General features: G+C 38.2%; 5 protein-coding genes, 1 long non-coding RNA gene and 1 pseudogene across 8 annotated transcripts; 3 read left to right on the forward strand and 4 right to left on the reverse strand.

The window, feature by feature from the left end:
• Positions 1-10735: 10735 nt before the first annotated feature.
• Positions 10736-11113, reverse strand: LOC130740289 (uncharacterized). Its single transcript, XM_057592837.1, has one exon. The coding sequence runs from the start codon at positions 11111-11113 to the stop codon at positions 10736-10738; it is 378 nt and encodes a 125-aa protein (XP_057448820.1).
• A 1944-nt stretch (positions 11114-13057) lies between these two features.
• On the reverse strand, positions 13058-16282 carry LOC130733999 (uncharacterized). The gene is made up of 3 exons (XR_009017713.1): positions 15186-16282; positions 14842-14918; positions 13058-13239 (listed from the first exon to the last, which is right to left on the reverse strand). It is a non-coding gene; the product is annotated as an uncharacterized LOC130733999 (long non-coding RNA).
• Positions 16283-21731: 5449 nt separating this feature from the next.
• LOC130740298 (tRNA (carboxymethyluridine(34)-5-O)-methyltransferase-like) lies at positions 21732-22313 on the forward strand. Its single transcript, XM_057592849.1, has one exon. The coding sequence runs from the start codon at positions 21732-21734 to the stop codon at positions 22311-22313; it is 582 nt and encodes a 193-aa protein (XP_057448832.1).
• Positions 22314-22481: 168 nt separating this feature from the next.
• On the reverse strand, positions 22482-23568 carry LOC130740306 (uncharacterized). The gene is made up of 3 exons (XM_057592861.1): positions 23229-23568; positions 23059-23146; positions 22482-22599 (listed from the first exon to the last, which is right to left on the reverse strand). The coding sequence occupies exons 1-3, from the start codon at positions 23566-23568 to the stop codon at positions 22482-22484; spliced, it is 546 nt and encodes a 181-aa protein (XP_057448844.1).
• Positions 23569-24629: 1061 nt separating this feature from the next.
• Positions 24630-30575, forward strand: LOC130734036 (uncharacterized; annotated as a pseudogene).
• Positions 30576-48875: 18300 nt separating this feature from the next.
• On the reverse strand, positions 48876-55652 carry LOC130740315 (uncharacterized). The gene is made up of 7 exons (XM_057592874.1): positions 52599-55652; positions 50630-50647; positions 50026-50214; positions 49857-49891; positions 49393-49508; positions 49004-49066; positions 48876-48892 (listed from the first exon to the last, which is right to left on the reverse strand). The coding sequence occupies exons 1-7, from the start codon at positions 55650-55652 to the stop codon at positions 48876-48878; spliced, it is 3492 nt and encodes a 1163-aa protein (XP_057448857.1).
• Positions 55653-60953: 5301 nt separating this feature from the next.
• LOC130734058 (tRNA (carboxymethyluridine(34)-5-O)-methyltransferase-like) lies at positions 60954-67460 on the forward strand. 3 transcript variants are annotated; one of them, XR_009017739.1, is made up of 5 exons: positions 60954-61108; positions 61630-62685; positions 64146-64703; positions 64982-65108; positions 67051-67460. XR_009017739.1 is itself a non-coding variant. In XM_057586357.1 (3 exons), the coding sequence occupies exons 2-3, from the start codon at positions 61634-61636 to the stop codon at positions 64228-64230; spliced, it is 1137 nt and encodes a 378-aa protein (XP_057442340.1). In that variant the 5' UTR covers positions 60954-61108; positions 61630-61633; the 3' UTR covers positions 64231-64724. The 3 variants fall into 3 exon arrangements, 1 of the variants encoding a protein (XP_057442340.1); XR_009017737.1 differs by having other exon boundaries at positions 64982-67460; XM_057586357.1 differs by lacking the exons at positions 64982-65108; positions 67051-67460 and having other exon boundaries at positions 64146-64724.
• Positions 67461-72089: the final 4629 nt, after the last annotated feature.

Raw genomic sequence — 72089 nt, forward strand, 5'->3', positions numbered from 1 at the left:
TGCTACAAATTCTGCTGCCATGGTGGATGAAGCTATGAGAGTTTGCTTGGCACTACGCCAAGAAACTACACCACCAGCCAACATGTAGATATAGCCTGAAGTGGATCTCTTACTATCTTGGCATCCAGCAAAATCAGAGTCAGAATATCCAATGATCTCCAATTGGTCTGACCTCCTATATGTGAGCATATAATCTTTTGTTCTCTGTAAATACCTCATAACCCTTTTGGCTGCTTTCCAATGATCCATTCCTGGATTGCTCAAATATCTGCCTAACATCCCAACTATGAACGCTATATCTGGACGCGTACAAACTTGGGCATACATAAGACTCCCTACAGCTGATGCATAAGGAATCTTTTGCATTTCCTGAATTTCTAAGTTTCCTTTTGGGCATTGACTGAGACTAAATTTGTCTCCCTTAGCAACTGGAGTATCCCCTGATGTACAATTCTGCATGCCAAACCTTTTAAGTACCTTTTCGATATAGCTCCTTTGTGACAATCCCAGAATACCCCGAGATCGGTCTCGGTGTATCCGAATTCCTAATACAAAGGAAGCGTCACCAAGATCTTTCATTTCAAATTTTCTTGATAGAAATCTCTTGGTTTCGGGCAACATGCCTATATCATTAGTGGCAAGCAGTATGTCATCAACATACAGAACCAGGAAAATATTTTTGCTCCCACTGAATTTGTGATACACACAATCTTCAACAACATTCACCTCAAAACCGAATGAGAGAATTACTTCATGAAATTTGTGGTACCATTGACGAGATGCCTGCTTTAGTCCATAAATGGATTTTGTCAATTTGCAAACCGTATTCTTTGGGTCTCCTGACACAAAGTTTTCTGGTTGCACCATATAGATTGTCTCATCAATGTTTCCATTGAGAAACGCTGTCTTGACATCCATTTGATGGAGTTCCAAATCATAATGTGCAACAAGAGCCATGATTGTCCTAAAAGAGTCTTTCGATGAAACCGGAGAGAAAGTCTCTTTAAAGTCAATCCCTTCCTTTTGAGTATAACCCTTAGCCACAAGACGAGCCTTATACCTCTCCACATTACCATTAGAATCCCGCTTGGTCTTAAATATCCATTTGCAACCAATGGGTTTCACACCTTCCGGTAATGGGACAAGTTCCCAAACCTTATTGTCTTGCATGGACTTATACTCTTCCTTCATTGCTTCAATCCACTTTTCAGAGTTGGAATCCTGCATGGCTTGCTGGAAGTTGATTGGATCAGCTTCCATCATACCATTATTTTCCTCATGTTCTTGGAGAAAGACTATGTAATCATCTGGAATAGCATTTCTCTTTTCTCTAGTGGATCTCCGCAAAGGTATTGGTTCTTGTAACACTTGTTCTTGAGGATCTTGAGTTTGTTCTTCATGAACCACCATATCATCTTGAGTAGGAGGAGATTCAACAACAATGTCTTGTAGAGGTTCCGTACTTGCTTCATCAGAAGCAACTGTATGAATCGGTCTTGGAATTGTTACCGACTCTTCCTCTAAAGCAAAGTCCCTAATCTTGTTCTCCCCTCCAAACTCAATTTCCTCAAAGAACATGGCTGTTCCCGTCTCAAAAATTGTCTTTAATTTGGGATCATAAAATTTATAGCCCCTAGATCTTTCAGAATAACCAATAAAGTAGCTGCTCACTGTTCGGGATTCCAATTTCTTTTCATTTGGCCTATAAGGCCTTGCCTCAGCTGGACATCCCCATACATGAAAATGTTTCAAACTAGGCTTTCGCCCAGTCCAAAGCTCATAAGGTGTTTTGGCAGCTGCTTTAGTTGGCACTCTATTTAGAATGTAAGCTGCAGTCTTTAGTGCCTCTCCCCAGAGTGACTCTGGCAAAGTAGAATGACAAATCATACTCCTTACCATATCCTTAAGAGTCCGGTTTCGTCTTTCAGCCACACCATTCATGCTAGGTGACCCTGGCATGGTGTACTGTGGGACGATTCCACATTCCTCTAGGTATTTGGCAAAAGGCCCTGGACGTTGTTCACCTGAACCATCATATCTACCGTAATATTCACCACCACGGTCAGATTTGATACTCTTAATTCTTTTGTTGAGTTGGTTCTCAACTTCAGCCTTAAATGATTTGAACACATCCAGTGATTGAGACTTTTCATGTATAAGAAATAAGTATGCATATCTCGAATAATCATCTATGAATGATATAAAATATTGTTGACCATTCCAAGAAGGTGTTGGAAATGGTCCACAAATATCCGTATGTATCAATTCCAAGATGCCTGTAGCTCTATATGCACCAAATTTCTTTGTTTTGGTCTGTTTACCTTTAACGCATTCAACACAAACATCAAAGTTTGTGAAGTCAATGGAATCCAAAATTCCATCTGACACTAGCCGCTCAACTCTATTTTTAGAGATGTGACCTAGGCGCTTGTGCCATAATGCTCCTGAATTGTTATTATCAATTTTACGCTTAGTACCACGTGATTCCACATTCAGGGATTCACTATAGGTGGCTACAGTGCTCAGCAAATACAGATTATCATATCCAATAAGTGAACCGGTTCCAACAATATTTGAATTAAAAGACAACTCGGCTTTACTGTTTCCAAATGAACATGAATAACCTGATTTGTCCAAATTAGAAACTGAAATTAAATTCCGTCTAAATGACGGTACCACAAAAGTGTCTTTTAAATCCAAATAAAATCCAGTACACAATAATAATCTAAAATGCCCTATAGCTTCCACCTCCACCGTCTTGCCATCTCCAACATAGATGTATCTTTCAACATCATTTGGCTTCCGGTAGCTTAGGCAACCCTGCATTGAAACACTGATGTTAGTAGTTGCACCAGAGTCTAACCACCAAGTGTTTCTAGGTACTGAAGCTAAATTGACCTCAGAACAGACCAAAGCAAAAAATGTACCTTTCCTTGCACGCCAAGCGTGATATTTAGTACATTTCTTTTTCATATGCCCAGACACATTGCAAAAGTAACAGGTATCATCCTCTTTCTGTTTCTTTTGTGCTGGAGCATCTGCAGCTTCATTCTTGGGCTCAACAGTTTTCTTTCTTTTGCCCTTGTCTTTAGAGGTGCTAACAAAATGAGCACTTTCTTTCCTTTCTTGCTTCAACCTTTCCTCTTCTTGCACACAAAATGAAATGAGCTCGTTAAGAGACCATTTCTCCTTTTGACAGTTATAAGATATCTTAAACTGACTGAATTGTGCAGGAAGAGAAAGCAATACTAAATGAATGAGCAAGTCATCCGACAGCTCAAGCTTTAGCGCCTTAAGTTTTGAAGCAATATTTGACATGCCCATAATGTATTCCCTTATATTTCCTTTGCCCTGATATTTCATGGAAATCAAGTTCTGAAGAAGAGTACTTGTTTCCGCCTTATCGCTTTTTGCAAAGCGCTTTTCAATTTCAGCAAGGAAATCTTTGGCACCTTTTATCTCTTCCGAGATAGTACCCCTAAAGACCTCAGGAATGCCGCGCTTAATGATCATAAGACTCATGCGATTGGAGCGATCCCACTTCTCATAATCTTTCCTCTGTTCAGAGGTACTAGATTCCGTAGGAGAAGCGGGTTTCTCCACCCTTAGTGCAAGGTCAAGATCCATGCAGCCAAGAACAATTTCCATGTTCTCTTTCCAATCCTTAAAATTTGTTCCATCAAGGATCGGAACCGAATTCAGATTAGCAGATATCGAACCAATAGTTGCTAAAAGTAGAACAAAAACAAATGCTGTAAATATACTCACATTAAGAAAAATTGAATCATTAATATGTTCAAATAATGGCATAACCCATCTCAAGATACCTAGTGCACCATCAATATCATGTCTTTTGACAGTAATACTAATTGCTAGTGGTACTCTTGTTGTAATGATCAAACATTGATAATAAATCATGTCAAATAACAAATCCTTCTTTGGATTGATTTATCATTCACATGTAAGCCTTTAAAATTATCACATGTTTATCATCACAGGTGTGTATGAAATCCGGCCAAGCATTAACTTTTCCTTTGGGGTCCATTAATACTCGCATGGATAAACATATACACGCACAAACTTTTAATATTTCTTATGAGTAATCTCCATAAAAAGAGGTCACTTTTGTGACTTTCTTATTTTAATTGACTCATTTAAAATATTAAACAATTGTATAAAAAATATATACCAAGCCAAAATTTTGAACACACACTGAATTTTCCATATATTCAAACGAGTATATGTAACTGAATTATCAACCAAACAGCTTTTGATCAATAACATGATTCACAATTGTGTTATCTCTTTTATATATATATACGAATAAAACAAAAGAATTCATGATTCACATGAACCCAGAAAATAGAATTTTTCATACTAAAACCAGCATATATGATTCGTGAATTTCAAAAAAAAAAAACGAATTATATATGATCAATAACAAATCCAGCATGTATAGTTCGTGAGTATCCAAATCGAAAAATTCAACAAAGATCTGGTTTAGAAAATACATTCATCCAACAGTTTCGTTTTACATTCATTCAACAACGTGAATATCAAAATCTTGACACACATGGATAACCGATAAATAATTCACCGATAACGGCAATCACGAAATTATAACCCAATATTTATTCAAAAACGAAACTGAAAACCTGAATCAATAACCCAATAAACTCAAAAACAGAAACCCTAATATTTCAAGAACTACCCAATTTCATACATGAATCAGGTATGGGTGGCTCTGATACCACTTGTAGGTTTCTAACAAATAAGGATTTGTTCCTAACCACATGCTTTTCTACCCATATAGAAAATAGGAGCATAATCCGAAACCACACTTGATTAACCCATACCCGAAAAACATGATGAAGATCTAGAGCGGAAGCGTACCTGAATGAGCCATGAGAATCGTTGAAGGATCTGGGGTTGTGATCTTCCAATTGTAGATCACCCTTAGGGTTTCCTGATGTTCTTCTCTGATGGGGATGAGGAGAAACTTTTCACGTTACTGTGTTGTGTCTACAATTGGGGACCATAACCCTATATGTAACTGCATCAGTTACAATTCTGTTTTCAATATTTCTAATTTGGCCCCTCATCAAATTAGAATATTGCCTTATGGTATCTGCACAATATCTTTTCATAACACATATGCCCTTAGCCATAAGATCAATATTAAATAGACCACTTTAGTTTTGGCTAATTAAATAATGGCCCTAACACAATTAAAAGTTACATTTGTGACCCAAAATTCTAACAGTTGTAACATGAGTTTATTAGATGTTCTATCAAACTTCGGGAACCCTCCAATGTACCTGTCTCTGATTGGTGATTGTCTTTCAATTATTGTCTAATTAAGCATATAATCATGACTTGGGGTGTTTTTGTAATTACATGCTCCTCAAATTCCTGAAATTCTCTTGCACATTGAGATTTCTGAGCTGCTCCTGTTCTAACTATATTAGGACACTATGAAGACAAAAGTCTCTTATCCCTCATTGATTTATGGCTGGCTATAGGGATTAAAACTATGAGTGCATCTTTGCAAACTCAGTGAAATCAAAACTATATGGTGGACAAAAATGAAAGCCAATGAAAGTAACTTCTTTTCACTTTAATTTTGGTTTCAGTGTGATTATTAAATGAGTTTTTAAATATGCACTTGTCATTTTATAGTTGTGTTTTCTATCAGTTACAAATAATTAGTTGGTTTAAGTGATAAATGTTTTATTCTCTTTCAATAAAGTATCTAAAAAAATTCAGCCGCAATAGCTAACCCACTAGAATCTGGAGTGGATATCAAAACTTTGACATAATTGCCTCCATATACATATGCTGATAATAAAATAAAATCAAATACATCTATCAGTTTATTAATACATATGCTGGTTCAAGTGAATGTTTATTAGTAATATAATGTTCATTAATTAATAAAAATGAGCAATTTTTTACGTGCTTTCATTCGCACTGTATAGCAGTGCTCTCTTTTTTCCTAAAACTGACAATTTTACTTATAGATGTAGACAACCCACTATTTATTATATTCATGTCATATCCTTATAGTTAGGGACCTCAAAAAACTAATAATGTCATCCTTTTCTGTTCTATGAATCTCTATTGGTACTTGGGAAATCTGAAGGACCAAAAGGTAAGGAATTTTCTAATTCAGGTTTGAGTTAATTCGTGAAATCAATAAAATTTTAAGAAAAATCCAAGAAGTAATCATATTAATTTTAGATATGTAAACAAATCAACAAATAAAACAAAAACTTTCATCAGTGTAAATTGTACATTATTGGAGACATGCAGACAAATGGCTTCTTACATTTGCTCCAGATGTGTAATTTTTTTTTTTCTGTCAGTAAATGTATCCTTTATGTATCAAGATTCTTTTATGTAAAAAATTTCTTCACCATATTTTTTCATATTGAAATAATGTTGTGTTTGTCACGCTCTTCGTATTATTAAAAGACAAAACTTAGGTGTAGTTACTTAGGTGTTGTTTTTGTCGTTGGTCAATTAAAATTGAACATGTGGATTATTATTTCCACATCATTAATATCCTAAACTAATAATTTTCACACCGTCAAAATCCCTATTGTTTCCGTCTTCGTCAAAAAGAGATCTTGGGAGCGATGAACCACACACCTATTGGAAAAGCCAGAAATCTGCCACTGACCGCTAGCGAACCTGTGTTCACCACCTTTAACAAGAAGAGTAGGACTTAGACAGTGAACCATCCAATTGCAGCACCCAAACGACGAGGTCTTTGTTGGAGACGAAGAACAACATCGTGAGAACGCAGACGTGGACAGCGAACCAGAGGAAGCGGAGCGTGGCAGTGGTGACTATGAAGTAGGGGTATAGAGGGCGCCACCAATGATGCGGTCAAGCAGGTATTGGGTGGCAGAGTCTAACTAGATCCAGAAGTAGAGGGAGTGGAGGAGCAGATCTTGCACTATTGGGGATTAAGTGTGTTTTGCATAGATGACAGTCATGGGTGGTTGGGGATTTTCATGAAAAATTGGGGATTTTCTCTGGAAAATGCTTGAGCATCACCAATGGTGTTTCAAAACCCAATGAAGTGAGAAACGGAAAAGTGCATTGGAGGACCCCCTTGATTTTGAACGTGATACAACAAGAGAAACATGGAGCCACACCATCAACATATTGTGATTTTGTGAACTGTAACGGAAACTGAAGAGGAGTTTTGACGGTGTTAAATTATTAGTTTGGAATATTAATAATGTGGAAATAATAATTCACAAGTTCAATTTTAATCGGCCAACAGCAAAAACAGCATCTAAGTAACTGCACCTAAGTTTTGCCCATTATTAAATACAATAATAATCTCATTGCACATATAAGAATCAATGACATATAATAGCATATATATTTGGGTTAATCGTCTACTTGGTCCCTGTCTTTGTCTTGCCGTCTGAAATTGGTCCCTCCCCGGAAAATTTGCAAATCTGGGTCCTCTCATTTACAATAAGTCTGGAGCAGGTCCTCGCCGGAGGACGGAGCTCCGGCGAGTGATGACTTGGATCGCTGACTGAGATGAAAATACTTACGTGGATTTTAAAAATAAATAAAAAATAAAATACAAGTCAGAAAATTAAATTAAATTAATAAAATTAAATAAATTAAAAACACAAATTACACCAAATTAATTAATTGATATTAAACTTATTAAGTAAAAAATAAAAATCACAACAATCTTCCCTAAACAAATTAAACCTAAAATTAAACAAGATTTATTAATCCAATTAACTAAAATTAAACCTATTAACCATCTAACCCTAATCTGCTTATCAAAAAAATCCATGGTGAAGTTAAAAACGTTAAACACATAAAAACTCAAATCCACATCTCCTTGTTCATCATCTTCATCTTCTCCATCTCATCATCTTCATCCCCTCAACCTCTGTCTCTTCCTTTCTTCCTCCACACACCTTCTCTGCGGATCTCTCTTTCTCCCCTTTTTCTTTCTGGCTCCAATTGCAAGTTTCTGGGTTGTGGTGGCTCGGTGGCTAGGTTTGGGTGGTGGTGGTGGTGGCTCGGTTGTTGGGTTTGGGTGGTGTTGGTGGTGGCTAGGCGTGGTGGCTGAGGTTGACTGACGTCCGCGACTAGGTTTGGGTGGTGATGAACCCAAATCTGGAAAAGGATGAATAGAGGTGATCTCTCTCTCGATCTCTGCCTCTTCTCTTCCATGCTGAAACGGTGAGGGGATTCATAGATTGAGCACCAGGTCTACCCCTTCTTCCCTACGATTCTTGATTTTTCTTCTTCTTCTGACTTCAATCAGTGTTTTTTGGGTTGAGTTTTTATGGATTGAGATTGAAGGCTAGGGTGGATCGCTGGCTCTGGAGTTGAAGGTGGCTTGGCTGTTGTTGTGTCTTGGAGCTCATGTTTTGGGGTTTTAATCGTTGGATTGAGGTTGCGGTTGGGGGTGGGGTTGAGGTTGCAGGTGGACAAATTGTACTATTGAGCACTGGTTTGAAAGGCAAAGAAAATGCTAAAAGTAAAAGCAAGATGGATGAGGATGAAGATCCTAATCCCTTGATATTAGAATTTGATCTGTGTTCTTTCAAAAAAGAATTTGATCTGTGTATAAGACCTTAGACTTCCATTTGGTACAATGATATGACTTGAAAGTTTGACTACGAATTAATCCAGATAATTCATACTTGCTAAAAAAAAGTTTAATTGTAATTAATTAATTTGGTGTAATTTGGGTTTTTAATTTAATTTAATTTAATTTATTTTTATTTTTTATTTATTTTTAAATCCACGTAAGCATTTTTATCCCAGTCAGCGATCCAAGTCATCACTCGCCGGAGCTCCGGGCTCCGGCGAGGACCTGCCCCAGACTTATTGCAAACGAGAGGACCCAAATTTGCAAATTTTTCGGGGAGGGACTAATTTCAGACGGCGAGACAAAGACATGGACCAAGTAGATGATTAACCCTATATATTTAGCCGTGACAAAAAGTGTAATGTAACACATTTATAGGGGTTGAGACCGCCATAAAATTTACCATAAAAAATAGCAAAGTTTAAAAATCCCACTAAACTCTGGTTTATTTTCTTTTAACATCATTTAGGGGTAGTTCTTTTTTTTAGTGCTGTTTAACGCGTATTTCCACTAGATGACCCAAATGTTTAGGATCTGCATATAAAAATTGTATTAAATATGAGAATTCTTTGAATATTCGTGAAAAAAAAGATAAATATAAATTGGCGCAACAGATAATTCATACTTTACAAGAAACAATTCTGATCAAATTAAAAACACCCACATCATCATAATATTAGCATTCTCTATTATGATTTTTCTTTAGAAAAAAATTAAATTCAACATCTTAATTAAAGGTAATCACACATGTATCATCTCAACTAACCACATGTTGTTATGTGTATATATGTGGTGACTTATGCTTACGGCTTACCATATAACAATTTAAAAGTTGAATAGGGATTGTGCCTTTGTGGGGGTCATCTTTAGTGGTCTCCATGGAGGTCTTGCGTGCACATGGCTTTTGTTTTGATGGAGCCTTATATTTCAACTCAAATAGTCAGAGGAGTGTTGATCATGTTACACAGCTAAGCTAATACCCTTTATCACATGATGTCTTTCTCACATATGCACGTGATCACTTAAAGGACGCATCAAGCAAAGTTCTATTGTGCCAAAGTTAAAGTGGTGATGCCTTTCTCACTTTCTATTTCGTGGGTTTTGTTTCAAATTCAATACATATGATTTTCTTGATGGTTTGAATTAATGCTAAAAGATGAACATTTAATGAAAAGGTTTAATGGCTTCCGTTGAGTGGGGACTTATTTTATGAGAGATACACTTATTTTGTGTAAAAGAAAGGTTAACAATGCTATAATGCTATTAGAGCATCTCCAATGTTAGGTTCTTAGAGCAACATCAATGGTTTGGGCCCTTATCTGGTTCCTTATACACTATTCTGCACTATTCATGTGCCACATCAGAATTAACAGCATGCTAAGAGCCTGAAGCAGATTTGGCTCCAATGCATGAGCTCTTAAATTACTATTACAAGGGTCTCACTCGTGTCCCACCATACAACATTAAATTATAATATTTACTTTCACACAATTTAGATTTATAATTTAATATTAAATCAATACTTCAACTAAAAATTAATTTAATTAATACTTATAAGAATTTAATTGTAAATTAATTTTACTTAATATTTGAAACAATAAAATTTAAATTTTAACATGTTAACTTAAAAATTAAAAAAAAAAAAAACCATAAGAGGTGGCACAAGTGGTGAATGTGCATTTTCTTAAGGAATTTCGCCTAGGCTTCTGGCCCGGGTTCGATCCGTCTAAGGTAAGAAATAATACATTTGTGGTCAGGGACATCACTACCGTATCCCGAGCCAGATTAGTCACGTTGAGTCCCTTTCCCCCGTGGAGACTGATGGCCAAAGGACAAAAAAAAAATTAAAAAAAGTACATTGTATTGAATGATAGAAATAAAAGAGAGCCAAACTTTAGAGAGAGAGAATCTCATTAAAACCTTACTAGGAAAAACCCAATTGAGATAAAAACCCAGTGAAGGAAAAAGAGTACCACAATCCCTAAGAGAGTCCTTAATACATTGTATTAAATAAATAAAGACGAAAGGAAATACATGACAATGAAAAATAAACAACAATACATTTTAAATGAAATACATATTAACGCGTGAAGATTAAGTTTCATTATTCTTGTTTTCAGGAAGCTCCCATATATGCTCCATCAAGTCTGCTTGAAGTTGGTGCTGGATTGACCGTTCAATATGATGTACTCTCCTTTTCAACATAGTTTTAAAAGCCGGAATAAGACCGCTTAATACTTCAGCATCCGATATGTCATTATTCACTTGTTCATAAACAAAATTACTTGTGTACGTGTTGCGCTCATCTTCAACAATCATATTATGCAATATGATGCAAGCATAGATTATTGACTCCATGTCATTCGAATTCCACAAGCGTGATGGACCACGAACAATCGCAAACCAAGATTGGAGCACTCTGAATGCACGTTCAACGTCCTTTCTTGCTGCTTCTTGTCTTTTGACAAACATTTGCTTTTTTTTCTCCTTAAGGCATTGGGATGATTTTCACAAATGTGGCCCACTCGGGATAGATACCGTCTGCTAGATAGTATCCCATGTGATACATTGTCCCGTTCACTCTAAATTTCACCATGGGAGCATCTCCACTCAAAACCTCATTAAACACGAGAGATTTTTCTCCGAATCCGAGTCAAGAAGCACCTAGATCATAGATTTTTACAATGATTTCATACATGCAAGACTCTGAGCTATCCAAGCTACGATTTGGGTTGGGTTGGGCTGGACTAGCTCACCTTTGGCATTTGGGTTTAAAATCTCAACCCAACAATATTTTGGCAAGACGACGGGTTGGCGGGCTAGCCCACTTAGAAAATGTAGTGAAATAAAAAAAGACGTGCAATGAGGAATTATAAGAAATCTTTCACTCTTTGTACGTTGGCATATGAAAAATTAGAATTATACTTGTTTTTTATTTTTAAAGGTTATGAGTTCCACTAGAAAGTATCACTAATAGCAATTCCAAGAAATAATTATCATGTGTTGTTATTAAAAGTTGTAACTGTAACCCCAGTAGCAACTATCAAGTGTAAGGGTCAATAACATTCACCAAATCATGCTAAATGTCATTTTTTCTTTGATCCGCACTCACTTAATTTTACTTAACATCACTAGATGTGTTTTACAATCATCAACAAGTGTTTACTTCAGCCAATAATAGTCAACTAACAATTATAAGCAATAATGTCGAGTAGTCATGAAAGTTGTAGACAAAACATAACCTACAAATAAGAGCCGCAACTTATATAGGTGAACCCATGAAAGGTCATCACGGTAGGGATGGTGGTGGAGAAGTGGTGGGCGGGGTCCTAATATAATTGAAGATGGATTTGGGCCAAAAGTGAAAAATACATTGATTTTTAAATTTAAATATTTATAAAAATTAGATAATTTGGGATAGGAGGTGAAATGGTCCTTGTGCAATGTTGCGCAAAAAAAAAACTTGTGCTTGGTAGAGGGCTCCGCTTTGAACCCTGTATGTTAAAAAAAGAACACACCTTAACCTAAAATGTTTACAACTCTTTAGAGAACTTGAATGTGACCCGAATATTTTCGACCACACTAGGCTTTTTGTTCACCCAAAAACAAGGACGAAGGTTCAGAACAAAACTTTTCATTCATTTTCTTGGCGGTTATTTTTTGGACAGCAAAAATAATGAATGAATAATTCATAGCATTAATGAATGCTAAAAAATCCCCATTAAAAAAAGGTGCCAAAAGGCAAAAAGAGCACAAGAAACATAGGAAAACCCTGCACAAAGGGAAAACAGGACAAAAGCGAACAAGGAAGCCTTTTCCTGCAAAACTACCCCCCCCCCCCCCCAACTGCCAAAGAAACGAAAATAGAGTAAGAGACTCTAAAGGAGCAGGGCGGATTTAAAGCCTGGCCTGCCTGGGCACTTGCCCAAGCTCCGTGGGAAAAAAAATTGTTTGGGCCGTTTGAAAAGAAACTAGTTCTTTTTTAGGTCAGCTTGGGAAAAAACATAAGGCTCTCATTTTTTGATGTTAACCACTTAGGCTGGCTCATTGTAACACCCCGACTTTTGGGGGTCACAATTAGTAACCTATTAAATAAAATGAAATGATTTTCCAAAAAGGATTTAATAAAAGCGGGTATATTTTTTTCGTTTGCTTTCTTTCCAAAATATTTCCAAAACTTGATATGCATACTCTTACCCAAACCCTTACATCCGGCCGTGTCAAGGCAAGCACCCGTGAGTGACGACGGATGTTCAAGACATATGAAATATACATTGAAGTAATGTCTTAACCAACGACAAAGTTCAGAATGCGATAACACCCTAAGTCCAATATACTTCCTACAATCCCCTCACTGGAGATTCGCAGGAGAGTAATGCATCGGAACCTACCCAAGACCAAAGTAAGAAATACAATCATTCTTACGAGCTTCAACCAATGACGGTAAGCTTCTCTACCCAAGGCTCTAGCCTTACATCTAACTATTACTTCTACAAATCTTCGATTGGTTCACCAACTCCAAGCAAGTCTTCTTGACAATCAGTCGAATCACCTTCTTGCAGCAATCAACAGCTACTTGCAGCGACACCTGTTAGGGCCTGGCAGTTTGCAGACCGCCCAAACACAAACAAAACAAACAAGGCATAAAGGGTCAACTTCCTAGAGTAATGTAATATAAGTCCTAGCTAGATTTAGAATAGTTAAGTAGCGTGTGAATAATAATTAGACACAGCATAAGTCAATCTCTAGCCTTCGAACGTCAAGTCATCAATCCATCACTCGCCGCCTGCGCATAGAAGTATCTTCATTTCCTTGCTAGGGCAACACCACGTCTCACTAATGTAAACGCACGACCCAGGGGTAAATCATCTAACACGATGAAGTCTATACTCTCTAATCAGCAAACAGATAACAGGATCAAGGACTAGCCCCTTAATCGATCCAAGTAATAGGAGTCAAGGTCTAACCTCTTAAGCAAATAACAATTAGTATGACTAAGGTCAATCCTCTAAATCAACTAACACATAAAAGGATTAAGGTCCAGCCACTTTAATCCAAGGACAAATAATATGATTAAGGTCCAACCACTTTAATCAAATAGCACAAACGGGATTAAGGTCCAGCCACTTTAATCCACAAGCAAATAATAGGATTAAGATCCATCCTCTTTAATCCATAAGCAAATAATAGGATTAAGGTTCATCCTCTTTAATTCAATAACGAATAATATGGTTAAGGTCATACCACTTAATCAAAGAGTAATTAATAGGATTAAGGTCCAGCCACTTTAATCCAAGGGTAAACAATACGATTAAGGTCCATCCTCTCTAATCGATAGATAATTAATATGATTAAGGACAAACCTCTTAATCAAAGAATAATTAATAGGATTAAGGACAAGCCCCTTAATCAAGTCTTGCAGGTATGCAAGAGCTAGCAAACCACGATTCGTCCTCACCCGGATACGTGTCTAGCTATGGTTCATGTCTCTATCGTTTTTCCCTAAGGTAAACGTCGGTCCATTGACCAATCACTTCACAACAAGGAGTAGCACCTGCACTTAATGGCGGTTCTACTCATAACGGCTCCTCTTCATGATGTTCACAACTCGAATCATTATCTTTCCTCGAACCTCAGATCTTCGTCCCTTCCCATTTTCGAACTCATTTCATATCCTAAGTCTTCCTCGAAAGGGGTTATGTTTATCATTCAAAGTGTTCTATCTGGAGTTAATTCATTATGGAATTTATTCTCAAATCAAGTCTTATGCATTTATTTGTTTCGAAATCTAACAAGTCAAAAGATCTCCATTATCCCCAAGTTTCCTTTCCCGAGAAAGCCTCGATCCTACATGTCAACAGTAGCACAGTCCTTCCGACAGATCCTACTTGTTAACTCTCGTAACACTCCGCATTCGAAGTCGATATATCCATAAGGTTTGGGCATAAGACAAGATTCATGCACTTTTGCAATTAAAAGGAATAGAACAGGTCTATCCACTATAAAACAATAAGACGGAAACCAGTAAACGACCGAAGCCTCCAGAAAACGGAAACGCACGTCTCAATCAGTTCACACGGCCGAAGCCTCCAGAAAACGTTTTCCCAGTCCAGTCCAACAGTCATAATCAAAAGCAATAAACAGGTCGAAGATATCGACGCCTAAGCCATATAGCTAACAACTAGGAGAGTTGCCCTTACCTCTATTTTGTTAGGCTCTACAGTTTGAAGCTCGCTCCTGTTCCACCTCAACACGTCATAGTTGTCCAAGTCCAAACCTTGAGCAAAACAACAATGCTTAGTCGCTAATTGTCAATTCGATCTAAACGATGCTAACTAACGTTAGAAAAAGCTTTATAAGCTTCAGAGTTTGACACATAAGCACGACTGAAAGAGTTTTCTCCAAATGAGTGAGTTTTGACTCGATTCAAGTTTCGTAAAAAAACACATTTGAACTTCGATTTTCACAGTAACAATGAAAGGTTTATTCTTCCTCAAAACATACTTGCTCGAGGCTAAAACATATACAAGAGTTGAAGGCTTACGAAAATCAAGTTTCAGAAACTTGTCGGCAAAGGGTCGCCCGAGAAAGTCGTTGTTCGCGGGGGTTGACGAAGGAACTGTCGCCGGAGACACAACGGGATAATGTTTCTTCATCCTTTCGCGGCCAAGAACTCAATGGTGTTGTCCGTTCCCCCAAAAAGTTGACAGTTTGCCCAGGAAGTCAAATTGTAGATCGGCGGAGCTCGCCGACAAAAGTTGTCCAAAACTGAAATTGATTGAGGGCTATTGTTCCTCTCGCGGCAAGGATCAGCGTGGTATACTCCGTTTTTTTCCACCGGTCGCCGGAGTTGATCGGAAAACGGCTCCGAAGGCGGCAGGGACGGCGGTCGACGGCGGCGGAACGACGATTCGGAACATGGGTTTTGTTGTGCACGTCGCAAGGATTCCAACGGTACTAACCTCGCTGTGAACGGAGGCCCGAGGACAACGGAATCGAAGGGCGAAGATTGCGGCGTCGGCGACGTCGGCGACGTCGGCGATGTCGGCGATGTCGGCGATGTCGTTCTTCTCTGTTTCTCACGTTTTCTTGTCTTGTTGATGGTGATGAGCTTCGATGGAAGCCACATGGTGTTGTGGATGACTTGCTCGGCCATGGAGGGAGGACAGAAAAGGGTTCTCATGGGAGAAAAGGGCGGTGGTGACCAGCGGTGATGTTGTTGTCGCGCGCGTGGGAGGAGACATGGAGGTGTTGGCTGGTTGCTTCATGGGGATGGTGGTATCGTGGAGAGGAGAGAAAAGCATGAAGTCTGGCATGGTGTGGCTTGCGGCCAGCGGTGGTGGTTCAAGGAGGAGCACGATTATGGTGGTGGTGGCTTGTGTTGCCACGCTTGGAGAAGAGAAATGAAGAGGAAACACGGTGATGGGTGCTGCCATGGGTAGAGGAAGAAGAAGAAGAATGGTAAGGATGATGCTGCAGCAAGTTGAGAAAATAAGAAGAAAATAGAAGAAGAAATGAATATGGTGATGATGTTGAGCGTGGGTATGCAGCAGGGAAAAGAATGAATTGTGCTGAAGAAGGAGAAAAGATATTATGGGAAGAAAAGGAGAAAAGTCAAGAGTGAGAGAGAGTGGACGGTGGGAGGTGAGTGGCCGAGAATGAAGGAGAAAAGGTGATTGGTGGTCATGTGGGACGTGGAGGAAGGAGAGCCAAGGAAAAGGAGAAGATATTTTGCTATTTGGTACGAACTGATTTAGACATTGAGGGATTTAGCTCAAAGAATTAGAAGAAAAATATAAAGGTGATATATTATTGTACCAAAAAATTATGAGGAGCTTAATGAAATGATAAAATATAAATTAGGATCACTTTGACAAATTAAAATGATCCATAAACCAAGAAATGAGTAAGAATTAAGATAAAGAATAATGGTTAGAGAATTAGAACAAATATGACGTTGTCATATTATGCAATTAAGCTAAGTATCATTCCATAAAAGGTCGATACTTGCTCCGGATTCATTTTCATTGAGAAAATGGCTTGAACGCAGTCTGCTTCAAAATATGCCGCAGAACTACTTTTTGCAATTGACTTCAGATGAAGAAACTTCCTTCTGTAAAGATATCACAAACATCGAAAGAAATGAGGTAACGTGGATGGAAACTTCGTTAGAAGCTCCGAATATAAAAGCTATTTGTTCAGGTTCCTCTCACGCTTACGCAGCATCCTTGGAGTGAGTCAGAATTTAATTAATTATTCTAATTCTAAAAATGTGGGTCTTACACTCATCCCATCCCAAAATTCCTCACCCGATGACCCACCTCTCTCACTTTCACGATTCACACATACCAATGCACATTCACGTCTTTTATTCTTGTTTTCTCGCCTTCATTGGACGGAAAACTGTAACACCCCGATTTCGGTGGCGTCACTTTAGTAACCAAAAGTAAACTTAATGCGGAAAAACGTGAAATATTTTTTTTTCGATAATAACTAAGACAAGACTGAATTAAATAAAACCCAACAATAACAATAATCAGAACTAATATACAATATATAAACAGCCCCCGCTGTAGTAGTAACCTCGTCACGAGTAAACCTCCAGTGACGGAAAGAAAAGTGTAACGCCCGAAGGCAAAAGGTACAATCCACAAGAAAGGTCAAGTGTCCGCAACACCATCCCTCAAAACTGAGAATAAGCTGGCCCATCGGCCTGAAGCAAGACCTCCTAAGTCCAACCAACTCTCTGTGATTCTCGTAAAGAACCACACAAAAAGCTATAGGTGGGAAACTACCCTGTCCCCAAAGAAAACAAATGATGTTCAGAGCTAAGACTCTACTCCTACACTAATCCCATCTCGAGGAGCTCACACCAGCACTAAAACCTACATGCTAGCATGATCGTCGCCCGAATCTGAATCCAGAACGACCTAGTCTATGTACACCATCCGTCCTCCTCTCGCTACCGCGATACGCTCCAGTTCCCGCATCTCAACCCTAGTTCCTCCCGAAGGATGAACCATCATGAATCAGCCCGCCAAAGACATCTGACAAAGGGCGTTTGTTCGCCAAAGCACACACAGAAGACGCGAGGGTCAACTCCAAAGAATTATGTAAATAATAGCACCAATAGATATAAATAAGATAATAGCCACTTAGGCTTATAACTAGGGATAACATCCTAGGGTTGCATATTTCTCAATGAACATAAACGACAGTAAATCACAGTTAACATGCTTCAAATAGAATTAACAAGTACCAAACACACTCATCAACTATGTCAGTATGCATGTTGCATGAAATGATATGCAGGTTAACCCAGTCAACCAATATGCAATCCGGAACGGATGGACATCATCGGATCAGTCCTAACACCAGCCACGGTGGGACCATTTCGGCCCGTGATGCCTCTTACTCCAACATCATCATGTAGTCAGATCAGCATAAAACCCGAATAACGTCACTCTGCTTGGCGACGGAACAAACCGACAACGTCACTCTGCTTGGCGACGGAACAAAACAACAACGTCACTCTGCTTGGCGACGGAACAAAACAACAACGTCACTCTGCTTGGCGACGGAACAAAACAACAACGTCACTCTGCTTGGCGACGGGACAAACCAAAGGTATTGCCACTTATAGGCTGGGCACCTCGAGACGGTCGTAACACTAGCCTCGTGTTTAACCATTTCTGCTCGGGCGTCGCTTATCACCTTTGGCTATAGTCAAGACGGTACAAACTCTACATGGTTTGACCATTTCTGCTTGCTATGCCGAACATCAACAGGCACGATACAACTCTACATGGATGATCGTTACCTCCTGTTGTGCCAGGTATAGTCAGGACCGATCCAACTCTGCATGGCTGATCGTTACTTCCTGCTATACCGAAGTACTCTACTTGGCACTTCATCGCGTATATGCATGGGTGCAACCACTCACGATGACTCTTCGGGTCACCAATGCTCTCACGAAGTCTCACGCTTCAGTGAAGTTTCATGCTCTCACAAGGTCTCACGCCTCAGTGGAGTTCCATGCTTTCCACAAGGTCTCACGCCTCAGTGGAGTATCCCGCATTCACAAGGTCTCACGCCTCAGTGAAGCTTCTCGGCTCATCCCTTGGATGGCTATCAAACTGCTCAACGAGCGAAGGAGTACCAACATACTCAGAACTTACCAAACTCCTCAACACTTGGATCCGACGACACTCCTCGCTTTTCCAAAACTATGATTTGACTTCCAATGCCTTCCTTCGAGGTTGTTATCATTACTTAAAGATTTTGAGGTTATTTAAGGTCTTATGAATTTTCTTTATAAAATAGATTCCCTTTTGTCTTATCGCAAGTCTTATACATTTGCAGGATCTCCCAATCCCAAGTCGCTTCCAGAGGAGGTCTCGATCCACTAAACAAAATTAAGGCCCGAACCTCGTTCGTCCTATCAAACTTTCTCCAAACTCTCAAAATAAAAATCGGCATGACTTGCCCGTTATTCTCACTATTCAGAAACTCAGATTCCAGTACCGAGCATATTTAAATCATCACAATCAACAACATGTCATATATCAATAAATCGCATCATAAACACTTAGCACTTAGCATATAAAGCATGCACCACACATCCTAGATTACCCACATAGCACATAGCATGTAAGACAATCTCAAAAACATTCAGTAGATGAACCATCTACATTGTCAGCCGAAGCCTCAGAAAACATTTTCCAATCACACACAATTCCAGTGCATAAACAGTAAACAATGTCGAAACATCGACCCTAAGCATTAACTAGAGATTCAGTGAGAAGCCCTCACCTGCAGATTCTCCAGGATTATCTTCTAACTCTTCCTCACAAGCAAAGCGTTGCTCCTCAGGAAATTCCTCAAAAGTTCCTTTAAAGCAAAGTCACAGAAATACTATCAGAATCTATCGAGAACTAAGCTATCGATACTTACTAAGGTTACACGAAGTAATCTATACTCTAAGGTACGATAATCTAGCGCGAAAGACAAGTTTTCGGAAAAAGGAAATTTTCCTCCTCCCCCCTATAGGGCTCGGCCACTTTGGTTAATTGTGGGGTTCGATTTTTCTTCGATCAAACTTGGTTCCTATGCTTTCATAAGCCGTAACTAAGGGTATTCTGAACTCGGAAAAATTATCGGATCAAAAACTGTCGCAGGGGTATTTTGGTCATGATTTTTAACTTAGGAATTTCAAAACTGAAATCCCAAAAACCAAATTTTGCAGGGACGTTACTAACGACGTTTATGACAACTAATCCTACTAACACTAAGCTAAGGCGATAGTTTTTAGCCTAAAGGTTGAAGCTTTACCTCAAAAACTCCAAAAATGGGTATTTAAGGCTAAAATTGATTCCGGCGGAATTCCGGCGACATAACGGAAAATCTAATCCGACAGAAGTGATCTTGGGCACATATAGAAGAGGTTTAGAATCAGAAATGAAAGATTCAGGATAGTTTTGCAAAAACCCATAAACTATCCGCTCAGAAAACTCTACATAAAAGCTATGGAAAAAGCGATCAGAGGTAAGGATTAGCGACTATACCTCGAAACCTTGAAGCAGCAACTGATTAATCAACGATCAAGCAAGAGATGAAGAAAAACTCTCCTTCCTTCCTCTTCAATGGAGCTCGCGGGTTTGGGAGAGAAATGGAGGAGTTCTTGTAAATTTTCTCACCTTTCTTGCTATATGTAGAAGATGGAAATTCGCGGCGAAATGAAAGTTTCGCGAATCTGATTTTTCCGGCGTCATTCTTCATGAATTCTAAGATATGTTTTGGCGAAAGAATTCCAAAACTAAAATGAGGTCTCCTTATATTTTTGGCAACAAATGCATAGTCGGTGTAAAACTATTTTACCTGATAAGTTGCTTTTTGCATCGAATGTCGGAATAGAAAACTTCCTTCGGAAGAAAGATTGAAATCATCAAGAGAAATGGGTGTACGCGTGTGGAATATTCATTTGAAGCTCTGAATAGAAAAAGTCTTCATTGTCGAGAAATTCTAGGGTTTTGAAATACCAGGGTTTCGGTTTCGGCAAACTTCCGATGATTGGAATCGGACGTGCGTAGATCCTAGAGTTTCGCCTCGAAACGGTTGTGATATATGGAAAAAGAGAAGTTCTAACATTTCTCTGAAGATTTTTGGAATTAACTTCCGTCGTGCCTAAAAGTGAAAATTAGCTATATACTAGGGTTTCTGACCTAGGTTAAGCGTATAACGATCGTGCTATAACTTAAATCGACTTCGATAAAATCCTTTGACTTTTCCTGAACTTTCTCCTTCATAAATATATTTCCTTTAATAAACTTTTGTTCAGGTTTCCCTTCTCAATACGTCAAACCTAATCGTGAATGGAAATCTCTTCCACTTATTCTAAGCTTAAAAACTTGGGTCTTACAAAAACTTTTCTGAGCACTGTGCTGTACGGTTTTCAATCCCCATCCTTTTTCCTAGCGGCCCCAAACATATAGATTTAATGCCATTTTCCACTCCCTGGTACAATAAAAAGGTGCCAAGCCCAAAAGAAAAAATAGGCATCAGGCCCAAAACAGATGAAAAAACTTGTACAAAGGGCAAACAGGAAACGAGCGAATGAGGAAAGGTACTGCGAGCGAGCAACACGAGACCTTCCTGGAGGAAGGTACTGCGAGCGAGCAACAAGGATTTACTCATTTTTTCAGCGGTAATGGGAGACAGACACTAGAACACACAACATTGATATTGATTGAATTAAACCCTTGATTTTCACGATTCTCTCCATCTCTCACTTTTTCAAGATGCGATTCTATTTCACAAGAAAGTTGAATCCTTTCTTCTCTATTCACAATTCCTGCTTTTGACCAGTAAGGAATAATGTAGTTTTTGCCCTTTGAAGTGATTCGTATGTGAATGAATCACTATTGGGTAATAGGTTTTATACATAAATAAGAGACATCATTTGCAAATTTTGCTTCTAACTTTATGCACTTTATGCAGGTGAATGGTTCATGCTCATAGTGCTCTAAAACTAAAAGCAAGTAGATTCTTCTATAACCCTAGGGAAGTCCTTGGTTTACTTAGATTTAGCTTAATGACACAAATCAATTTTGAAGTGGGTTCTAGTTTATGTAGTTCTCTTGCCCCAAATGAGGAACCCTACATTACAGATCCCTCATCAGTAGTTGAGAACTCTACTACTTCATCTATGAGCGTGCGGTCTACCCCTGAAATTGAAAAGAAGTTTGTTCATCATGTTTATGATGTTATTGCACCTCATTTCAGTTCCACTCGGTTCGCCAAGTGGCCAAAGGTTGCCTCTTTTTTGTCATCTTTGCCTTCAGGATCTCTTGTCCTCGATGCGGGATGCGGGAACGAGAAGTACTTAGGTTTAAACCAATATTTCTTTTTTATTGGATGTGATATAAGTACTTCGTTGATTAAAATAAGCTTAGATCGAGGGCATGAAGTTATGGTTGCAGATGTTGTGAATCTTCGTTACAGAACTGGTTTTGGTGATGCGACAATATCTATAGCTGTGTTACATCATTTGAGCACCGAAAATAGGAGAAGAAAAGCAATAGGAGAGTTAGTCCTGTTAAGTTCAAATGCTATTTATATTGTCTATCATGTTATGAATCATAACAATTTTCAAGAGTGTAAGTGTTGTGATTAAATATTAGTGTTTTTACCCGTGCGCTGCACGGCGAAAAACGATTCTGAATTTCTTACATAAATAACAAAATTGTTTCAAAAATGAAAATAAAAACTTAAGATTTGAACTACAATAGATTTATTTTGTTGAACAGAAAATACAATTGAAACAAACAGTTTAAATGAAATCTCAATTGAATCCAACAAAAAGCCCAATATTACAGCAATATAATTCTGCAACAATAAGAGCTTCCTTATGCATTAGAGTTGTTGCTTGTTCTCCCTCATTGAATTCAAATCCATTGTACCTGCAACAATTTAGAAAATGATTAATAAAGAGAAAGAAAAAAACAGTATGCTAATTACGATGCGCATGATATAAAGAATTATAAAATCTAAGATAAAAAATCTAAACAATCCTATGTTCTTGAAAACTTCTTCGTACACTACATTTCGAGTGCAATTAGAGACTACCCATTTGTCATCCACAATAAGCATCTTCAACTCTTTTCTAGATTTAACTCTCGATAAGGCTACATATAGCTGATCGTGCGTGAACATAGACCTAGGAAGATATAATCCAACATGGGGTAAAGATTGGCCTTGGCCCTTATTTATAATCATAGCAAAACACACAGTTATAGGGAAACTGCCTTCTTTAGAATTTGAATGGAAAGCCAGTGTTAGAAGGAGTTAAGCTCAATCTAGGAATTTAAACCGGATTACCTGGTTTTGTACCTGATAAAGCTGTAGCAAAAATAATATACGGAGTCAATGCAGTAACCATCAATCTAGTGCCATTACACAATCCAGCAGACTGGTCTAAATTACGAATCAGCATGATAGGAACCCTAACTTTAATATAATTTAGAAATTTAGAAGTGAACCATTCTACATCTATATCAGAATCTTTATCTCTAGGAATCTTCATATCTACATAGAGTATCATAACTCAAATATTTTGTTTCCTCTCTAGGAATCATAGGCAACATGGAGTTGTTTACCTCTTCAACACTTTCAAGAGTAGGTGCAAGGAGTGCCCTTTGTTCAAAATATTCATGGTTTTCCAAATTAGCAACAACATTGGGATATGAAAAATTTACTAATTCAAGTAAAGGATTATCAGACTCCCTTACCAACAAATCAGAGGGAACCTCTATAATAGAATCATCATCATCGATTGGCTTAATTGTTCCATCCCCTAGTTGAAGAAGCCAGTCTGCAAATTCTTTGATTTCCATAGCCAAAGAAGAGGAAGCAGCATTTTGTAATCTCATGTTGGTAGTTAACTTTATTACTTTACAATACTTCCATAGGAAAGATGAATTCACAGCAGAAGAAATGATGTCAGATCTATTTTCTTTCAAAATAAATGTAAGAATTTGCCTGAAGTCTCCCCTTAAAACCACTACTTTTCCTCCAAAAGGTTTATCATGGCCAAAAGTTGCTTGCGTCTTCATAATGTCATTTAAAGTTCTGTCTAGAGCTTCGAAACAGTGCTTGTTCAACATTGGGGCTTCATCCCAAATAATAAGACACGCTTTTTGAAGCATCTCAACTTTAGGAGAACCTTGTCGGACATTACATGTAGATAATTCATGAATTGAAATAGGAATAGAAAATCTAGAGTGAGCAGTTCTACCTCCAGGTAATAATAATGAACCATGTCCTAAACCTACTTTTTTTCCTGTGCGCTGCACGGTGAAGTTTACTATTATATTAGCTTTAACATGAAAGTGTTTTCAAGTAGAATGTTTTTACCCGTGCACGGTGGATTTTACTCTTATTATGTAGGCATGTACCAATACAACGATTCAGAACAAAATTGATATACTAAAATCAATAGTTACAAATATTTTAGCTGCTAAAATTAAGAGACAAAGAAAAGATGAGCATTCAACAAAATAAAACCACAACGAATATTACACAACCCGCAAAATTGCACACAACTTATATATATATATATTTATAAAATAATTTAATTTAATGTTATATTTTTATTTAACATTAGTTATAATTTAATATTTTTATTAATGCCCGTTTACTAATTTTAAACAAACAATAAAATTAATAATATATTATTACTGTAATTTATTAGGAAATTATTTCTAATTTTAGGTAATTAGCTATTATTACAAAATAATAGCTTTGAAGTGCATATTTCTTCTAAAAGTATAATGTAATCGATTGTAAAATGTTCATTCTCGTGCTTTGTATTTTTATTACATAATTTTTTATTCTAAGTTACATATAATCATTTTTAAAATTTTTAATACCCAAAATATTACTGTGGTCCTTGTCTCCTTGACCAAGTAACAAAAAAAAGGGAGATTCAAAGAGAAAGAGAGGGTTCTCGTTCTCCGTCTTCAAGTGTTGAACTGATTCTTCTTCTCTCGCAACATCAATGGCGGGTGAATCATCTCGCAGCAGCGGTAAACGCCCCTTGGCGGAAGAAGATGAAGAATTCAGCAAAAAACCACCAGCTAAGAGGGTAAGGTTTCCAAAGGGTAAGAAAGTGAAGCCAGGGGATGAAATAGTGGAGATAGTAAATGTACCAGCAAATGTTGAGGAGGATGAAAGTGACTTGACGAACCCCCGTGCTGCTGCTAAAGAGCGCGCGAAACGCAGGAGCCAATTTACTTCTGAGCTCTTTCGCGAGGAAACTGGAGCTATCTTGAATGACGTAACAGCTGCTGAAATGAGATATGAGGATAATGAGAATTTTGTTGATGACGGGATTCAAATTGAGCCTTTCAACTTAAATAAAGAAAGGGAATAAGGTTATTTTGATGCATCAGGGAATTTTATCGAATACGTAAGAGATAATGAGATTAAGGATGCCTGGCTTGATAATGTTGAAGTTGATCCAAGATATGCTGCATTAGCCTCTGTGGAAAGAAATGAGGAGGAGGAGGAGGAGGCCCAAGAGCTTTCTTCCAAAGATATTGGAATCATCAAGAGGCGCATTGCAGATGTTCTTGAACCAGAGGAAACAGTCTTGCAATGCTTGAGAAGGTTAAAAGGTAACAGTGATAGAAAGACAAAGATGTCTTCTGAGACTAAGATTGTATTTGACCAGCTAACTGAGGATGCTGCGAGGCTGATGGAGAATGGTGAATACAATGTTTATCATGAAAAGAAAGAGATTTTTGAGCGTGAAGCAGAAGGATATGAGAAGGTTGCCCGGGCAAAAGGAGAAGGCACATCTCTGCTCTTAGGTGAAGGGAATTTTTATCTGAATGGGGAGGAAAAATTGCTTTCTTATGGTCGGGATTCTGGTGTGGCCTCTACATTAACTACTGCTGTAGGGACTTCAAATCCACATTTGGCTAGTGCAGAAGTCTCAGGCAATGGTGACGACTTTGATATGTTTGGTGACGATGATGAGCCTGCTACCACTAAGCCATTTACTGATGAAAATAGTACAGTTAGTCAACCATCATCAGATGCCATAAATTCTGGTAAAGAGGGTGAAGCATTGCAAAATGATTATGTATATGATGAATCTTCTGTTGTAATAATTACTCAAGTAGTAATAGTTACATAGTGTTCCAAAATGACAAGTGTGTTGATTTTGCATTGAATGGATTTGAAACAAGTCTCGAATCTAAAGGCTGATTATCCTGGGTATTCTTGCATCCAAACTCTAAGACAAATTCAAAGAGTGCTTGAAATACTTTAAGGAAAGTGATTTCCATCACGATCAAGCCTGTTCAATTTCGTAACAATCTTAAAGTATATTCAAATGGCGCACTGATGCTTCTGTCTCCAGTATCAAAGTTATGAACCAGGATCTTGTTAAACTTGATCGCTTCGATGGAACGAATTTCACTCGCTGGCAAGACAAGATGATTTTTCTCCTGGCTGCACTGAAAATATATTATGTGTTAGACCCTGATCTAACACCAATTCCTGAACCACAAGATGATGATTCTGATGAACTTAAGACCAAAAGAAAGAAGCGCAGAGAGGATGAGTTGCTGTGCCGTGGACATATTCTGAACACTCTCTCCGACTGCACAGACACCCAGTCCGCAGTGGAAATATGGAAAGCATTGGAATTCAAATTCAAGGCTGAGGAAGAAGGGTTGATAGCAAAGGTTGGTCTCGGTGTGGATACACGCGTAGAATCTTCATAAATTTGAAGAAAACTTTCAAGATTCAGGAACTACAACCGGGTACGCAATTTATTTGCATTTTTGGATGACATATATAATCTTGAACACAAATAGATCCAAATTTATTCCGCTGTGCGTGTTGGGAACATTGTTATAGATCTTTCAATTGGTATCAGAGCATGAGTTTTGTGTTTAAATGATATATATCATTTATATGCCTGTTATATCTGCAAAATCTTTTTTGAAAAGTTGCTCGTAGTTGTCTTTTGTGCGGATGCGTACACTGCACACAACGTTAGTGAATTGTTGAATTCATGTTCTGCTTTTTGAATGTCATAGCATGAAAGGTTTCTAGAAAGGTTGTGTTCAAATGTTTTCTCTGCTTCGGATGCACACTCGCTATTTGTAGTCTGACTGAATAGATATGCAGAGTAGTACATATATCTCTATTAATTGTGTTTTTCCAAATCAAATTTGGTTCATACTTACTGTTTTCATTCTTGTCCACTGTGTGAATTAGTAGCATGTATTGGTAATAGTCAAGTTCTATGAAACCAGTTAGTATATGAAACCAGCCAAGTTCTTCTTTCAATTTTATATATAAGCATATAGATGCAGGGTATAAGCATAGAGATGTAGGTTCTTAGATAGACAGAAGTTACGTGACAATTGATAACATTTGAAATTGTTCTCTGATTTTATCTGTTGCAATCTACACGGTCATTGGGGTCGAACTGTTCGGTCTCTCTTTCTTTTGTATTTTAAAATGAACTAAAAGGAAACAGAACCATCTTGTGTGAGAGTTAAACACAAGACATCAAAGGAACAAGACAGTTCACGTACCATTGTGATGTTTAGGAAACATTGTGAATATGGTTGGAAAATGTTAGGTATATATTTTTTGTGATAAGTCTGATTGAGAATCGATCTGTTTGCCTTTATCATTATTTTCTTTTTCGTTTTAGTTTAAAATAAATATATTAAATGTGTTGATGGAAATTGAATATATATATATATATATATATGATGATATATATATATATATATTATAAGTGCTTCTGTACGTTTGGTGTTTTTACACTAACAAATTGATATTCATGGTGATGAATATATGTTGACTCTTTGATATAAGTTTGCTGCAAATATTTTTATTTTCTTTTATATCAAGTGTATGAGTTATTAGAATTTAATAACAAGAGATGACCTGACAACCAGGAGACTTGTTAATTAAATCAAATTGATACATGTGATGTATGCTTAGAATTTAATAGCAAGGAATGACTTGACAACCAAGGGACTTGCAAATTAAATTAAGTGACTACACATGTGATGTTTAGAAAAAAGTTTCATACTGATGGAACCTTAAATACCTATAAGGCTAGATTAGTAGCCAAATGATTTAGACAAAAAGAAGGTATTGATTACTTTGACACATATGCGCCAGTTGCTAGAACAACCACAATTAGAGTATTGTTTGCATTAGCCTCAATAAATGATCTTGCAGTACATCAAATGGATGTTAAAACTGCATTTTTAAATGGAGATCTAGATGAGGAAATTTACATGGAACAACCAGAGGGTTACATACTTCCTGGAAATGAACAGAAAGAGTGCAAACTAGTAAAATCTCTATATGGCCTAAAACAGGCGCCAAAACAATGGCATCAGAAATTTGACTTGGTCATAATTTCAAATGGATTCATTCCGAATTCTTGCGACAAATGTCTATACACAAAGGTGCAGAACGATACTGCAATATTTCTTTGTCTTTATGTGGATGATATGTTGATCATGAGCAATACCATAGATGGAATTCTAGAAACAAAGAATTTTCTAAAGTCCTCTTTCAAGATGAAAGATCTTGGACAAGTTGATACCATTTTAGGTATCAAAGTTAAAAGAAATAATGGGGGTTATGAACTTAGTCAAACACATTACATTGAGAAAATGTTAGATAAGTTCAAACACCTACAATTTAAGGAAGTAAATACTCCCTTTGATCCTAGCGTCAAACTTGAAAAGAATAAAGGAAGGGCAGTGGCCCAGTTGGAATATGCAAGCGCTATTTGGATGTCTAATGTATCTAATGCAATGCACCAGACCCGACATTGCATTCTTTGTTAGTAAGATGAGTAGATACACTGACAATCCAAATGGTGAGCATTGGAAGGCTGTTACAAGGATATTCGGTTATCTTTCAAAAACCAAAGATCTTGGACTTCATTATGATAGGTTTCCAGCAATACTAGAAGGATATACCGATGCTAGTTGGATATCGAGTGCTGGAGATCATAAATCCACCACTGGGTGGATATTCACATTGGCTGGAGGGGCAATTTCTTGGAAGAGCAAGAAACAGACGTGTATTACCCTCTCCACCATGGAATCAGAATTCGTGGCTCTAGCTTCTGCAGGACAAGAAGCTGAATGGCTAAGAGATCTTTTATTGGAAATTCCATTGGCTAAAGAAAATGTTTCAAAAGTGTTGATACATTGTGATAGCCAAGCCACCCTAGCCAGAGCATACAGTGAAGTATATAATGGGAAATCTAGACACATAGGTCTGAGACATTCTCTCGTGAGAAAGATGATTAAAGATGGAATCATCTCACTAACTTATATACGAACAAGCTATAATCTAGCAGATCCTTTTACTAAGCCACTGGCCAGAGACTTAGTAAAGAATACCTCGAGAGGTATGGGATTAAAACTCCTTGAGTAAGAGTTCCAACAACGGTAGCAACCCAATCTGAAGTTAAGAAAACCTTAACCTAAGATTCAATGGGTAACAACAAATCGTTGATTTGGATGACAATGCAACATTAAGCAACAATGTTGACTATTAGATATTGAGGGTTGAGTTTCAATATACTCTTAATGAACTTCATGATCAAAGTATGTGGTTTTGCGAAAATCACATACGATATGAAATTCACCTATATGAATTTCGAGATGGTGCCGTCTCAAATGAGAGTTGAAGTTTCTCTCATAAAAATTCACGAAAACAGGAAAGCACATGGCCATAAAAAGTGCTAGGCGAGGAAAATGTAGGCGAAGGACCACAAACGAGTGTGTGTAATTTTATGCCAGTATGATCATTAGGAATATAGGTTCCAAGCACATCTACCTAATATTCCGATTATACTCTGCACAATATTTACTAAGGTTTAGTTCAAATCGAAAGATACTAAACTGTATTAACACTCAGGTGTTTCTATTTCTGGAATTGGCATTGTCATTTATGTAACAAGTGGGGGATTGTTGTAATAATTACTCAAGTAGTAATAATTACATAGTGTTCCAAAATGACAAGTGTGTTGATTTTGCATTGAATGTATTTGAAACAAGTCCCACATAGAAAGTGGAGCAACTTTTCAAAGCATTTATATATCATTAAGTGCCAACCATTTAACAAAGGGACAAAGAGAGGATATAGTGTCACATGTGCATGGTTTGGTGGTCCAAAACTTTTATGTCACATGTTCCACTCACACCACCCCGGCGTGGGCGTAGAGGCGCTAGTGGCGGCTTGTAGGCGGCACTTGAGCACGACGGCAACGGCAACACGGTTGCCGTAACGACCGTTTGTTTTTTCGGTTTTGAATTTTGCAACTGTTAACGAAATGGCAGTTGGCACACATGTCTGTTGGTAACAGACATATCTGTTGGTAACAGACACAATTTATGAAGGGTCGCAACCTTATAAATTGTTCTGTTTGGCCTATAAATATAGGGCATGTTCAGAATTCAATATACACATTCATATCCTCTGTTTTCAGAAAACGCTTTCGCCTCATTTCGAGTTTTCATTAGTCTTGTGCAAACTCGAATCTAAAGGCTGATTATCCTCGGTATTCTTGCATCCAAACTCTAAGACAAATTCAAAGAGTGCTTGAAATACTTTAAGGAAAGTGATTTCCATCACGATCAAGCCTATTCAATTTCGTAACATCTTCTAGGTACTATTATAGCAGCAGTTTGGGCTATTATTATGATCCAAATACTGGCCTTTATTGCTCTGCAGCATCAGGGAAATGGTACTCGTTTAATGAGGAGTCTAACACTTACGATGAAGTTCATGAGGTTGCAGCTGATGTAAGTTGAGGAACTTGTTTCAAGTGAGTATAGTCTGTGTAGCATATCCACAATCATCGTCCATTAGTGGCATATGTGTAAGACCCAAGTTTTTAAGCTTATGCTAAGAGAATAAAATCCTATCCACGATTAGGGTTGATGATCGTGAAGGGAAACCTGAACAAGAGTTTATTAAATGAAATAAAATTATGAAGGAGAAAGTTCAGGAAAAGTCTAAGGATTGCATCATGATCGATAAAAGTTATAGCACGATCGTTACACGCTTAAACCTAGGGCAGAAACCCTAGTAAATAGCTAGTTTTCACTTAAAGTCGCGATGGAAGCTAATTCCAAAAATCTTCAGAGAAATGTTAGAACTTCTCTTATTCCATATATAACAAGCGTTTCGAGGCGAAACTCTAGGATCTACGAACGTCCGATTCCAATTATCGGAAGTTTGCCGAAACTAAAACCCTGATAGTTCAAAAACCCTAGAATCAACCGACAATGAAGACTTTTTCTATTCAGAGCTTCAAATGAAGATTCCACACGCGTACACCCATTTCTCTTGATGATTTCAATCTTTCTTCAGAAGGAAATTTTCTATTCCGACATTCGATGCAAAAAGCAACTTATCGGGTAAAATAGTTTTACACCGACTTTGCATTAGTCATCAAAAATACAAGGAAACATCTTTTTAGTTTTGGAATTCTTTCGCCAAAACATATCTTAGAATTCACGGAGAAGGACGCCGGAAAAATCAGATTCGCGAAACTTTCATTTTACCGCGTTTTGCCAACCTCTATATATAGCAAGAAAAGGAGAAAAAATGGCAAAACTTCACCATTTTCTCTCCCAAACCCGCGAGCTCCATTGAAGAGGAAGGAAGAAGAGCTTTTGTTCATTTCTTGCTTGATTATCGATTCGACAGTTGCTACTTCAAGGTATCGAGGTATAGTCGCTAATCCTTACCTCTGATCGTCTTTTCCATAGCTTTTCTCTAGGTATTTCTGTGTTCATAGTTTTGAGGTTTTTGCAAAACTATCCTAATAATTCCATTTTTGATTCTAAACATCTTCCCTACGTTCTCCTGAGTATGTTTAGCTAATAATACTCCGCCGATTCTCGAAAAACTACTGTCGAGTTTCAATTCTGCTAAAAATACCCATTTTGGGGTAAAGCTTCGTCCTTTGGGCTGAAAACTATCGCCTTAGCTTAGTGCTAGTAGGATTAGTTGTCATAAACGTCGTTGGTGACGTCCCCATCCAATTTGCTTTTCGGGATTTCAGTTTTGAAATTCTAAGTTAAAAATGCTGACCAAAATACCCCTGCGACAGTTTTTGATCCGATAATTTTTCCGAGTTTAGAATACCCTTAGTTACGGCTAATGATAGCATAGGAACCAAGTTTGATCGAAGAAAAATCGAACCCCACAATTACCAATAGTGGCCGAGCACCCTAAGGGGGGAGGAGGAAAATTCCTTTTTCGAAAACTTGTTCTTTCGCGCTAGATTATCGTACCTCGGAGTATGTATTACTTCGGGTAACCTTAGTGAGCATTGATAGCTTAGTTTCCGATAGATTTTGATAGAAATTCTGTGGTTTTACTCTAAAGGTGCTTTTGAGGATTTCCCTGAGGAGCAAGGCATCGATTGTGAAGGAACCTTCGAAGATCACCCTGGAGAATCTACAGGTGATGGCTACTCACTGAATCTTTAGTTAATGCTTAGGGTCGATACTTTCGACATTGATTTACTGTTTATGCATTTGTTTGTGGTTGATTGGAAAAATGTTTTCTGAGGCTTCGGCTGACAATGTAGATGATTCATCTACTGACTGTTTTTGAGATTGACTTACATGCTATGTGCTATGTGGGTAATCTAGGATGTGTGGTGCATGCTTTATATGCTAAGTGCTACTTGTTTATTCTGAGATGTATTGATATATGACATGTTTGATGACTGTGATGATTTAATTATGTCTTTCGCTGATATCTGTGATTCTGAGTAGTGAGAATAGCGGGCAGGTCATGCCGATTTTATTTTGAGAGTTTTGAGAAAGTTTGATAGGACGAATGAGATTCGGGCCTTGTTATGGTGTTTCATGGATCGAGACATTCTCTGGAGTCATTTGGGGATTAGGAGATCCCGAGAACTTATAAGAATTGCGATAAGACTAAAAGGATATTATTTTGTAAAGAAAACTCATAAGACATTAAACAACCTCTAAATCTTCAAATAATGATAATAAACTCGAAAGGAAGCTTTGGATGCGAACCTTAGTTTAGGAAAACGAGAAGTGTCGTCGGATCCAAGTGTTGAGATATTGATAAGTTCTGAGTATGTTGATACTCCTTCGCTCTTTGAGCAGTTTGTTTAGCCATCCAAGGGATGAGCCCAGAAGCTTCACTAAGGCGTGAGACCTTGTGAATGCGTGATACTTCACTGAGGCGTGAGACCTCGTGAAAAGCATGGATCTTCACTGAGGCGTGAGACCTCGTGAACAGCATGAAGCTTCACTGAGGCGTGAGACCTCGTGAATGCGTGAAACTTCACTGAAGCGTGAGACTTCGTGCAAGTGTGTAAATTCTCTGGGGCGTGAGACCCCGTGAAAGCATAAAACTTCACTGAAGCGTGAGACTTTGTGAATGTGTGAGACTCCACTGAAGCGTGAGACTTCGTGGGAGCATTGATGACTCGAAGAGTTATCGTGAGTGGTTGCACTCATTTTATGATTATTGTATTTTGTCGCAGAATCGACTGTTACCTTAGGGTAAGCTTTTAGAGACATTAAGTTAGCTAGAACACGTGGCGACGTGTCGAGTGAGGTCAGAGACGTTGTTTGGCTAATCACATTGCATTCATGCACACATAGGAGGTTAATACACGACGTGATTATCGGACCTCGGTGGATTCCAAAATGGTCATAAGACACGGATTTCCGCGAAAGAGCGTTTGTAGACGACTCTTGTAGCAGACCGAAATGGCAGACCTACGAGTTACGGCTGATCTGACTACCGTTGTTGTTGGAGTAAGAGGCACGCAGGCAGAAATGGTCCCACCGTTGCTGGTGCTAGGATTGATCCGTTTGATGCCCATCCGTTTCCGGAATGCATTTGGTTAACTGGGTTAACCGTCATATCATTTCATGCAACATGCATACTAACTTAGTTGCTGAGTGTGAATGATAATTGATAATCCTATTTGATGCATGCTATTTGTTATTACTGTCGTTTATGTTCTTTGTGGAATATGCAACCCTAGGATGTTATCTCTAGCTATAAGCCTAAGTGGCTATTTCTTATCTGTACTTATTGGGTTTATTAATTACATAATTCTTTGGAGTTGACCCTCGCGTCTTCTGTGTGTGTTTTGGCGGACAACGCCCTTTGTCAGATGTCCATTGCGGACTGGTTCACAATGGTCCACCCTTCAGGGGGGATTAGATACGAGATGATTGACCAGGACGACCCCGGTTCGTGGGTGGTTGACCCCGCTAGCCATCGAGCGACGTACTCGGGGCGGATTATGGAGGACCATGTAGATAGGGTGGGATACTTGACGTCAGGAGTGCTGCGGAGATGCACTGTCAGTTTCAACTTGCCACCAGGTGTGCATTGCGGACCAGGAGCAGGAGGACCACCACCACCACCGTTATCCTCGGATGAGGAGGATCCCTCAGAGGAGGAGCCAGTGGGAGTGATTTCTGCAGAGTCCAGTTCACCCACCGTTGCTATTATAGATGATCATGGATCGGGCCCTAAGCCCGTGAGTCCAGCACCGGAGCGTATCGCTGTGGCGAGAGGAGGACGGGTAGTGTACATAGACTTGGTCGTTCTGGATTCTGATTCGGACGACGATCATGCTAGCACGTAGGTTTTAGTGCTGGTGTGAGCTCCTCGAGATGGGATTAGTGTAGGAGTAGAGTCTTAGCTCTGAACATCATTTGTTTCTTTGGGGACAGGGTAGTTTCCCACCTATAGCTTTTTGTGTGGTTTCTTTACGGGAATCACAGAGAGTTGGTTGGACTTAGGAGGTCTTGTTTCAGGCCGATTGAGCTAACTTATTCTCGTTTTTGAGGTTTGTGTTGCGAACACTTCACCTCTACTTTGGTCTGTACTTTTTGCCTACGGGCGTTACTCTCTTTTACTTTCCGTCACTGGAGGTCACTCGTGACGAGGTTGGGTACTTATGGCGGGGGCTGTAATTATTAATGCATATTAGTTCTATTATCTTTTGTCGTCTAGTTTTATTTTTTCAGTTTTAATTCGACTATCGAAAAAAAAATATATTCACGTTTTCCGCATTAAGTTTATTTTTGGTTACTAAAGTGACGCCACCGAAATCGGGGTGTTACAATATGTACAGAGAAGCACTCTTGATCTTTTGAACATACTTTTTCTTGCGGGAATTTCTTCTTTAGGTGCTACTGCTAGCAGTTTTTCTGCTTTAATCTCTATAAGTTTTCTATCTATTATGTAATATCTTAAACTTTGCCAGCAAAATTCTCCTAAAATGTTAACTAAGTTAAGAACAGTAGATGCTTACTCTTTCAAAAAAAAATTTAATACCCGCACAACATGTTTTCACTCTTTATAATTTTTTTAATTACTTTACTTATGAATTTAGTAAAGCTGAAGATGGGGGCGAGTTTTGTGAAAGAATACAGTGAGACATCGAGACGGTGAAGAGAGATAGAGAGCGAGAGATGGTTCAAGGGAAAGAGAGGAGGAGAAGGGAGGGTTGTACGGAAGGATATGTGAGGAGTTTCAACTCAGAATGAGTATCCGATAAAAGCTTATTTGAATGACTGAAACTTGAAAGTGGTGCAGGTTCCTAATGAATGTTATGCGTGGTTGAAGCATTAATGGTCTGCACATGGTAAATAAAAATATTTTGAATTTCAAATTCGAAATTTCTAAAAAGAGAAGATGAAAAGAACAAACGGAGGTAGATTGAAAATATCTAAAACGAAGGGGAGAAGGTTGTAAATTAAAAAGATATTAACTTTATAATTTTAAATTTTCCTAACCTACTCAAATGTAAAATATTCATGTATTTTATTTTTAAATCAACCAAATTAGTGAAGTTATATATATATATTCCATGAGAGTTTTTTAGCAAACCTCATATAAAACACATATATTACTGTTTTCAATTCCCGTACACATATTTTTATAATTTTATATTTTACTCTTATAATTATTTTTAAAAATATGAAAAAAATACCACAGAATATTAAATTATATTTTTCTATTAATTAACATAAAATAATTTCCATGTGAAATGTTTATCTAGTCCTCCACCAAGTCCCACTGGAATTTTCACTACAAACTTGATATCCACAAACAGAATCAATTATATGGATTTCAACTTAAGTTGAAACAACTGATATTCAAAATTAAGTTTATAATTTATTACTTCTGCTCAACAGTCAGGGGCGGAGGCAAGAATTTTATTAGGGGGTGAGTCAACAGTTGTGGTTTCAGAAACATCACCCTGTATTAGTTTTCTATCTACCGAAACACCATTGTAATTCCAGATTTTCTTGCTTTGGTATTGCTCAATACTAATCTAATTGGCATGCCCTGCAGTTTCCTATCTCTCTATACTACTACCTGCTGCCAATTTCCTTCTTTCAGCCACCCCTTGATTATGTCTGGCGGTGCCTAGATTCTTTGAGATAAAAAAATATTGAAGATGAATATTAAAGCAATACCAAGATTGCATCCTGCAGAAAATGTCAATACATCAGTACAAAGATTTAACTTCCCCCCAACCTTTGACAATACTTCAGTACTTGAAGCATGCATTAAGAAGAAGTCGTAACATGAACAATTGAATTATGGAAAAGGATCAAATTATAAAGTATCTATGTATAAACAAAGCAAAGAATGATTAAACAAATAATCAGCCAGAGAAGTTTAGAAGTCGTAACATGAACAATTGAATTATGGAAAATGATCAAATTATAAAGTATCTATGTATAAACAAAGCAAAGAATGATTAAACAAATAATCAACCAGAGAAGTTTAAGGCACATTTTTAAGATCTCTTAATAAAGGAGATTCAGTTATAAACCTGAATCTTTTTTCACGGTTCCATTCACTTGTATTCCAAGTCTATATTAGAACAAAAAATGCTAGAGGTGTTGTCTAACAAAGCCTCATTCAAAATACATCTTGTTCGAAATACATCTTGTTGACCATGATAGTATTTTCTTGTTAAATTATTCCTCCTAGTAGGAGAATTGTAAGACCTGGATTTTCAGAACAAGCTAATTTCCGACTCACGCGTAGAATCAGTGTAAGCGTGACAGGAGTTTGATATTTGAGAAAGATTAATGAAGAAGAAAGTCCAGGAATTGCTTGAGGAATGTTGCGTAGTCGTTTTCGGAGTTAGTGCGAGTCGTCTGCACACCTGCCTTATGGCGAGCGTGTCCAGTATAGGCTATATCGCTTTTAGAGCAACGTTTTAAGTGAGATTTCGAACTCTTGGAAAATTTAAAGATTCTCTTTATTTTTCCTTCGACCAGAGTTTCATTTCGGAAATCTGGACTGTACGCACGATAGGTTTCACTTTTCGGAAGTCCGACGACGCTTATTTCTTTGCTCCGAAACCCTAGATTCGAGCGATGGATGAAGACTTTTTCTATTCGGGACTTCTAACGAAGATTCCGTCCACGTTGCTAGATTTGTTTCGACATTTCCAATCTTTCTCCAGTACAAAGTTTTGTCGTTTGAGCATCACAGCAAAAAGTAGTTTTTCGGGACAGATTAACTTACACCGCCTTTGGGATTTTAGATATCGTTTTTCCCAAATCATAGATATTTGTTTTGAGTTCGGGAATTCTGACGCCAGAATCTCTCTTAGAATTCCTCGGTGAACGTGCTGCAAAAATCGGAATCGCGAAATTTTCATTTTCCCGCGATTTCACCCGCCTATAAATAGGCGAAAAAGCAAAAATATCCTCATTTGCTCCATCCTTGGCCGCGAGTTTGAAGGAGGGTGAGGGAGAAAAGTTTTTCGCGAAAACTTGACCAATCTTCGTGCAGTTCGTCCCTACTTCTAGGTATTGAGGTAACTAGCATGATTCCTACCTCTGATTACTGTTTCGGTTGCGTTTCTGAAGTCGTTTCTGTGCTCACAATTTTGAGCTTTTTGTAAAATTGTCCGATTTCTTTGATTTCTTGGTTGGGTTATGTTCCTTACGTTCCCATGAGTCTAAAACCTCTGTCAGTAATCGCTGATTGTGATCCAGTTGTCCAAGATCTGAAAAACTGATTCGAAACCTTTTTGTCTCGCATTTCGAAACTTTATTGTCGAAAAGCTATAATCTGACTTCGTGCCTTTAGGATTTGTTGTCACAGATGTCATAAGGATCAATGCTGTCAAATTTGTTTTCAGAACTGATAACTTTGAGGTTTTGAGCATTTATTTTGGACCAAAATGCCCCTGGATAGTCGTATTTCGACCCGATTGTCCGAAAATTGTTCCGACAGTTTCTTTGCCTTAGTTTTACCCTAACACTACCTTGTAAACAGATTTGATCGAAGAAAAAGAGCCGGAGCTCATTTCCTTTGAGGTCGTGGGCTATGTAGTGAGGGGGGGGAGTTTCCGGTTTCGAAAACTTGTCTTTTCGTACCCGATTGTCGTATTCTGAAGCTTTAATGCTTTGTCTATCGTTTATGTGTTGTATTGCGATCGAACTAATCGATTTTGTTTGGATTCTGCTTTGTTTTCTCCGAGGTTCAGTTGAAGGAACTTTAGGAACTTCAAAGCAATTGAGTGAAGGAGCCTTTGCTTGCGAGACTGGAGCAGCTCGAGGTTAGGGCAACTTACTATATTAGCTATGATTGCATGATAGGCGTCGATAAATTCGACTTATGCTTTATCTGATGTTGTTTATGATGATGAGTTGATGTTATGATGCTTTTCCATAACTTGTGATGTTGTGCTTTTGTTGGATTGGGTGTTTTGACGCAATTTCGGAGTGGAGATTCATTGATCTGGTGATCTTTGATATTTCGGGTTGGATGAACAACCCTAGGCAAGTTCAAATGTGGGGTTTGAGACTTAACCATTTGTTGGGATTCGTTTGAATACTTAGACTTTCCCCGGGAAACTTCTTTTGGAGGGTTTTTTGGAAAACTTAGAATGATTAGAATTTCGAAAACTAGAGACTTTGGGAAACTTAGACTTTGAGAAATAAACTCATAACTTGACTAATTCGGATCGAAACAATTTTTATTAACGTTTAAGGATAGGAGAACTGAAGGGGAGAATATTTACGAAAGACGGGGAAAAGTCGACTTTGTTGTGGGTTTGGAGAGTTATTGGAATTGGGAAAGCCACTAAGGTGAGCTATGGTGATGATTGAAAGTCACCGAGTACTCTAGTACTCTTGGGAGTGTTGTTCGAGTCGTGCTGTATTGACCGGCACAGACTCTAGGTTCTGTTTGTGGGTTTTGCGGTGGGAGTTGTGTTGTATTGACCGACACTAACTCCGAGTTGCGTTGTATTGACCGACACTAACTCTTGGGTTGTTTTGAGTTTGGGTGTGAGCCAAACACTTATGTGGTGAGGACGAGTCGTGGTTTTGATAATCATATTGCACACGTGCATATACGCGATGAAGTGCCAAGTGGAGTACTTCGGTATAGCAGGAAGCAACGATCAGCCGTGTAGAGTTGAATCGGTCCTGACTATATCTGGCACAACAGGAGGTAACGATCATCCATGTAGAGTTGTATCGTGCCTGTTGATGTTCGGCATAGCAAGCAGAAATGGGCAAACCATGTAGAGTTTGTACCGTCTTGACTATAGCCAAAGGTGATAAGCGACGCCCGAGCAGAAATGGTTAAACACGAGGCCAGTGTTACGACCGTCTCGAGGTGCCCAGCCTATAAGTGGCAATACCGTTGGTTTGTCCCGTCGCCAAGCAGAGTGACGTCGTTGGTTTGTCCCGTCGCCAAGCAGAGTAACGTTGTTGATTTGTTCCGTCGCCAAGCAGAGTGACGTTGTTGATTTGTTCCGTCGCCAAGCAGAGTGACGTTGTTGATTTGTCCCGTCGCCAAGCAGAGTGACGTTATTCGGGTTTGTGTCAGCATATTCTGCACTGGCACACAATACATCTTATTATGATTGACGTTGCATGACATATCATGCACTCTAACTATAGTTGTTAAGATATGATAATTTGATGTTGATAAACATCGTTAGGTATTGATGATTGAACTGTGTAAGAGATTCGAGAACATGCTATGTATATACCTTAGGGTAGGCAATACATAACTTATATGTATATATATACAACATATATATATACCCCCTTTATCGCATGTTGATTGTATATCTATTGTATTCTGTAAGTTGACCCTCGCACCTTGGCTTTGTTTGTATGTTTGTGCTTGGGCGGTCGGCCTGCTGCCAGGCGTCCGTCAGCCGGTTCGTGATGATTCGTTGTGCGGGAAAGACCCGGAGCGAAAATACTATTACTAAAGCTTTCGACGAGGACCCGGACTTCATGCCTGATCGAGGGAGGGTCGATGATAGTAGTGTGGGTTATGGGTGGTTAGAGTCTTTTGAGTTGGTTGTTACTGTAATAGCTCTGATTCGTTTGCTTTTGGGACAGGGTAGGTTCCCGACGCATGGCTTTTGTGTGGTTCTCTTACTGAGGGATCACAGTGAGTCAGTCGGACCATAGGGGTCTTTGTTTAGGCCATTTTGAGGCCGACTTTCTCCTAGTGGGTTGTACTTGTAAACTTTCTTACTCACACTTCTGGGTCTGTATATATTTGCCTACGGGCACACTATTTTGGAGTCACTGCGAGTGCGCGTGACGTGGAAGTGCAGCTGAGGCTGTACATGTCTATATTTGATGTACATTGGTTAGTTAGTGGTTGGGTTATGTTGTTATTTTTATTGCTTGATTAAAAGGAATCAATCGGAAAATAAATTACCTGATTTTCCGCGAAAGTTTATTTTTTTTTTGGTTACTAAAGTGACACCTGGAAATCGGGGTGTTACATTGTGGTATCATAGCTTAGTCGAGTCTTTCAGGAATCTTTGGGGAATAGGTCTTCTGTGCTAGGTTGTGTGACTCTGCAAAGAGTGAAAATTGATTGTCTACAGAGCGATTTTCGCTCTAATTGCTTGCGTTACTACTTAATCGGATTGAGTGGTTTGTCTAGTGCTACCGTATGGTTAGTACTAATCGGACGTATGACGAGATATAGGATGGTGGACCTTAATCGGATGGCGGAGGCAATAGCTACACTGATCGAGGCAATGATGAATCAGGCTGCGGTAGACGCTTACATGCACGCTGAAGAGGCTGCACGTGAGCATCACCAACGACTGATGGCGACGACGATGTATCAACAAAGAGGAATGAACCGAACAGGAGTTGGGGGACCAATGAGGTCAGGTTCCCAAGGCTACAACAGAAGGGAGAGTTACCATCAGTGGGGACCGTATCAGCGTTCCGATGGAAGAAATTGTATCTCAAGAGTGTACAAACCAACGACTGCTGATACTGGAGGGAAGCCAGTTGGTGACAAAGGTGTGACATGTTTTCGATGCGGAAAGTTTGGGCATTTTGCTAACAAGTGCTCAGTGATTGGACGGAGATGCTTCAAGTGTAACCGAGAGGGGCATCTAGCTGTGAACTGCAAGACACTTCAGGGGGGGGACGTCTGACAGTAAGATGAAAGGGAGTGATGCTACCAGAGGGACAGGAAACAAGACTTCGGGAAGAACAGTGACGTGTTACAGGTGCAGGGAAGTAGGGCACTATGCCAGTAAGTGCAATATCAAGGGAAAACTATGCTTCAATTGCAACCAACCGAGACATTTCTTCAGAGACTGTAAGGCACCCAAGGGCGAATCATCAGGGAATGTTGGGAAAGGAAAACGACTTGCTACAGAGGAAAGGATTCATATCAAGGAAGGAGCAAGAGTTGAGGAGTCGAACGAGGAAGAACGTGGGAACGATGGTAATATTTTAACTGTTCTCTTATTCTAGAATAACTTACTCTTTTCTCTTCGAAGCGAGTGTGACGCGCCTAACTTGTATTTACTACTTATACTATGATCTTATGATTATTATCCCTAGTAGGACCTTATTCGAAGTTGCTCGTGTTTTAACTATAGAAGTTACACGAGGATGGGAATAGCACACTAAGTCTAGAAAGTAGTCTTCCACCGATGCGATTATGAGGAAGCTAATAGCTGAAGAACGAATCTTAGTGACATTCCGTATGGGTAGTATATGCGATATGTTGAGGGTGTGTAGTTCCGTAGCGGGATCATTAAAGGATTTAGTATCAGGATATTTGTGACTACTGGAGGATAGGAACTCATTGACTGTTCCAGTGGGTTTTTCTAAATTTCCACCTTCGATGTATTAGGCCTGATCAATCTAATATTGAGGGGGGTGATATTCGGAATCACAGCTGGTAATAGACCTTGATAGAAGGATGTGTAAGATGAATTTGAATTGATTGAGGATTAGTCGGATTTGGGAGGAAAGTTCGTGTTAAGCATTTGATTGTAAAAGATTAAGATTTAAATCTGTGGAAGTCGATGAGTGTCGTATAGACATTAATTGGTTAGTTCGTGTGATTACTCCAAGTAGAGGTAGACCAAGTCAAGAGATTTAAGGCTGGAAAAGTATTAAGTAGTTTCTCGGAAGTTATGAAGTCATAGGTTATGTGATTGCTGAGGGGAATTGTTAGAGACTAAATAAGTTGGATTTAATCAGGTTTTAGATGATAGCTTGATGGTAGCAAGAGTGAGAAGAATTAACTCTGAACTAGATTGTTATAGTCGAGTTCGAGGAATAAGTTTTGCTAAGCGTTTGATTAATATGTGGAGACATTATAGTCTTATGAGATGAATTTTCATTTGAAAAGTGTTGAATTAATGATTAAGTTGGAGAAAGAAAGTTTTAGCATAAGTTGAATGCTTGAGGTTGTTGATATGGATTCCAAGGAAATATGCTAAGATTACTAAGTGAGATTTACTAAGTTGGATTGAAATCTAAGGGTTAAGATTTATCTTGAGAGTCGAGGATCGCATACGAGTAGGAGATCTTATGGTTGTAGGTGTGACAATAGGAGTTGAATCTTAGAAGATTGGAGATCTGAAGATGAGTTTCGGGTTAAATCCATTGAGGTATAATCTAAGAGTGATCTTGAAGTAAATGAACTTTGGGTGGTGTAGGGTGTTAAGGTTGGTTATAAGTTGGTGATCGATTGATGTTGCTTATGAGGTTGCGGACATAATGACCATGTGATAAGATTTGAATGATGTTAGCATAATAAGTTATGATTATGGATAGCAGGATCAAGTGGTGAGTGTGGAAGCATGACGACACTTATCAGGTCGTTTGGGTAAGTGAAGGAGTTATAGATTTAAGGAACGGATATTCATTTAAGAAGTATTGAAGGATTAAAGGTCATTAGAGGATCAAACTTGGTGAAGGTTTAGGTTTTAAAACTATGAATGTCTGTCTAAGGTGTGTAAGACTCGAAGTTTGTCAGAATTTGATTGAGAGATTAAGAAGTTGATTGATGAGATGGTGATTGAGTCACAAAAAGGAAGGTGTTAGTATTAAGATGAATACCTGAGGTTGTTATATTTTGACAAGTTTCTTAGAGCCTAAGAGTGAATGAAACTTTGTTATGGATTTTGATGGTGCATATTACGGGTAACAAGTGAATTTTACTAAAGTTGAATGAGAATCCTAGGGCTAAGGTTGACCTAGTGAGCTGAGATTCCTGTACACATAAGAGATTTGGTGGTGTTAGCGGTTACGATAAGAGTTAAATCTCAGAATGTTGAAGGATCGGATGATAAGATGGCTAGTTAAGTCCCTTGAGGTATAGTTATGATTTAATCTTCTAGAGGATAAGTCTCGATTTGTGCGAAGTGTTAGGGATTTTAGTAAGTGTAAATAGGTTTGAGTGAGGGAAGTTTTGAGGAAGAATACGGTAATAACAGATTGTTAGATATTAAGAGGAGGATTATCTTATAAGTTGTTGATAAATTGATGTTGAAGGGGATAAGATCAGTGAAGGACAAGAAATAAGGACATAGGTCGAGTTCTAAATTCGAATAGTGACTAAGTAGAAGTTTGATTTCATGGTGCGAGTGATGATAGTTACGGAGTTGGGTGTGACGTTAATGGACTATTAGATTCCAACGCAATATTTCGTCTAGGAGTTATCGAACGGACAAGTGGAGTTTTGGACTGTAGATGAAGATCACGAGGACGAGTTGAGTATTTACTTGGAGATGACAGAGAGGCACCGAGTTTAAGAAGAATTTCGGACGACCGAAAGTAAAGAAGTAAGTGGCTAAGATTGTGCGACTGCACGGAATGCCAACCGGTATCATTTCAAGCAGAGATCCGACGCAAGTGATCGAGCCAGACGACATGAAGTTGAATGATGGTTTGTCTTTTGAGACACCGACAGTTAGCAGTGGGGATAGAAGAGTGAAACAGTTAAGGGGAAAACAGCTTGCTTAAGTAAAGGTTATGAGGAACAATGACACGGGCAATGCTACATGGGAATTGGAAGATAAGATCAAGGAACTGTATCACGTACTTTTCGCAGAACTCTGAGTTTCGAGGACGAAACTTTCTTTTTGGAGGGGAGTATTGTAAGACCTGGATTTTCAGAACAAGCTAATTTCCGACTCACGCGTAGAATCAGTGTAAGCGTGACAGGAGTTTGATATTTGAGAAAGATTAATGAAGAAGAAAGTCCAGGAATTGCTTGAGGAATGTTGCGTAGTCGTTTTCGGAGTTAGTGCGAGTCGTCTGCACACCTGCCTTATGGCGAGCGTGTCCAGTATAGGCTATATCGCTTTTAGAGCAACGTTTTAAGTGAGATTTCGAACTCTTGGAAAATTTAAAGATTCTCTTTATTTTTCCTTCGACCAGCGTTTCATTTCGGAACTCTGGACTGTACGCACGATAGGTTTCACTTTTCGGAAGTCCGACGACGCTTATTTCTTTGCTCCGAAACCCTAGATTCGAGCGATGGATGAAGACTTTTTCTATTTGGGACTTCTAACGAAGATTCCGTCCTCGTTGCCAGATTTGTTTCGACATTTCCAATCTTTCTCTAGTACAAAGTTTTGTCGTTTGAGCATCACAGCAAAAAGTAGTTTTTCGAGATAGATTAACTTACACCGCCTTTGGGATTTTAGATATCGTTTTTCCCAAATCATAGATATTTGTTTTGAGTTCGGGAATTCTGACGCCAGAATCTCTCTTAGAATTCCTCGGTGAACGTGCTGCAAAAATCGGAATCGCGAAATTTTCATTTTCCCGCGATTTCACCCACCTATAAATAGGCGAAAAAGCAAAAATATCCTCATTTGCTCCATCCTTGGCCGCGAGTTTGAAGGAGGGTGAGGGAGAAAAGTTTTTCGCGAAAACTTGACCAATCTTCGTGCAGTTCGTCCCTACTTCTAGGTATTGAGGTAACTAGCATGATTCCTACCTCTGATTACTGTTTCGGTTGCGTTTCTGAAGTCGTTTCTGTGCTCACAATTTTGAGCTTTTTGTAAAATTGTCCGATTTCTTTGATTTCTTGGTTGGGTTATGTTCCTTACGTTCCCATGAGTCTAAAACCTCTGTCAGTAATCGCTGATTGTGATCCAGTTGTCCAAGATCTGAAAAACTGATTCGAAACCTTTTTGTCTCACATTTCGAAACTTTATTGTCGAAAAGCTATAATCTGACTTCGTGCCTTTAGGATTTGTTGTCACGGATGTCATAAGGATCAATGCTGTCAAATTTGTTTTCAGAACTGATAACTTTGAGGTTTTGAGCATTTATTTTGGACCAAAATGCCCCTGGATAGCCGTATTTCGACCCGATTGTCCGAAAATTGTTCCGACAGTTTCTTTGCCTTAGTTTTACCCTAACACTACCTTGTAAACAGATTTGATCGAAGAAAAAGAGCCGGAGCTCTTTTTCCTTTGAGGCCGTGGGCTATGTAGTGAGGGGGGGGGGAGTTTCCGGTTTCGAAAACTTGTCTTTTCGTACCCGATTGTCGTATTATGAAGCTTTAATGCTTTGTCTATCGTTTATGTGTTGTATTGCGATCGAACTAATCGATTTTGTTTGGATTCTGCTTTGTTTTCTCTGAGGTTCAGTTGAAGGAACTTTAGGAACTTCAAAGCAATTGAGTGAAGGAGCCTTTGCTTGCGAGACTGGAGCAGCTCGAGGTTAGGGCAACTTACTATATTAGCTATGATTGCATGATAGGCGTCGATAAATTCGACTTATGCTTTATCTGATGTTGTTTATGATGATGAGTTGATGTTATGATGCTTTTCCATAACTTGTGATGTTGTGCTTTTGTTGGATTGGGCGTTTTGACGCAATTTCGGAGTGGAGATTCATTGATCTGGTGATCTTTGATATTTTGGGTTGGATGAACAACCCTAGGCAAGTTCAAATGTGGGGTTTGAGACTTAGCCATTTGTTGGGATTCGTTTGAATACTTAGACTTTCCCCGGGAAACTTCTTTTGGAGGGTTTTTTGGAAAACTTAGAATGATTAGAATTTCGAAAACTAGAGACTTTGGGAAACTTAGACTTTGAGAAATAAACTCATAACTTGACTAATTCGGATCGAAACAATTTTTATTAACGTTTAAGGATAGGAGAACTGAAGGGGAGAATATTTACGAAAGACGGGGAAAAGTCGACTTTGTTGTGGGTTTGGAGAGTTATTGGAATTGGGAAAGCCACTAAGGTGAGCTATGGTGATGATTGAAAGTCACCGAGTACTCTAGTACTCTTGGGAGTGTTGTTCGAGTCGTGCTGTATTGACCGGCACAGACTCTAGGTTCTATTTGTGGGTTTTGCGGTGGGAGTTGTGTTGTATTGACCGACACTAACTCCGAGTTGCGTTGTATTGACCGACACTAACTCTTGGGTTGTTTTGAGTTTGGGTGTGTGCCAAACACTTATGTGGTGAGGACGAGTCGTGGTTTTGATAATCATATTGCACACGTGCATATACGCGATGAAGTGCCAAGTGGAGTACTTCGGTATAGCAGGAAGCAACGATCAGCCGTGTAGAGTTGAATCGGTTCTGACTATATCTAGCACAACAGGAGGTAACGATCATCCATGTAGAGTTGTATCGTGCCTGTTGATGTTCGGCATATCAAGCAGAAATGGGCAAACCATGTAGAGTTTGTACCGTCTTGACTATAGCCAAAGGTGATAAGCGACGCCCGAGCAGAAATGGTTAAACACGAGGCCAGTGTTACGACCGTCTCGAGGTGCCCAGCCTATAAGTGGCAATACCGTTGGTTTGTCCCGTCGCCAAGCAGAGTGACGTCGTTGGTTTGTCCCGTCGCCAAGCAGAGTGACGTCGTTGATTTGTTCCGTCGCCAAGCAGAGTGACGTTGTTGATTTGTTCCGTCGCCAAGCAGAGTGACGTTGTTGATTTGTTCCGTCGCCAAGCAGAGTGACGTTGTTGATTTGTCCCGTCGCCAAGCAGAGTGACGTTATTCGGGTTTGTGTCAGCATATTCTGCACTGGCACACAATACATCTTATTATGTTTGACGTTGCATGACATATCATGCACTCTAACTATAGTTGTTGAGATATGATAATTTGATGTTGATAAACATCGTTAGGTATTGATGATTGAACTGTGTAAGAGATTCGAGAACATGCTATGTATATACCTTAGGGTAGGCAATACATAACTTATATGTACATATATACAACATATATATACCCCCTTTATCGCATGTTGATTGTATATCTATTGTATTCTGTAAGTTGACCCTCGCACCTTGGCTTTGTTTGTATGTTTGTGCTTGGGCGGTCGGCCTGCTGCCAGGCGTCCGTCAGCCGGTTCGTGATGATTCGTTGTGCGGGAAAGACCCGGAGCGAAAATACTATTACTAAAGCTTTCGACGAGGACCCGGACTTCATGCCTGATCGAGGGAGGGTCGATGATAGTAGTGTGGGTTATGGGTGGTTAGAGTCTTTTGAGTTGGTTGTTACTGTAATAGCTCTGATTCGTTTGCTTTTGGGACAGGGTAGGTTCCCGACGCATGACTTTTGTGTGGTTCTCTTACTGAGGGATCACAGTGAGTCAGTCGGACCATAGGGGTCTTTGTTTAGGCCATTTTGAGGCCGACTTTCTCCTAGTGGGTTGTACTTGTAAACTTTCTTACTCACACTTCTGGGTCTGTATATATTTGCCTACGGGCACACTATTTTGGAGTCACTGCGAGTGCGCGTGACGTGGAAGTGCAGCTGAGGCTGTACATGTCTATATTTGATGTACATTGGTTAGTTAGTGGTTGGGTTATGTTGTTATTTTTATTGCTTGATTAAAAGGAATCAATCGAAAAAAAATTACCTGATTTTCCGTGAAAGTTTATTTTTTTTTTGTTACTAAAGTGACACCTGGAAATCGGGGTGTTACAAGAATTTTACCCTTGCAATTTGTATAAAAAAATATAAGTGGACTATATTATTATGTTATAAGAATTTAACATGAAACTATATTGTAAACCAGTGAAAACTTGTTAAAATTTATTTGTATATTAATTTTTATATGAAAGATTTTTCATTCAAAATGTTCCTCCCTGTTGAAGCCATTAACCTTATAATTTAAATATAAATAATATATATTGAATATGCATTAATGTCTTTTAATCTCAATTTCAATAAAAAAAAGTCTTATAATCTCTGCACGACATATTTTCATCATCTAATTATCATAATTTTATATATAATTATAAAATTATGAAAAGTACTAAAAATATATAATTATTACTAAATTTATTTTATAATTATGAAGATAGCACTTAAGTTATTTGAAAATGAATTTTTCTATTAGTTTAACATGAAAGTGTGTTTTCATGTAGAATATTCTTACCCATGCACGTAGAATTTTGCTCTTATTATTTAGGCATGTATCAATACAATGATCCAAAATAAAAATGATATATTAAAATCAATATTTGCCAATTTTTCAGCTGATAGAATGAAGAGATTAAAAAAAAGATAGCATTCAACAATATAAAACCACAACGTATATCAAACAACCCGTTAAATTTTACACAAATGTTATATACATTTACTCTTAAATTTATTTTAAAAATTGGGAAAAATATACTTAAATATACGAAAATTTATTTTTCTATTAGGTTTAACATGATAGTATTTACCCTTGCAATTTGTATAAAAATTAAAGTAGACTATATTATTATGTTGTGCAAATTTAACATGAAACAATATTTTAAACCAGTGAAAACTTATTACAAATTATTTGTATATTACTTTTTATGTGAAATAATTTTCGTTCAAATTGTTTCTCGCTAGTGAAACCATAGGCTTAAATGTCACTCCATTCTGCATTAGGATTCCACACAACAAAACATTATAAAAAGGTATGGAATGGATGACAAAACTCTCTATAGTGAATCTGATGAACAAAAATTGCAAGTATAGATAAACACATACCCTTTAGACTTTCAACTAAATACATGCTCCAATCATTTTCCCCTTCAAGATCCTTTTCACCAACTACATAGGGAAGAATATAAGAATAAAGATAAGTGAGAAATAGAAAACTAAATCAACAAACATAGTGTTTTTACCCGTGCGCTACACGGTGGAGATTGATATTATAATTTAGAAATCAATCAATATTTTGATTATGAAAAAGTTGAGATATTAAGAATGAAGATATTTTAAAAATATAAATTGTGAAACTCAATTATAGTGTTTTGTACAAATACACTTATTTAACAAATATAAAGATTTAAAAAATAAAATAAATCAATTGGTAAAAACTTCATTTACGCACATGTGAGGTACAAAAAAATTCTAATATCTCAGCTATGAAGTACAGAATCTTCGAGATTTGATAACCATATCTCCCAGATGCCAGATGAAAAATGTCCAACATAGAAATATCTGAATCTGGAAAGGAGAGTCAGCTTTCTCATAGTTTCTTGCAAGAAACCTGCCAATAAAATCAGACACAACCACCACACAAAAATGAGAACCCCCTTACGAACTAAATACTCAATATTGTGCATCTGTAAGTAATTCAAAACTAAAAAGGTGCATGATTCATGAACCCCAATATATGAAATGTAAATCGAAACATATAGCTTAGTTAAAGGTGAAAAATGGTTCTCACCAATCATTTAACCAATAATAAAATTGGAACAAGGTCTCATTTGCTGACCCCAATAATTGCATTAAATAAAAGAGTCTCAAATCTTTGGAAAGACTTTGCCTTTGATAGAGATTGAGGAAATGGAAATAGTTGAAAAGATTTGGGTAAATTTTGTAAGGAGAAACTTACCAATGCATCATTTCACCAAACTCACTTTTTTTCACCTAGCATTCAAACACAACATCAGCACAAACACCTGCACCAGCCTCAACAAAACTGATTAGAAGGTGTGAAAGTCTGGTAGAGAAATACTAATTAAGATAACCATAAAAATAAAGAGAAGTACCTAAAAGTTTGCCTCTCCACGCCTAGAAATAGTTTCTCCATTAGAAATTCTTAAACATAAAGATGAAAACAGAACGATTTCAATATGAAGTTCATCTTTCGTGGTCCGATCAATATTGTCACTCTCCACACCACAATCAGCTCCACCATACAAAGCAAGAGAAGAAAAAATAATTATAACCACATTGCTAGTCAAGGCACACTACAATTGTACTAATGAATATAGTCTTTAACGCTAATTCTTTTTGAACAACTAAATGCAAGAGAATTAGCATTAGACAAAGCTAACTATAGTTAGAAGTTGCATCAAAAGAATTTAGCTTTAAAATTTAGAATGTGCAACACAGCTTATAAACATGATAGCAAGGTACAAAATGAATCTAAAAAAATTAGGATACTAACCAATACAAAATGAACATAAAATCGTTCTAAAAAACTCAACAGATAGGTAGCTCGTTCTAGAACGAAACTAATTAAGACAAACAACCATATTGACAAATATACTAACTCACTTAGTTCTATAATAGAAAAACAGAAGCATAAATAGAAAACAAACATTACCAAAGTTATCATTAACTCAATCAGTGTATTCGCCCTATGTGGAGATTACTCTTAACCTGGGACCTTCCAGTAGTCTGCACCAATCATAGATGTAAAAGATTAAAATGATAAGATACTTAGCTAAAACCCCAACGTAGATTTGAATTGTATAAAGGAAAGAGTAGAGTAGTACTACCACCCTCACTGTATGTGGTTGTTATGAAAATAATTGAATAAACATTGCTTGGGTTCCATCTTAAAAACAGCATCCATGAAAATCAAATTGATCTATGCATTAACATTTTAGCAGTAAATCCTAGAAAAGAAGGCATGCTCATAGGCATGAATGAATCCGTATGAGAATGAAATGGAGGAAGGCTTGCAATATATAGTTGGGCCATTGAATTCATTTTGAAAGGAAGAGTCTTTGATTTCCAACGTTAGATTGCCAAGAGCGGACTGTTGTGCAACCTCTAATTCTTTTTGTTTTCGAAAAATTGGTTTCCCCAAAAAATTAGAAAACCAATCAAAAGCTCAGATTTGAAATTAAGAAGGTGATAAGAAACGGCAGTACCCAAAATGTTTTAAATAATGTGAATTTGAAATAGAGATAATTATAAATTATGATTGACGAAAAATTATGAGTGGAAATATGATAGTCTTAAAAATCACGCACAATTAATGGCGGCAGAATAGTAATTACACGCCATCTTATAAAGACAATCAGTGAAGTAGAAAAAAATTCAAAAGAAGCAACGTGATTGGCTCTTTCATGAAGTGGAAGATAAATGTTTTAAAAGCTGAGTTAAACAAAAAGATCTAATTGGCCATGAATGAGTTGGTCTTTATTATAGATTAAATCATGGTTGAAGTCTAAATCTAAATATCTAAATCTAAATACTACTCCCTCCGTCCCTAATTATAAGCTAACATTGAGACTTTTTTTGTGTCACTAAATATAAGCTAACCTTGCAAAAGTTAATATTTCTTTCCATATTCACCCTTGCATTTATTGGCAGTGGAGCACCACCATTAGTAGTACAATGATGAAAAAGTGTTATCATAAATAGGGGTAAACATAGAAAGTTGTACATTTTTTTTGAAAACCAATGCATCAATTAAGGCTTTCTTAATAAGTGTGATTTTTACAACTTTAGCTTATAATTAGAGACGGAGGGAGTAGTATGTAAAAGAGAACCTAGAAGATGACAAGTTTTGACACTTGGCATCCATTGGGAGATGTTTCAACTATTTTTCTAGGATTAAAAAAAATCAAAAAGAAATTAGTATTACTACTTTAGGAAACTTGGGAATGGCTCAATTGCTATTTGATGTATTATTCAAGGGTAAGCATGTAATAAGCCATGTAAATTATTTTATTTTTCGAAATATTTTTAACCTAATATTTGACTAACATTCATTATTCATTCACATTAATTATCCACTACCTATTTCTAAGTCAATCACTATTTAAGAACTTAAACCATTTAAAAAATCTAATCAAATATTTAATGTCACCACTAACCTTGCCAATCAGGTTTTAGCATATTAAAAAAAATTAAAAAATCTGATAATGTATGATTAATATTAGATGGTGCATTTTAATATTAGATGGTGCATTTTAATTGTTATCACATATTGTAGGTTGAACAGGCGTAATTAATATTAGTATTATCACTTATCTTTTTTTTTTTTGAGAATGAAAAATATATTGAAATAAAAGGAACCAGTACATGAGCAAATTACAAAGACAAAGCAATAGAAATAGCAAAGGAGAAAAAAAAAATAAACAGAAAGAAAAACAAAACGCTACAGAGAACAAAAGAGAGCGCAAAGACACATATCAGCTACGCCAGTAGCGGAAGACACAGTCCAGGAAGGAAACCAGCAAGCACAACATCAACACGAGCAGCGCTAGAAGAGAAGCTGACATAGACCTCAGGCTCTCAATGAGTTGGAACACCACCAGAGGGAATTGGACCGATTGCAGCCAGCTTTAGCCAAGGAATCCGCCGACTCATTTGCTTCCCTATAGATGTGGCTCACCTTGGAACATTTGGTTAGCTCCAGCAAGAAGTCTATTTGATTTAGTTCATTAAGGAGTTTCCATGGCCTATTTAAATTGGAGTTTATCCATCCTACCGCAGCAGTCGAATCACTCTCTATACTCACCTCATAAACCATGAATTCCTGGCAGAATTGTAGAGCTTTGAGGATAGCACGTACCTCAGCTTCGAAAGCCCAGCCAAAGCCTGAGTTGATAGAGAAATAGCCAAAGACCCTATTTTGATGATCTCTTAGAACTCCCCCCAAACCACTAGGTCCGGGATTACCTTGAGAAGCACCGTCAACATTAAATTTGAGAGTACTTAGCGTTGGAGGTTGCCAAGTTGTTGTCCTTACACTCACAACAGTCATTTTCATTCTTATATTGCAGAAATTTGCGTTAAATTGTTCAGTGTTATAAGGGCAGTCCTTCCATTTAGCTTTCACCCACCATCCAATTCGTATAACATGCATATCCCAAACTTCTTCTCTGTTGAAAGCTTTATCTCTGAATAACAAGTCGTTTCTTCCGACCCATAGGGACCAAACCAGAGAATAAGGGATTAATTTCCATAAGATAGGGTCTGAATTAACACAAAGGAAATCCCACTGTTTGGCTAAATCAACCAGGGAGTTTGGAGGTACCCAAGCAACGCCTTCTCTTTTTACTATGTCACTCCACATGCTCCAAGACAAAAAGCAGTGTAGGAAAAGGTGATCAGCAGTTTCAGGAGCTTGGGAGCATAGCGAGCAGAGGCCATTATCCTCCAAATAAACCCCACGACTCAGAAGATTTTGTTTGCAAGCTATCTTGTTGTAACACCCCTGCCAAAATAACAATCCCACCTTAGGTGGAACTATTTTCCTCAACTGAGATGGTAGTGCCCATTGTTCTCCTTCATTTACCTTGTCCTCGATCCACTTGCATAATCCTTTCACTGAGAATAACCCGGAGCTTTCAAAACACCAGCATATGTGGTCCCTGAATCCTCTCGAAGGAAAGTGACTATTTATAAGGTTGATGAAGGTGCTATGTATCTCCAATTCCCAATCAAAAAAATCTCTTTTGAGTGCTAGGTCCCAAGTCCATTTCCCTTGCACAAATATTCCCACTTCTGCCACCATGCTCAATTTATTCGAGCTCATGGAGAACAGCCGAGGAAATCTGTTTCGGAGTGGCATAATATCTACCCATGGATCTTCCCAGAATCTAGTATTTGATCCATCTCCAATGTTGACAATCAGTCCTTCTTTCAATCCTTTGGCTACCAAGGAGTCTTCATACAAAATGTTCACAATGTCTTGCATGAGAACGGACCAATTTTTTGCTTCCACCATAGCCACATGGAAGAACAGTAGCCTAGGGTCCAGCGCATATTTAGCAATGAGTAGTCTCCTCCACAAGCTTTTGTGTTCTACTCCAAAGCGCCAAGCCCATTTAAGTAAGAGAGCTTTGTTCTTCCACCCAATGAAACCAAGACCAAGACCCCCGTGTTCATGAGATTTGCAGATCAAGGACCACGGAATCCAAGCGATTTTTCTGCCATTCTCTTCCTTTCCCCAAAGGAAACTACGTAAGATTTTCTCCACTTCCCCTATGACCTTCATAGGTGCTTTGAATACAACCATTAAGAATAAAGGAACCGAGCAAAGGGCTGCCTTCATCAGCGTCAATCTACCGCTTAAAGAGATGAATTTTGAATTCCATGTCCGCCTTTTCCTTCTAAGTTTATCCCGCATTGGTTCCCAAAAAGAGATACGACGAGGATTCCCACCAAGGGGGGCACCAAGGTAGAGTAATGGCAATTGGCCAATATTCCACCCATAAAGACCAGCAATTCTTTCCACCTCTGATACTTCAACATTACACCCGATTAGAAATGTCTTCTGCAAATTCACTTTGAGTCCAGAAGCAAAGAGGAATGACAATAAGGCATTGCAAAGCAGATCTATTTGGTCCTCATCATTCTCACAAAACAGTAGCGTATCATCCGCAAACTGTAAGTGGTTCAAAGCTAGACCGGTTCCAATTCTCACACCACTAAAGAGAAATTCTCCTAAGAGTTGGTTCAACATGCAACAGAGTCTATTTGCACATAGATTGAACAAGAGGGGGGATAACGGGTCACCTTGTCGGAGCCCCTTTTCCATATCAAAGAAACTTGTAGATGAGCCATTTACCAGGATTGACAGAGTAGCCGTAGAGACACAAGTACGAATACAATTGATCCATCGCTCACCAAAGTTCATTTCCTTGAGGATATCGAGTAGGAAACCCCACTCCACATTATCATATGCTTTGGCGAAATCAAGTTTTAATAGAAATCCTCCGTCTTCTCTCTTTTTCAAGAGATCTACCACCTCATTAGCAATAAGGATGCAGTCAGAAATTTGTCGCCCGTGTGTGAAAGCAAATTGATTCTCTGAGACCAGCAAGGGGGCAACTCTCTGTAATCTCGATGCTAGCACCTTGGAGATCAATTTATAAACACTACCGATCAAACTGATTGGTCTGAAATCAGTGACAGCCGAGGGATTGTTATGTTTTGGAATTAGAGCTATGAAGGTAGCATTAAGGCCTTTTACTAACTTCCCCGTGCTATGGAAATCATCAAAGAATTTCACCACTTCACCCTTAACTAAGCTCCAGAACTGTTTGAAAAAATTCAAATTAAAACCGTCGGGTCCTGGTGCCCGATTCCCATCACAAGACTTCAGAACCTCCCAAATCTCCCCCTCTGTGAATCTGTTTTCCAGTCCAACCTTCTTCTCATGACTCAGCTTTGGAAGATTTGTGCATCTTATTTTCGGCCTTTGTCTGTTATCCCTAGTGAAGAAGGTTTGGAAGTGGCTGAAGATTGTTTCTTTGATCATATTAGGGTCCTCAACAGCTACCCCCCCAACAACTAAGTGAGATATCTGCTTCTTGGCCTTACGGATTTTGCACATAGAGTGAAAATAGGAAGTGTTTCTATCCCCTTCTCTAATCCATTTAACCCTGGCCTTTTTGTCTCCATCGGGCCTCTTCCTTTCTGAATTCTTGCCACAAACCATCGAGAATGTACAACCGTTTTTGTCTAAGTGTTGCATCTGCCCCTTCTGAGGATAGTCTGTCCATAGTCACCTGTAAATCCGTTTCTAGAGCGGTTATTTTTCCCTGTTAGCTGAGCCAGCATAGCCTCTCCATTCCTTTATTACTGCTTTCAGTCCTTTCAATTTTTGTTGTAGTACGAAAGCTGACCAACCCACTACTGTAGCGGAGCACCACCATTGTGACACCAATTGTTCAAATTCTTTGTCCAGGAGCCAATGATTATAGAACAAGAAAGGTTTGGGTCCAAAATTAATGGCCCCCAACGTTAGTATAATTGGTCGATGGTCGGATAATCCCCAATTTTCCACCGATTGGCATATTCCTTCGAATTTGTTTATGGCTTCTTCACTCACTAGCCACCTATCTAGGCGACTCCAAATTCCTCCCAAACGCGAGCTGTACCATGTATATTTGTCATTTTGCAATGGTAGATCAATAAGATTAGAGCCTGCTACAAATTCAGAAAAACAGTTCTCCACTCCTCCTTGATTACCAGTCCTTTCCCCTTCATTTAGGATAGCATTGAAATCCCCACCCAGAATAGTACAACAATTATTCACATTCAAGGCCTCAGCCAATAGATTGAAGAAATCATACCTTTCAATATCCACATTGGGGCTGTAGACATTAACAATGAAGAGCAACAGGGAATCTTGTTTTATTCGAGGAGCCGCAACTGCGGGAGGCAGAGCTCGTGGAGGCAGAGCTCGTGGAGGCAGACCCCGTGGAGGCGGAGCCCGTGGAGGCAGAGCTCGTGGAGAGGGTGATCTTGGAGAGGGTGCTCGTGGAGGTAGAGCTCGTGGACCCAGAGGTCGTAGGGGGCGGGGTCGGGGAGAGTGATTTTATTACTCTTGTTATGTGGGATCCATTGTTATGTATATGTTAGGACTCTTTATGTTATGTTATGACTCTTGCCTCTTTTTATTTACATGTGTTCTATTTTTAGTCTTAATATTATGACTCTTATAATGAAAAAAACAGTAACAACGACAACATAAATAATCCAAAGCATGTAATAATCCATGACAATAAGTTAAACGGTTACACAACCAAATTAAACATAAGCAACACGGAGAACAAAATTATTCCTCTGTGATATCGATGAAGTCATGGGGTCCGCAATCTTTTGGAAATACCTTGACTAGGTTGAGCAATGTTATATTAAGATAACAAACAGTTCCTCTAGGTGCAAACACAGCAACCTGCAAGTAAATTGCATACTTTAATCAAACCATGCTTAATCAAACCATGCTTACCAATTCAGCCCACTTGTCAATAACCTCTTGAGCAAAATCATTCGTGCCAACATACTCTTTGCACTTTGCCAAAACACACTTGTTGATGTGCCACAAGCATAGTAAATGGGTAGTGGTGAGAAGGCTTTGTGAAGCAACACTCAATAAGGTAAGATCTCTGTCCGTCACAATCACTCTAGGCAACCTGGATTGGTCGGAAATCAGAGACTTCATACACTCCAGTGCCCAAATGTAGTCATCTGTGGTCTCACTGCCAATGTAACAGAATGCTATTGAGTATGTTTTATCCGTGGAGGTCAGGCCAACAATCTCGAGCAAGGGTAGTTTGTATTTGCTGGTCTTGTATGTGCAATCCATGATCACTACATATGGGAATGTGTTGAAAAGTTTGACGGCATTCGGATGAGCCCAAAATATATCTCTAATCACTTCCGATCCGGGTTCATTTCTTTCGAAGTGAACATACTTCTCACCGTCCAACTTCTTCAGCAAGTATTACATCTCTGTCAGTGACCCACGAACGGATTGTCTGAACCGCTTGCAAACACCATAAATTTGTTGGATGGTAGTCAAGTTTGAAGGATCTTTTTCCTTCAAGGACGCCAAGATCTTTCTAGGTGGAACCCAATCTTAGCCTGATTTATCACGTCCTCCTTCGCCTCACTATTCAGTCGACCAACGTAATTGTGGCCAAGTAGTGACTCAGCTGCGAGATGGATGTGTCTACCGTACATCACCTTCAACCACCAACCTTTACCATCTTTCGTACGTCGTCCTTTTAGCCTAAAAGGACAACCTGTCTTTTGTGTTGACGTTCCTTCAACAAGATCAGGATCTCTGTAGGGAATATACACACTATGCTTCTCACACCCCAGGATGACATATTCTTTTCTTCCCTTCACACCACTATCAGACTTTGTTGGCACCAAAACAAAATTATTTGCCATAGAAATGTCGCGAACCCATTTCATAAGATCATCTTTCAAAGGGAAACGCTGTTTCAGGATAAACAAGGCATAAGGCATAAAACAAGGCATAAACAAAGCATAAACAAAACATGAAAAAATTTGTGCAATGAGTACCTGATTAGTCTGATACAAATGAGAGACATCTATAGTTATAATCGGAGGTTCAACTGGTGATGGTTGCTCCTCTGGATTATCATTTTCCAATCCAGCAGCATGTATGAATTGTGATTCACCAAAAAGTAAGGAATCTGTCATCCCTGGAACCCAAACGGTAAATCAATATCTGACACATTAACGACAAATCAAAATCCGAGCCTATAACAGAATATCATAATCCGACACATTAATGGCAAATCATTTACCGATATAGTTCACGATACAGCAGCCTAAATTACCAACTTAACTAACTAAACTAACTACTTAAACTAACAACTAACTACTTAAACTAACTATAAATAAAGTACCAAAAGCTAACAACACTTACCAGAAGTTTAAAGCTTTCCCTTGGTGGTGGTGGTGTTGGTGGTGGTGGTGGTGGAAATGTGGAGATGGTGGTGGTGGTGGGAAGGTGAAATGTGAGGGAGGAGTGGAGTAATGGTAGAATAAGGTTGTGTGGGCGAGTTATGGGGGGCTGGTGGGGGGTTGTTCATGGAGGAGTAACGGTAGAGGGGTTGGTGGAGGGAGGAGTAATGGTGAAAAGGTGATCAAACTGGCAGAAATGAAAACGGTAAATGATTTACCGAGATCATAATACAATCGGTGAATGATTAACCGATATTGTTCTTCGTGTTCTGGGTAATGGTGTGAAGGTGTTCATACTGATGAACAATAACGGTTAATGTTTTACCGATTCGTATTTTGATATCGGTAAATCATTTACCGATGGGTACTTTTGGGATAAAAAAAAAGGGTGGGGCGCATAGCCTAAAGGGTGGGGCGCCAAACTCAAATCCCAAGTGAAGGTAATGGTTCCATGGTTGGAGAAGAAGAAGAACATGTTGATGATGGGGTGCTGCCATGGTGGAGAGGAAAACGTTGATGATGAGAGGAATGAGAAGACATGGGGCTAGTTCCATCGAGAGAGAGGGAGGCACGATGGTGGTGGGAAGAAAATAGAAAAGGTATGTGTGTTGCTGCTTTTGGAGAATAATAGAAGAAGAAGAAGTAGTAAGAAGAGGTGAAGAAAACATGATATATATAGAAGAAGTAGGAAGTGGGTCTGCAGAAGAAGAAGGAAGGGAAAATGAAAAAGTGTAATGAGAGAGAGAGATGTCGACAGAGTGAGTGAGGGAGGATAAGGATGGTTAGATATTTGGGAAAGATATTTTGTAAACTGATATAAATTGATTTAGACACTGAAGAATTTAGCTCATAGAGTTAAGAGAAAAATATGTAATGGATATATAACTATACTAAAAATTATGAGGAACTTTATGAAATAGTAAAATATAAATTATGATCACTTTGAACAAATTAAAATGATCCATGAACCAAGAAATGAGTAGAAATTAAGCTAAAGAATAATTGTTAGATAATTAGAACAAATATGACGTTGTCATATTATACAATTAAGCTAAATATCATTCCATAAAAGGTCGATACTTGCTCTGGGTTCTTTTTAAATGAGAAAACGACTTGAACGCAGTCTGCTTTAAAATATGCTGCAAAACTACTTTTTGCAATTAACGTCGGATAGAGAAACTTCCTTCTGAAGAAAGATTGGAAACATCGAAAGAAATCGGTTCATGCGTGTGGAATCTTCTTTTGAAGCTCCGAATAGAAAAAGTCTTCATCGACAATTGATTTTAAGGTTCTTGAACTATCAGGGATTCAGTTTCGGCAAACTTACGAGAATTAGAATCGGACGTTCGTACATTCCAGGGTTTCGTGTCGAAACACTTGTCATGGAAAGGAATAAGAAAAATTCATATATTCCTCCGAATGATTTTTGAATTTCGTTTCTACAGTGCTTTAAGAGCGGATTAGCCATTCACTAACGCTTTCGCCCTAAGGCGGAAGTGAATATGGCTCGTGCTATAACCTACCATGACTATAGTACTATTCTTAGTCATTTCTTAAACTTTCTTCTTCATTAATTCATTAAAATTAGTGAACACTCGTTTAGGTTTCCTCTCACGCTTACACTGTAACCAAGGCATGAGTCGGAAATTAATTAATTATCCTAATCTAAAAATGTGGGTCTTACTGCTAACCTACATAAGATATTTATAATTTAAGATATAAAAGTAAGTTCACAATTATCGAGCATCAATTCAAATAATAATTGAAAGTTGAGGTGAAATAATTATCTTTACCATATATCTTACGTTAATGATAAACCATTTTCTATCATCAATTCATTCAAATAAAAATTACCAAAAAGTAGCAAATTCAGTCTAGTCCGGTCCAATATCCGGTTCAAGAAAAGCAGGAATTCGACATGAACATGAATGAATTTTTTTGGTATGCCCATGAATATTATAAAAGGGCACAAGGGGTGCCACCCAATTACAAAGTAACAATGAAAAACAAATGCTCTGTTTGGATGCAGAGGTGAAAATGAGTGGATGAAATATAAGAGGAGAGAATATAAGTGGAAAATAAGTTGATTTTGGAGTTGTTTGGATTAAGAGAAAAAGACCGGATAAATGGAGAGAGAAAGTGAAAAAATAAGAGTAGTTAAACATTACTAATTTACCATTATACCCTATTTAGATATTTTATTTATAAAAAGATATTAGATATTATAATTTAGGTCGGAAAGATAAATTGCACTCGTCAGTAATCGATCGCTGGACCTCCCCTACCCAACTTATATGTCCCTCAGTTTCTACGAGCTATCCTACGAGAACAGTATATTTACCTTAATTAAATATAATAAATTAAAAAAGTTTAGTTTTTAAAATATATCTTAATTTTCACAGCTTGTTAAATTTTTTGAAAACATTAAACTTTATATATTGTTTTGGTAAAGAAATCCCTCGCCCTCTGTTTTCCTTGCCTTCCCAAACACATGTGAAATGCATTTTCCAGTCCTTTTCCCTTCCCTGTTTTCCTTTCCATCTATTTTCACCCTAAACAAACACAGTGTGAATGTTCCTCATTGATATCCAAACCCTAAATCTCTTCTTTCCAGCGATCAATGGAGACTCCCTTCAATCAGTCTTTTCGAGCGACGCCCCTCAAAGAATGGTACCACGCCTTTTCCCTCATCAATCGTTTCGCAATTCGTGTTTCCAAACTTCGAATCTTTTGCATTTGGGGGTTTTGAAAAACGTCTTTGTCTGTGTCCATTATTTGTGATTGGTTTTTCCAAATTGAGTGAAAAATTTCATCTTTTCAACTGGGTATGGTATAGAGTTGGTATTTGTTGGATTTCTACAGTGAAAAACAACACCCAACTAGTGAACATGTAACCCAAAGGAGTTTTCTGTATTAATAGGTTTTTTCTTTCTGTTTAGAATTCAATTCAATAGTATTTTTGTTAATCATATGATGCTAATTGAACTCCTAAAGTTGGAATTTTTGTAACTGGGTGTTGTAGTGATTCTGAGTTTGTGTTACTCTTCTCAATCAGTTGTAAATGAGAGATGTAATTTTCATATGTTGATTTTGAACTTTATATTCGTATATGAATGAATCACTATTGGGTAATAGATTTGATACATAAATGAGAGACATCATTTGCAAAATTTGCTTTTAACTTTATGCAGGTGAATGGTTCATGCTCATAGTGCTCTAAAACTAACATCAAGTAGATTCTTCTACAACCCTAGGGGAGTTCTCGGTTTACTCACTGCTATTGGTGGTTGTGTCTGTCATTCAGGATTTTGTTCAATGACACAAATCAATTCTGAAGTGGGTTCTAGTTTATGTAGTATTCTTGCCCCAAATGGGGAACCCTGCATCACAGATTCCTCATCAGTAGTTGAGAACCCTACCACTTCGTCGGTGAGCGTGCGGTCTACCCCTGAAATTGAAAAGAAGTTTGTTCATCATGTTTATGATGCTATTGCGCCGCATTTCAGTTCCACTCGGTTTGCCAAGTGGCCAAAGGTTGCCTCTTTTTTGTCATCTTTGCCTTCAGGATCTCTTGTCCTGGATGCGGGATGCGGGAATGGGAAGTACTTGGGTTTAAATCAAGATTGTTTTTTTATTGGATGTGATATAAGTCCTTCGTTGATTAAAATATGCTCAGATAGAGGACATGAAGTTATGGTTGCAGATGCAGTGAATCTTCCTTACAGAACTGGTTTTGGTGATGCGGCAATATCTATAGCTGTGTTACATCATTTGAGCACTGAGAATCGAAGGAGAAAAGCAATAGAAGAGTTAGTCCGAGTTGTTAAAAAGGGTGGCCTTGTTCTTATTACAGTTTGGGCTGTAGAACAAGAGGATAAATTGCTGGTCACCAAATGGACTCCGCTTGCAGAAAAAAATCTTGAAGAGTGGCCAGAACCTGGAAATCATTGTGCTCGGGTTCCTTCATTTTCATCATTGGAAAGTATTCCAGAAAGTGAGGAGAGTAGCTCGGTTGAGCACGTTAAAGTTTGCAATGAGTCAAAATCATCAAGTGATTTGAATGAAGAAAAAAAATTGAAGAATCAACAGGAGTATTTTGTTCCTTGGCATTTACCTTATCATCGTGCAGAAATCAGTGGTTCTTCTGCAGATGCTCTTGCTACTGGTCTTGCAACTAAAGATGACAAAAAGGGGGCTGTAGTGTACAATAGATATTATCATGTTTTTAGTCAAGGCGAGCTTGAAAGGTAACATCACACCCTCCCCACATATGAATTTTTTATATGAATATGGAATAAAATTAACAAATCTTTAATCCACTTCTTTTCTTCTTTTTATCTTAGCTTGTTTGCCATGGGAATGTATCTTCAAATGTACAAGTTGTTTTAGAATCTTCTTGGAAGTTTTGTTTCATCTTCCCCCATGTAATAAGTTGCTAAAGTTGAAATTACACCAATTAGGCTTCATGTTGGGCATGCTTGATCTCAGATGTTGATTGTGTTATGTTGTCATACTTCATATATTAATCTAAAATTATGGATTGTATAAGCTAAGTAGGATGAGATGGAAACATATACAACAACAACAGCAACAGCAACAAATGTCTTATCCCACTACGTGAGGTCGGCAAACATATGATTCAGAAAAGTCATTTCAAGGTTCAAACTTAAAACATTGCTGGAATGTTAGCAAGTTATCAAATGATGAATACTCGCATAGTCTAATTTGCTTTTTTTTGGCACTCCTATCAGAGATTGAATTGCTATTTCTTAGAGTAAAAGTTATATTCTAAGCCATGATGGTTTTAAAATATAAGGATAGGTGGTAACTGGTAACAAACAAGAAGCTCCAAATATTGAGGCAGTGTCATGCCATTATGTGTCTTCTTTACCACTTAAATTAGTCAGCCGGATCTGAAGATGCATGACAAATTTATAATTTACTTTTTTTCACTTGTAGGTCCCTGCTACTCTATATTTTAAAGGCTTAAATACTCTGTAGGTCCCTGAAATTGTATGCCGTACGAAAATAAGTCCCTGAATTTTTTTTTTCCGATTCCGAATCCCTGGAATTTTTTTTTAATCAGAATAAGTCCCTACTCGTGTTTCCAGCCTATGTGACACAATTTTTGCTGAGTCATTTATTCCATGTTGGCTTTTCTATTTTATTTAAATACACATGGATTAAAAAAATAAAATAAAATATTTTAATTTTAATTTAAAATCTTTTTAGGGTTAATTAGATTTAGTGATTTAGGGTTAATTAGATTTTAATTTTAAATTTAAACATTTAAATTTAAAATTAGAATCTTTTTAGGGATTTAGGGTTAATTAGGTTAATAACATTTTAATTTTAAATTTAAATGTTTAATTTTTTTTTTAATATATGTGTATTTAAAAAAATAGAAAAGCCACGTGGAATAAATGACTCAGCAAAAAATGAGCCACATAGGCGGGAAACACGAGTAGGGACTTATTCTGATTAAAAACATAATTTCAGGGATTCGGAATCGGGAAAAAAAATTTCAGGGACATATTTTCGTACGACAGACAATTTCAGGAACCTCGAGAGTATTTAAACCTATTTTAAATTACTATTTCAAATAGTAAAAGGAGGTTAATGCTAAACTATGTTTCAGATGACTTGGCATGCTTATGTACTGGATGCACTAGTTCTATTTCTAACTTATTTTTGTATCTTTTTGCAGTTTGGCAAATGGAATAAACAATGCAAGAGTTGTTGATCAGTTTTTTGATAAATCCAACTGGTGTATTATTCTAGAGAAGACATGATATGATGGCCAAGAAAGAAACCTAGCTGATATTTGGGGGGGGGGAACTTGTCTGCTTCCTTTTTAAGACATCTGTCCAACTAGTCAACCTCGAGTGGGTATAGAATTACTGCAACCTTTATAGCATTTTCCTGCAACTAATCTTCATTTGGCTTCTAACTTCTTGCTATCAACAAAAAAAAAAAAAATAGACAGCTACAGAACTTGGACAGTGATGATTCTCTAAGAATTTCATTATCCAAATCAGGCTGCCTTCTTCAAGCATACCCAGGTTATTGTGTTTATTGTTCTTTCTTTTTGATTTGCAAAATCCAATTTTGGTTAAAAGAATGTAGAGCAGGAAGGACATCACTGTTATGTGTATGATGGTGTTGTTGCTGGGCACTGTTTCTGCCCAGACAATGCTGAACATCTTTTAGCCACTTTCACAACAGCAGTTACATTGGTTTCATGTACTGGACAGATTATTTGCTGGTAAGCATTGCGTTTGATCAATGGTTGTTTTAGATAGACATATGAGTTGTATTTTTTATCACTACTTGAAAGTTGGTATCTAGTTGTAAATTAGCCCACCTAATTAGCTTTGAAAACAAAACTGGTTGATGGGATGGTTTGCTATTTCAAAAAAAAAATGATGACTTGCATCTGCAAACATGCTAGGAGAGAGAATGCATGAAATGCTTAAGACAAGTCATGCCCTTTTTCAAATTGTTTATCATTTGGAAAGAGATTGATATGACGTTGCGTTTCAGATGTGTCAAGAGAAAAGATTTCTGGACGATGGTTGTGAACATTTGAACTTCGCACAGACATGAGGCGGACGTTACCTCTAGTGGACGATGGATTTAGAGGATAATGAACGATGAAGGAGTAAACTATGTATGTTCCTTCTTTCCTACTTAAGAAGTTAGTATAAAGTTGTTCTTGAATGTACAATAGTAATGGTGATAGGCCCCAAAACCCTAGCGGAAGTAGAGTATGGTAATAACCTAGCCGTTTTGTAATAAATGCCCAAAAGTCCCTTTTTAAGGTACAAGTGTTCCCTTTTATAGGGGAGTACATAGAAACCCCAGGAAATTAACTAACTGGGCTACTTGGGCCTCACTACTCTCGGCCTAGTAACCTTACACTCATTTACCCGCCATGTGGAGGTCATTCCCTATTCTTGAGTGCCCTTCACCGCTTGTCGCTCTTGCTCGCCTGTTGCTTGGGGGTTTGAGTCGCCCTTGGACGGCAAGGGGCGGACCCCTTTTATGGTGAGGGGTCTGCCCAGTCATACAAGTGTAGTATCTACCCACATCTGATGGTAATTAGATTAAGACAACACACAAGAAAGGTAACAGGATATAGGCACTCACAGATGTGTATTCTCTGTAAAGCTTAGACAATATATTTTCCAGATAGGTATTGTAATTATAGACACTAGATGAGGTATAGTACACACAAGTAGATTCAGATAATAGCAAGTAACAACTAGATTCACTTAAATCTTTCTGAAAGAGTCCCTTACAGAAGACCGTCATACCTATTAAGTAGTCAAAAACAATGCAAGGGTTTTGAAAAGATAGTACCTGATTACTTGACTCCTTAATTGAGTACTGACTTTGCTTTGTGTGTTCAGCCCATGTGCATCAAGGTCTGGTCTTTTCAGTCTTGGTCTAGAAACCAGAGTTTGATTCTTTCACATTGATTTTTGGCTTTCCTTTTCATATCTCCTATGGATAATTCTTCAAAGATTGAACTAGAGATAAGATTCTGATGCTTGAGTCTCGGATGAATTGCTGGGAGATCACTAAGAATTTGTAGGAGTATCAATTTTGGTCTTTCCCATTTGAGAGCAATATGATCCCAGACTTTGTGACTCAGCTGCTTTCTTCCTCATATGAATGTTGTTGATGAGCATAGGAAGGAGAGAGCTTTGATGAGCATAGGAAGGAGAGAGCTTTTACTTTGGCATAGACTTGATTTGTAGATCCTCGTTTCATTCATAGTTCGCTAATTTTACTGATGTTCCACAAGCCACACTTAGTGGATTCCACGAAGAACTACAGTTGATATTTCTAGTATATGCATATTTCGCTGCTGAGGAGAGAGATTTGTTGTGTATAGGTTGCTCAAGATAGATGAGTAGTTGTCAACCATTTGATCGTCTCTACATCTGTTAAGATGTCAACCCAGAGCATTGCTCTGATACCAATTGAGAAATATCGCAGAGACCCAAGAGGAGGAGGTTAGATTGTGTCTGTGTAAATCTTAATGGTTGATCACTGAAAATTTCTGTTTTTAAAAATTTCTTGCATCTTTGAGTTTGATGGCAACAGATGATTGATGAGCAAGTTGCTAGAAGGTAAAGAATGAAAACACACAAATTTTTATCCTGGTTCACCCAGCATGGGCTACGTTCAGTCCTTGGTCTTTGACCAAGATTTTCTTTATTAGCAGGACTTCTCATTTTACAAGTATTCATAGGACTTCTCATAAGTGTTCTTTAATCCAGCCTCTCAAAGCTGTTGAGTATTCTCAAGGACTCATCCCAACCAAGTATTATAGGGACTCTTCCCAACTAAGTATTCTAGGGACTTCTCCCAACCAAGTATTCTAGGGACTTCTCTCAACTAAGTATTTTTGTTCAAGCCTCTCTAGGCTTTTAAGTTTTTGAGGGGCTCCTCCCAACCAAGTATTCTTTCTCAAGCCTCTTTAGGCTTTACACAAGTATTAGGAGGACTTCTTCTCATTTTACAAATTGAATGGGTGCTCAATTGAATGGTTTTAGAAGTCTTTTCCAAGAATGAACTTCCAAAGAGCAAGCTAATTTTTACAGGTTGAATTTGCTTCTAGAAAGAGAAATAACTCAATGAGGTGGAGATCTGATATGTGGCCCTCATGTCCAAGATTCGTTTGAGTGAGGGAACATTACCATTGTTGTGTGCAAGAATTAATGTGAACATTATCTTGAATATTGTTTTTATCCTGTTGTGGATGGAGAACAAGAAAACCTTGATTTATTTCTGTTTCGAAACCGAACTGTGTTTCATTGATATATGGTTTGTTAGGATCAAATTGTTCATGTTCAATTACATCTAGCAACATCCGGTTAACAACCTTGTGTGCTTAATTTATATTCTTGAATTTAAGTCCCACAGGAAACATGGATTTCTTGTGGCAAACATCTATTGTGTGGCCATTTTATCTGCATATGAGAATTTATTGGACACAAATCTCGTGTGTTTATTCATTCTTCTTGATTTATTTGGACCAACATTTTTTGCTAGAAGGATCTTGGGATAAACATGTTCTGGTGAAAATTGTCTCCCTTGTGCTATCAAAGGAAATACCTTATTATATGTGATCTTACATCATATTCCGTCAATATTATCTATGATCATTCAGTCTCCTTAGGAACCAAACCACAAAATTGGAGATTTGTTCTTGGAACTTCTGAAGAGATTCATATGAATACTGAGGGTTGCATGTGCAGGTAGGAATGGTTTCAAGATTTTAATTCATCTTATAGAGTCTTCATAGCACCATATATATATATATATATATAGCATATCAAGTGAGAGAAGTTGTTTATAGTGAGAGATGAAAGCATTTAATACTAACCATTTGATTAAAATAAATGGTCAGGTCCTTTCCGATGAAGCAAAAAAAAAAAATGGTCAGGATTTAACCTCCTTTAAAATAGTCCACGTCACCACTAACTCAAATTTATCAATCCCACGCGCATCATCGTCTTTGTCGGTTCTCTTTTGCCCCCTTTCACCCACATGCTTTTGGGCTTTCTAGTGTGCGTTTCTCCCTTTCACCAACAAGCCTTTCATTCCCTTTGTGTTTGGTTGGAAAATAGATCTGTATGTTTATAAATCTCATAACAAGAGGTGATTCCATAAAAATTACAAGTGAAGTAATAGATTCCTTCTCCTTCCCATTCATTGAATCTTTCTGCGCTCTCCATTCTGGGAGTTCTAGGGTAAGCATAAACAATTGAACCAAAGAAATATAACTGAGTTCATATGGGAAAAGCGCGTAGAGGTGGGACAGAGGGGCGCGTGACATTAGGAAATTAGGATTATTGAGAATTGTGTGGTGCAGGTTAAATCCTGACCATTTATTTTGACCAAAGGGTTATTATTGAATGCTCTCACCATAAACCACTTGTTCCTGCTATGAACACTAATGCTTTGTTTGGTAGAGAAGAGAGAGATAGAGAAGAGAGAGTAGGGAAGACAGAAGTTGAGTGGAGAGAAATATGTGAGAAATAGAGTGGATTTAGAGGTTGTTTGGTATGATAGAGATAAAGAAGAGAGAGATGAGAAATAATGAGGTGGAAGAGAGAGAAAAAAGTAACTTTTGATTAAAAAGCATTCTTTAAATGAAAAGTAACTTTTTGATGGTGTCAGAAGCAAATAGTGGCGGTTTTAAACCGCCACTAACTGCAAAGAATAGGGAAAAAAAAATAAAAAGCAAGCTTTCACTATCTCTTCGCAAAACGCGAAGACTTGAAAAAGTGGGGAAAATGCACCCTCAACCTCTCTCTTGTCTATAATACTTTTGTACCAAACAAAGGTGGATGGTCAATCTCTCCCCTATCTCCCTCTCTTCCATCTCTCTCTCTTCTATCTCACCCCAAACAAACATAGTGTAAGAGAGAGGGTAACCCCTAAAGTGTAGAGAGAGATTGCACAAGAGAAAGAGAGAGTAACTGAATTTCATGTGTGTATTGAGCAAATGAGCAAAAATCCTTTACAATTGGTAGCCGCTCCCTATTTATAGGGGTTGGAGCTGAGCCCCCGTATGCAAATGCCCTTAGTGGGCCGGTTGGGCAACGAGGCCCATCCTATTGGCTTAGGGTCCCGCCACTGGGCGGGCAACTCTCTGGGCGTTGCCCCTTTAGGGGCTCGCCCAGTCCACAAGACACCGAGCTCGAAGCATGAGAGCTGAGTGTGTCTTTAAGAAAACTATGATTTGCCTAATACTATTTGTTATGCATGCAGAAATCTAAGTCGCCAACATGGCGTGAAAAGATAGAAGTCGAACGCCCTTGGTCTGCTAGTTTATGAGTCCACAAGTCCACAAAAGATAGAGCCACACTTTCAGTGTTTTAAAAATGAAAAGGTGAGGGTCATTTTGTCTAAAAGAAAAAGTGCTAGGTGCTATACTACTCCTTCATAAAAGGTTGTGGGTGTAGCATAACATTCCCATATACATACATACACACACACATATATATTGAAAACCAAAATATATTATAAAAGTAGGATAACCACTGCAACTTGTTCAGTACAACAGATTATTCAAAGACTACACGAAAAGCTAACTAGTAGACAACAATTATATATATATTTTTGAGGATAAAAGATTTTAATGATACAAATTAGATATAAATTCAGGTACAAAAGTAACAGAAATAACAGAAAGGAGAGCCAACAGCTGTAAGCAAACTGCAACAAAGCAAAAGAACACCAAACATAAAGAAAAAAAAATATAAAAGCCAACAAGATGGCAAAGGCCAAGCCAGCGTAGTCACAGGAAGTCGCAATGCTTGAAGAAGATAGAATTGCCAGGAAAGAAAAGCATGAATCATCCTCTTAAAGAATCAGAGCACCACCATGGAGAATTCAATATGTTACAGTCAGCCTTAGCCAAAGAGTCCGCAGAGCTATTAGCTTCCCTATAGATATGATACACCTTCGAGCAGTTGGTTTCAGACATGAGAAAGTCTATCTGATTCAACTCATTCATGAGCTTCCAAGGTCTATTTGCTTTTGAATTCACTCAACCAACTGTTGTTGTTGAATCGCTTTCTATCTCTACTCTACTTCTTTGAAGAGGAATTCTTGGCAGAACATCAAGGCCTTGAGGATCGCTCGAACTTCTGCTTCGAATGCCCAATCAAAACCCGAGTTGATAGAGACATAACCAAGGACTCTGTTTAGATGGTCTCTAAGTACTCCTCCCGAGACTCCACTTGAGCCAGAGTTTCCTTGTGAGGTACCATCAACATTGAACTTGAGTCTACTCAAAGGAGGAGGTTGCCAAGTAGCTAATCTGGGAGCAGAAACTATTCGCTGTAATATGATACTGCAGAAATTGGTGTTGAACATTGTTGAGTCAACTGTACAATCCTTCCATGCTGCCTTCACCCACCAAAATAGCCTCATCACCTGTAAATCCCACACTTCCTCCCTATTGAAATGTTTTCCTCCGAATACAGTATCATTTCTTTCCGTCTATAAAGACCACACCATGGAATATGGTATTAATCTCCACAATTGAGGATAAGAAGCCAGACATAAGAAATCCCATTGTTCTCCCAAATCTACCAGGGATTTTGGAACAACCCACAAGATGCCTGCCATACGGATTACTTCACACCACAGACCCCAAGCTATTGTACAATGCACGAAAAGATGTTCAGATGATTCTATTTCTTATACACAGCAGGAATAAATACCATTATCTGTCAATGTCATCCCACGTTTCATAATATTATCCTTGCACGCTATCTTATTGTAGCATGCCTGCCAATATAGCAATCCAATCTTAGGAGGGATAATTTTCCTAACCTGTGCTGGGATATTCCACATTTTTCGTTGAACACTCTTTCTTCCACCCATTTGCACAATCCTTTAACTGAGAAGGCTCTAGAAATATAAAAAATCCAGCAAATGCGGTCAGAAGAATTTGCTGATGGGAAGAAGGTATTTATCACATTCATGAAAGTGTTGTGAATTTCCAGCTCCCATTCGAATAAGGTACGCCTAAATGAAAGGTCCCAACCCATTTCCCTTGTGCAAATACACCAAGCTCCCCTACCATGCTTGATTTGTCTGATCTCATTGCAAAAAGCCTTGGAAATTTGTTTCTTAGCGTCACATTCCCCACCCATGGATCTGCCCAAAATCTGGTTTGATTACCACCCCCAATTATGACAAGCCCTTCTTTAAGCCCCTTATCCAATAAAGAATCCTCACAAGTAATATTCACAATATCCTGCATGATTGTGGACTAGTTTTTACCTTCTTCAATCACTGAGTGAAAAAGTAAAGTTCTATCATCAAGCGCATACTTCTCTATGATTGTTCTCCTTCATAAGCTCTTTTGGTCAGCCTCGTACCGCGACGCCCACTTTAGTAATGGAGCTTTATTTTTCTACCGTCATCATCCTTGCCCCAAAGGAAACCCCGTAGGATTTTCTCCACTTCCCCGATGACTTTGATAGGTGCTTTAAAGATGGCCATGAGGAATAATGGAATTGAACATAGCGTTGCTTTCAACAATGTCAACCGTCCGCTCAACGAGATTTACTTAGAGTTCCAAGACCGTTTTTTGCTTCGAAGGTTGTCTAGCATTGGTTCCTAGAAGGAGACTCTCGTCCAGCATTGGTTCCTAAAGGGGTAAAGAAGTGGAAAACGTCTGATTCTCCATCCATATAAGCCTGCCACTCTCGCTACCTCATGATCCTCTACATTGCAGCCAATTAATGTGGTCTTTTGAAAATTCACCTTTAGTCCAGAGGCGAAGAGAAAGGAAAGCAATGCATTGCAAAGGAGATCGATTTTTTCCTCATCATTCTCACAAAAGAGTAAAGTGTCATCTGCGAACTGCAAGTGGTTCAATGCCAAGCCTGGTTCAATTCGTACCCCACTGAATAAAAAATCCCCCAGCAACTGATTCAACATACAAGAGAAACCATTCACACAAAGGTTGAACAAGAAGGGGGAAAGAGGGCCCCCTTGACGGAGCCTTTTTTCCATCTTGAAGAACTCTGTAGAAGAATCATTGACCAAGATTGACAATGTAGCCGTAGATATACAAGAGCGCATTTAATTGATCCAACGCGCCCCGAAATTCATT

The sequence above is a fragment of the Lotus japonicus genome, chromosome 1 (assembly GCF_012489685.1).
Source record: "Lotus japonicus ecotype B-129 chromosome 1, LjGifu_v1.2".
NCBI lineage: Eukaryota > Viridiplantae > Streptophyta > Magnoliopsida > Fabales > Fabaceae > Lotus > Lotus japonicus.

Excerpts from the sequence above, each read along its gene's own strand:
- LOC130734058 (XM_057586357.1), top strand. The coding sequence starts at position 61,634 with ATGGTTCATGCTCATAGTGCTCTAAAACTAACATCAAGTAGATTCTTC. Across the intron at positions 62,686-64,145 it reads AGTCAAGGCGAGCTTGAAAG|TTTGGCAAATGGAATAAACA; the intron begins GTAACATCACAC and ends ATCTTTTTGCAG.
- LOC130740315 (XM_057592874.1), bottom strand. The coding sequence starts at position 55,652 with ATGGTTTGTGGCAAGAATTCAGAAAGGAAGAGGCCCGATGGAGACAAA. Across the intron at positions 49,509-49,856 it reads TTTGGTGAAATGATGCATTG|GTTTCTTGCAAGAAACTATG; the intron begins GTAAGTTTCTCC and ends TTTTATTGGCAG. Across the intron at positions 49,067-49,392 it reads TATCAAATCTCGAAGATTCT|TTGGTGAAAAGGATCTTGAA; the intron begins GTACTTCATAGC and ends TTCCCTATGTAG.
- LOC130740298 (XM_057592849.1), top strand. The coding sequence starts at position 21,732 with ATGACACAAATCAATTTTGAAGTGGGTTCTAGTTTATGTAGTTCTCTT.
- LOC130740289 (XM_057592837.1), bottom strand. The coding sequence starts at position 11,113 with ATGTTTGTCAAAAGACAAGAAGCAGCAAGAAAGGACGTTGAACGTGCA.
- LOC130740306 (XM_057592861.1), bottom strand. The coding sequence starts at position 23,568 with ATGAGATTACAAAATGCTGCTTCCTCTTCTTTGGCTATGGAAATCAAA. Across the intron at positions 23,147-23,228 it reads TTTGAGTTATGATACTCTAT|TTAGGGTTCCTATCATGCTG; the intron begins GTAGATATGAAG and ends ATTATATTAAAG. Across the intron at positions 22,600-23,058 it reads ATGGTTACTGCATTGACTCC|GTACAATGGATTTGAATTCA; the intron begins GTATATTATTTT and ends AAATTGTTGCAG.